General features: G+C 42.2%; 5 protein-coding genes across 10 annotated transcripts; 2 read left to right on the top strand and 3 right to left on the bottom strand.

The window, feature by feature from the left end:
• The first annotated feature begins 3871 nt into the window (after positions 1-3871).
• On the top strand, positions 3872-18077 carry COQ2 (coenzyme Q2, polyprenyltransferase). 2 transcript variants are annotated; one of them, XM_027652814.1, is made up of 8 exons: positions 3876-3970; positions 4062-4228; positions 7642-7763; positions 7994-8079; positions 8933-9066; positions 9517-9705; positions 12168-12362; positions 17872-17893. In XM_027652814.1, the coding sequence occupies exons 1-7, from the start codon at positions 3949-3951 to the stop codon at positions 12321-12323; spliced, it is 876 nt and encodes a 291-aa protein (XP_027508615.1). In that variant the 5' UTR covers positions 3876-3948; the 3' UTR covers positions 12324-12362; positions 17872-17893. The 2 variants fall into 2 exon arrangements, with proteins under 2 accessions (XP_027508616.1, XP_027508615.1); XM_027652815.1 differs by having other exon boundaries at positions 3872-3970; positions 12168-18077.
• Positions 18078-19527: 1450 nt separating this feature from the next.
• On the bottom strand, positions 19528-34329 carry HPSE (heparanase). Its single transcript, XM_027652952.1, has 12 exons — positions 34160-34329; positions 31968-32113; positions 30490-30615; positions 30041-30214; positions 29397-29568; positions 28752-28799; positions 26629-26722; positions 25179-25285; positions 24187-24301; positions 22384-22502; positions 22083-22229; positions 19528-21378 (listed from the first exon to the last, which is right to left on the bottom strand). The coding sequence occupies exons 1-12, from the start codon at positions 34327-34329 to the stop codon at positions 21219-21221; spliced, it is 1578 nt and encodes a 525-aa protein (XP_027508753.1). The 3' UTR covers positions 19528-21218.
• Positions 34330-41390: 7061 nt separating this feature from the next.
• On the bottom strand, positions 41391-57482 carry HELQ (helicase, POLQ like). 5 transcript variants are annotated; one of them, XM_027652869.1, is made up of 19 exons: positions 57312-57482; positions 56173-56911; positions 55652-55830; positions 54859-55059; positions 53810-53882; positions 53274-53371; positions 52602-52700; positions 51725-51870; positions 50591-50830; positions 49573-49714; positions 49204-49308; positions 48480-48699; positions 47525-47682; positions 46538-46636; positions 46043-46216; positions 45326-45439; positions 43129-43263; positions 42623-42662; positions 41510-41589 (listed from the first exon to the last, which is right to left on the bottom strand). In XM_027652869.1, exons 1-18 carry the CDS (start codon positions 57465-57467, stop codon positions 42624-42626), a joined length of 3117 nt encoding a protein of 1038 aa, XP_027508670.1. In that variant the 5' UTR covers positions 57468-57482; the 3' UTR covers positions 41510-41589; position 42623. The 5 variants fall into 5 exon arrangements, with proteins under 5 accessions (XP_027508669.1, XP_027508671.1, XP_027508672.1 ...); XM_027652868.1 differs by lacking the exon at positions 42623-42662 and having other exon boundaries at positions 41391-41589; XM_027652870.1 differs by lacking the exons at positions 42623-42662; positions 57312-57482 and adding an exon at positions 57116-57229 and having other exon boundaries at positions 41391-41589.
• Positions 57483-57723: 241 nt separating this feature from the next.
• Positions 57724-60360, top strand: MRPS18C (mitochondrial ribosomal protein S18C). The gene is made up of 6 exons (XM_027652888.1): positions 57724-57803; positions 57893-57966; positions 59173-59256; positions 59726-59783; positions 60101-60160; positions 60241-60360. Exons 1-6 carry the CDS (start codon positions 57752-57754, stop codon positions 60315-60317), a joined length of 405 nt encoding a protein of 134 aa, XP_027508689.1. The 5' UTR covers positions 57724-57751; the 3' UTR covers positions 60318-60360.
• An 8-nt stretch (positions 60361-60368) lies between these two features.
• ABRAXAS1 (abraxas 1, BRCA1 A complex subunit) lies at positions 60369-67853 on the bottom strand. The gene is made up of 9 exons (XM_027652887.1): positions 67734-67853; positions 66530-66620; positions 65164-65200; positions 64236-64302; positions 63369-63562; positions 62630-62749; positions 62227-62311; positions 61627-61735; positions 60369-61474 (listed from the first exon to the last, which is right to left on the bottom strand). Exons 1-9 carry the CDS (start codon positions 67818-67820, stop codon positions 61047-61049), a joined length of 1218 nt encoding a protein of 405 aa, XP_027508688.1. The 5' UTR covers positions 67821-67853; the 3' UTR covers positions 60369-61046.
• Between the last annotated feature and the right edge of the window lie 1133 nt (positions 67854-68986).

Raw genomic sequence — 68986 nt, 5'->3', positions numbered from 1 at the left:
GATCAGGCAGCAACCTATAGAAGCGATCAATATCCAACCTCGTGGCAGGACAGCCCGGTTTAAACAGAGAGTAAAGTACCAGTCAGATTCCTTTAACACAGTTATACAATTCTGTCAGCAGGAGAAAGCAGCAAAGAAAAGGAAACTGCTACAGAATTCAGCTTTCATGCATAGTTTTTAAAAGCCTCCCCCCTTCCCCAAGTAGAATTTGCAAGATTGTTTGATTTAAATTATGTGCTAAACAGGAAAAAAAAAAATCCTTACTTTACTTACTATTATCCCACTTTCCCAGGCTAACAAGTTATTAACATTTCCATGCTTTAAGAGAACCAACCTTCTGGTGAGCAGCCTCTGTCAGAGCACGCTTCTTTGCCAGCCGGGACCCTGCAGAAAGAGCTCTGGGGATGGTGAAACTAAACTTGCTCACACTTGGAGGTTTACTGGCAGTCAACAAACAAGTATAGTGGGTGGGAGGTAACTTGAAGGGGGTGGTGTGGACATGTGCCCTGTCGTTAGGATTACAGATTTAACAAGCCTGCAGAGCACAGGTTTCCTTTTCCCAGACTTAATTATTCATCTTAAAAAATAAAAAAGTTACATGTTTATTGTCTATTCTTTATTCCCTTAACTCTGCCTCCACTTTGTTGCTCTTCGGGGGAGAACAGCTCTGAATGATGTGCATTCATTGGGACAGACATTTATCCAACATTTTTCCACCCAGAAAAATTGTACTTCTCATATCCCAGACCAGAGTAAAGGCAGAGCACCTCCGAGTGCTTCACTCTGAGCTCTTCCCTTTTCTTATGGAAAAACCTTTGGACAAAGGGGTTAATGCAGACCTGTTTGCTTTAACAGCCAGGCTTGGCAATGGGGGGTGGGCAGAGTGGTGGTAAAAGGGGCGGTGTCAGGGGGTTCTGGGTGATCGAAACCTCTCTGTGGAGCTCAGAACAGCCCCTGCCCCAGCCTGCTGATGCAGGGGGCTAAACAGGGCACTCTCAGTCAAAGCCAGCAGCAGCTAAACCCACCTGCACCACGGGGCAGCTCCCCACAGGTCAGCACTCTGTGCCATGACCCTGACATGAGGGGAAGCCCCAGCCCCAGCCATCCTACTACACTTCCATTCAGACTCAGACAAGGAGGCAGCAGGGAGCGATGACACCTTCGATTTTAATCCTTTTCTCAATCTGCAGTGTTCTCCCTGGTCCTTCTCAGCAGATGCATTTGGGTTTCAATTTCTGACTTAGTAAATACACCCCACGTGGAGGCTTTCTAGAAAAATCAGGCTGATTCCCTAAGTGCTTGTCACAAGCCATGTAGCCCAGCCACTGTAAAATTAACTAAGTACTTACCATACACATATCAGTTTCCCTCTTTGAGACTCTAATATTTACTGTTTGTTCACTAACATGCCCCAAATATCTAACCACTCAAGCCCTGTGCAAGTCACTGACAGTTTTGGATACACTTCCACCTTTTATAGAGAATCTGTGGCACCAGGACAGCATTTTTTGTTTTCCTGCAGGATGCACAGAGTGTTCGGAGAGCCCAGAGAAGATCAAAGCAAGTGCTTGTTCAGGAGCAAGATAAGTTCAGTGCATCCCACAGGAAGTGTTGATGGTGTGTTCTCCTTCTCTCTCACCCTCAACAAGAACAGGGAAAGGGGAAATTCAATTAAACTGCAATTTAGGAGCTTTGTTAACAGGCTGGGATTTATGGTGCTTTAAAGGAAGCCTTTTAACAATAGTCCTGAGATAACAGTGAGCCGTGCCCTAGAATGCTTCCCTCAGCTTCCAACAGCTCCAAAGTTTAGCTGGGGCTCTCCCTGCTTTACGATGGGGCTGCCTGGCCACCCCCTGGCTGAATCATAAATGATTCATTTCTTTTTCCAAAAACATTGCAAGAGGCTGTGGGAAGTGGGGTTTGCAAAAAGTTGTAGTTCCTAGAAGAGGGGATACGTGACATCCCACTGGCTCAAGCAAATACCAGCTGGCCTAGGAGAGGAGGGAAGCTGAAATGCACAGCCAGTATGGGAGAGAACATATTTTAAAAAAGCACTCATCACCAACATTTTAAGGATTTTAATAGCTCATCCTCCATTCAGAACTGGGGTGACACTGACTGCCTGAGCAATCAAGCCCTGAAAATGCTTTTCTTCCACAGAAAGGCCACCCACTCCTATATGCAATCCTGGTTCATCAAGTACATCTGCTCTTTGTGACAATAAAAAGTCCATCATAAACACCTACCTCAGCTCGTTCCCTTCATCTGGCATTTAAGTCAGACAAAAACCCCAGCAAAAATGTCAGCAGTGAAATCAAAATGTGAACTCCTAAAACTCAGAGCAAGAGCACCACACTTGCCCGGCTGGGCAGGAGGACCCGTTGCCTCCTGTTGCAGCTGGTGTGGTTTCTGGCCAGAGATTACCACAGGGCCCGACCGGGGCTCTGGTGCTGGCTGGTGGCTCCAATCCCCTTCACATGTGGCTTCTCCAAGTCTGCAGAGTGGCTCTGCAAGGAGACAGATGGTCGGCTGCAAAGTGTGTATCTCTTAGCCACAGCAAGACAGCAAAAAGCAAAACATCTCAATAGCTAGTGAGAAAGGAAATGTGCCAACAAAACCAACCCTGTAAAGCCTTTTTCCAGGTGCTAAGAACAAAAGGCTTCAGAGAGACCTTATAGCATTGTCCAGTACCTAAAGGGGGCTACAAGAGAGATGGAAAGGGACTTTTTACAATGGCATGGAGTGATAGGACAAGGGGGAATGGCATTAAATGGGCAGAGGGTAAGTTTGGATTAGATGTTAGGAGGAAATTCTTTCCTGTCAGGGTGGTGAGGCACTGACACAGGATGCCCAGAGAAGTTGTGCATGCCCCACCCCTGGAAGTCTTCAAGGCCAGGTTGGATGGGGCTTTGAGCAATCTGGCCTAGTGGGAAGCATCCCTGCCCACAGCATAGGGTTTGGAACTAGATGATCTTTGAAGTCCCTTCCAACCCAAACCATTCTGTGATAATTTCCAAGCAGACAACGGAAAAATTCAGCTGAAATTAATATTCACCAGTTTACTAGAGTAAATGCAATATTGATTAAGATAAAGGAGCATAGATTAAGAAAAAAACATTTTTTTGAACACCTTTTTGCTTTCTCTGCAAAGAACAAAGTATGAATTATGCAGTCTACCATTGTATTTTACAGAGCAGTTGCAACCAGAAAATAGTTTATTCCATTTTAGGCCACTCACATAGAATCATAGAATCAACCAGGTTGGAAAGGACCTCTGAGATCATCAAGTCCAACATTTCCTTTTTTTTTTTTTTTTTTTTTGGGGGGGGGCAGTGGTGGGGGGGAATCCAGTCTCCAGAAAAATCTAGTCCGGGCTTTCCCCGTTCTGTACTCCAGAAAAATCCAGCGTTGGTTTTCCCCCATTCCGTACTCCGGCCTGAATCCAGTCCGGGGTTTGCCCCATTCCGTACTCCAGCTGAAATCCAGTCCGGGTTTTGCCCCATTTCCTACGGAAATCCATAAAATGGTTTGGATTAGAAGGGACCTTAAAGATCACCTGTTTCCTGCCATGGGCATGTTATTTGCTTTTTTTTCATTAACGATATAACGTGGAAAGGTTTGGGAGACCAATACGTTATGTCCCGCTGATGACAATGGAGCCCGGCCCGCCACAGCCCCGGCCGCGGGCGCTGCGCATGCGTGGGGCCCTCGTCACGGCGGCCCGCCGGGGCCAAGATGGCGGCAGCGCTGCTGTCCCGGCTGTGCCGGGGCCCCGCCGGGCTCCGGGTCCCCGGAAGGCTCTGCGCTGCCCGCCCGCCCCTCGCCGCAGTCCCGCCGCTGCTGTTGCTGTCTCGCCGCCGCCCCTGCGAGCACCCGCGGCCGCGCAGCTTCTCGGCGGCCGAGCTGGTGCGCGCCGCGCCGGGCCCGCTGCAGCCCTACCTGCGGCTCATGCGGCTGCACCAGCCCGCCGGTGAGCGCGGGGAGGGCCGGGGCCCCTGTGCCCGCGCTGGCCTCCCGTTCACCCCCCGCTCACGCCACCCGCGGGTTTTGTCTCCCCGCAGGGACGTGGCTGCTGTACCTGCCATGCACCTGGAGCATCGGGCTGGCGGCCGATCCCGGCTGCCTCCCGGACTGGCACATGCTGTCCCTGTTCGGCGTGGGGGCCGTGCTCATGCGGGGCGCCGGCTGCACCATCAATGACATGTGGGATCGCGACTTTGACAGAAAGGTAGAGGGGCCCCCGAGGGCTTGCAGAGACGTGGGCAATGCTGGTCGATGCTGCCTCCCAGTACCTGAAGGGAACTTACCGGAAAGATGGGGCAAGATTATTTACAAGAGTGTGTAGCACCAGGACAAGCGGAAATGGGTTCAGTAGATTTAGCTTAGATATAGGGAAGAAATTCTTTACTGTGAGGGTGATGAGGCACTGGAACAGGTTGCCCAGAGAAGTTGTGGACACCCCATCCTTGAAGGTGTTCAAGGCCAGGCTGGACGGGGCTTTGAGCCACCTGGCCTGGTGGAAGGTGTCCCTGCCCATGGTAGGGGGGTTGGAACTAGGTGATCCTTAAAGGTCTCCTTCCAACCCAAACCATTCTGTGATTCAGTGAACCGAGCACATGTCCACTCGTCTCCAGCATCACAGAATCACAGAACCATTAGGGTTGGAAGGGCCCTCAGAGATCATCAAGTCCAACACTCCTGCCAAGGCAGGGTCACATGGAGCAGATTACACAGGAACACATCCAAGTGGGTTTGGAATGTCTCCAGAGAGGAAGACTCCACTTGAACAGATGCTATTTTAGTAGATGGGGCTTTTTTAGCCAGGCACCAGGGATCTTGAAGGCACCGAAGTACGTGAACATCACCAGTGCTGCCTTGCTGAGTGAAATCATAGGGCTCCAGGTTCAGAATCTCCTCCATGTTTCTCTCTGAGATTCATGCAATTAATTTGTCTGCATTTCCTCCTAAAATAGTAGAAATTATTTTGTATAACATTTCTCTCTAGGACTGTAATAAGTAGTCTGGAGTACTTACCTCCATATAGGATAAAACACATGCAATTGTCAGCTGTAGGTAGTACTTAAGTTTGTTTCTCAACATTGTTTTGCATGACAGAACAAAACAAGTAACACCTTTTTGCTGCACTAAGAATCACTTTTTTTTCCACCTTAATTTCAGGAGCAGTGTTTCCTTGTATTGTTAATTTTTTCATGAGAATGACTATTTAGAGTATCATGCTCAACCCAGAGCTAATCCCCTTCTATTGTGTTGTATTTTTCTTTTATCATCTCCTTTTTATTCAGAAGAAGGAAATAAGCAAAAGGCAGTGCCCAGTGTCAGGTGTTGAAAAGTATCTTGGTGATGTGTCACTGTTTGCTGGTCCTATTTTCTGTTCCTATATTGTTTCTCTGGTTTTGGTGCTGGCAAGAGACAGAATAATGAGCCAATCCAGCATGTGGAGTTCTTACTACAGCACTGTTGTATTGTTGGGAAGGCAATGAGTCAGTACAGGCTTTGTGGCAGCTTTGGGTGGTTTAGGCCTTGGAAGATACTAACAACTGCATGTGCTAAACATATTTGATGGTGGGGATGTGATTAGTATGAGGGAATTTTCAGTATAGTGATTTAATTTCTCCATTATGTGGTGTGGTGAGATGTAAAGTTTTAAAAATTGCTTCCTTGGCTTTTTTTGATGTACCTTAAAAGGCTGCCTTCAACACAAGTGTGAGAAGCTGAGTCAACAGCAGGATGTTGGCTGGTGTTGGTGATAGTGGTTTGGGGGTTAGATTTTGTGTTATTTATTATTTGGTAAATGTTTTTTTTAAGTGAAATGTCCCATCTTTGGTTGCAATGTGCAGTGGAATTGGTCACAGATATGTTAAGTGAATGTTTAATCTGCAAAAGCATATGCAAGACACTTCATACATACATGATATTCTGTAACAAGTTGGCTTTTGAACCTCTTCAAACAGACATTTTACAGTATTTTCATCAATATGCACAATTTCACAGAATCACAGAACCGTTAGGGTTGGAAGGGACCTCTGGAGATCATTCAGTGCAACTCTCCTGCCAAGGCAGGCTCACCTGGAGCAGGTTACATAGGAACACATCCAGATGGGTTTGGAATGTCTCCAGAGAGGGAAACTCCACAGCCTCCCTGGGCAACCTGTTGCAGGGCTCTGCCACCCTCAGTGTAAAAAAGTTCTTCCTCATGTTGAGGTGAATTTCAGTCATTTGGGGTTTTTTTGGCATTGGTTGCCTTTGGCAACCATTCATATAATTTTAACTTTTTTCTGATATTTGTTTCTTTCTTCAGTTTGCCTTGTATGGTTTATTATTTATTTATTATTATTCCAGACAGAGTTTCGGAACTCCTTTGTATCCCAACTAGGATTAAATTATTTGTCTTTTCATTGTTATTAACCCTAGATCGATGGGACTGGATTCTGAAAATCCCATTAGAGAGAAACAAATGTAAAGAATAGAACTAGGGCCCTTTCATTTCTCCCCAGAAAATAGAAAACAAATGTTTTAAATTGCCCATCAGTTACTCATATGCAAATATTTGATGTTCTTTTCCCTGCTGCATTTATGGAATCCGTGCAATAAAAGATTATTAAGGCCATACTTAATGGCCTTATTCATAATTCCAAGCCAACTTAATTTAAAATTTAAACCTGCCAGGCTGTTTGGATGTAAATTGCAGTGCTTTAGAGTACAAAAAAAAAAAATAAATGTGATAACATCATCAATTTCCAGTACTTTCAGACGTGTCTTTTCCCATCATTTCTGTTGTATCAGCTTTACTGCTCACTCTTCCTCTCTCAACTAGACCATTCACCCTTCTTCTAGCAATGCTCTCAGTGTGTTTTTCCCATTCTTGGTTGAAAAACTCTCCAAATGCTACTGTGGTGGTAGGGAGGAGGAGTTACCTTCCTGGAATCTGCTTGCTTACCAGTATGACATCTCAATGGCCTCAGAGCAAAATCAACGCTGTCAGGCCATTACAAGACAGCCTTCTGAGATCATTAGGCAAAGCTTGACCTCAGTTCTGCCTGCACAGAAGTGCTTGGTGGTGCATAACCATTAGCAATGGCTGTGTGTGCTTCAGGAGCTCTGCATCTTCATGAGATTTTACATGGTAATCATATTAAAGCATTTAAGCACAGAAGTGCCGTTTGAAATCAGGATAGTTAGCTCACAACTTTTTAAGTCTGTTTTTTTTTTTTTCCCTAAGGTGATAAAATTCATATGCAAGATGTCTGCAGTGTTTCTAATCAGCCTCATTCCATACAAGTGGAACCTTAATTCTGCACTAGTTTTTAAAGCCTTCGTGCTTCAGTTATAGGCACTGCTGCTTAGAAATCCTTGATGTATTTCTGTGTTTAATCATTGAAGGAACCCCATCTCATGCATTCTGTGACGTGTTTTTGTTTATTTCCACACTTACGTGCCAGTAGTGTGACTTTTACTTACAAAAGATATTTTGGAATGTGTTATGTTGGATGGGGCTCTGAGCAACCCGGTCTAGTGGAAGGTTCTCTGCTTGGAACTAGATGATCTTTTAGGCCCCTTCCAATCCAAACCGTTCTGTGATTCTGTGTTGGATTTGGTGTTAACATAATTTCTGTTTTTCAGGTTGCAAGGACAGCAAGTAGACCCCTGGCAGCTGGAGATATCTCCACTTTTCAGTCCTTTGTTTTTCTTGGGGGACAGCTTAGCTTGGCACTCTGTGTGCTTCTGTGTCTGAATTACTACAGGTGACGTATGAGTGATCTTTTGGTTTTTAAAATTTGATTCTGGGTCCAGAGTTAAGCACAGACATTTTCAGCAGAAAAAGTGTTAGGGGCAGAGGGAGGGGGTTATCAGTAATGGATTGTATTTTAAAGTAAACTAATTAGTTCAGTACTGTGTACAGGTCCCATAATGCTGCACTACATCTAGTGATCTTCAGCCTGGCAAACAATAATCCTCTTGGTACTTTTTACAGTATTGTTCTGGGAGCAGCCTCTTTGTCTCTTGTGGTCACCTACCCTCTGATGAAGAGAATAACGTATTGGCCACAGCTGGTTTTGGGTGAGCTGGAAATATTTTTACTATTTTTTCTTCAGATGTAGTTTTTGGGGTGTTTTACAAATTAGTATTCATACTTTTGCAATCCGATTTTTTATAACTCTGTATCAAAATAGAAATACCTTATAGACAAAGCTCTGTTGTATGAGAAGCTTAATTTATAACATGCATGAGTTAATGTGTGGGTTTGGGGTTTTTTGGTTAGAAATCAATTCTTTGTTTTGATGGAGTGATAGGAGGAAGAAAGGGAGCGAGAAAATAAATATTTGTCATTTGAGAATGAGATTTAAATTTGGGATTATCTCAAAACTTTTCTTAAATAGACCTTTGTCCTGCATTTCAGTCTTCATCCTCTAAAATAACTCCAGTACAGATTCTGATGATGCTTGTATTTCAGGCTGAGCTACTGAAACATATCTATGTATACTGTCTTTCACATTCTAACTGTCTTCAGAGGGTGTCTTTACCAAAATTGTCATTTTTAGCCTTGAAGGACCACAGTTGGCTGCCATGTAGTGTTTTGCAGTCAGTTATGCTGATATCTTTTGTTATACTGACATTTAGGCATTTTAACTTTAGTCCTGTTGTTTGAGTATACTGGAATACTTCTGTGCAAATGTTTCCCTACACTAATGAAGTCAAATTTAAATTAGGGAAAAATGTGTGGCATGTGTATTTTTCCTTGTATGTCCAGAGTATTTAATGCCAAACTAATTATATTTATTACTTGCCTGAAAGTAAATGATAGAAAAATAGAGATCCTGGTATTGTACAAAAAGATGCATGAACAAATAATATTTAATTATGTGCATTCTTGTAACTTTTTTCTCTTTCTTTTAACTCTTTGTGTTTTTAGGACTTACATTTAATTGGGGAGCCCTTCTTGGCTGGTCTGCCATCAAAGGGTCGTGTGAGTGGTCTGTGTGCTTACCCTTGTACTTGTCTGGAGTCCTGTGGACCCTGGTGTACGATACCATTTATGCACATCAGGTAGAGTAACACTGAGAAATTTCACATCTCTCTGTTCAAATACACAAGTCTGTGTGTTTAATTACAACACTGTTGTCAAAGAGCAGAACTAACGTGTGGCAGTTCTTCAGCCTCAGCTGAGCTAAAGCAGCGCCAAAGAAGTCCCAGCTCTTTGGTGTTTCATTGTTGTTTGCAAATGTTTTATATATCAGATAGAAAGATGGAAGTAAAATGTCCTTTGCACTCTTATGCATTTGCAGTGTGTAAACAAATTTGACGTTGGTATTAGCTCTTGGCTGCTAAAGCAGCTCTGAGACCAGCCTTCTAATTTAAATTTTAATGTAGAGGCCTAGAAATGTACTTAAATTGGGTTCCTAGTAAGAAGCATTGGGAATTTAAGCAAAGCCTCCCTTTTTATGAAGTGACATTGAATTGTGGATTTTTTTTTGCTAAACTATCCTTTCGTTCTAGGATAAGAAGGATGACATCATGATCGGTGTGAAATCAACTGCATTACAGTTCAAGGAGGATACAAAACAGTGGCTCAGTGGCTTCAGCCTTGCCATGCTCCTGAGTTTGTGCGTGGCAGGGATGAACTGTAACCAGACATTCCCGTATTACTCAGCTGTGGCTGCTGTAGGGGCTCACCTAGCACACCAGGTTTGATGGATTTATTCATACTTTTTCCATGGGGAAGTTCTTAATAAGAAATCAGAGCACTTTTCAACCCACATCTGTTCACCACTTACTTGAAAAAAACCAGTTCCTATAAAGAGGACTGAAATCTTCTGACCATAAGCTTGCTTCTCTTAAGTACCTTTTGCAGGCCTTTTGTTTCAAGAGACCTTCAGTCCACAGATTGTGGAGCACTGTGTTTCAGTCTGTTCCTAACCAAAAGAAGTGCCTCACATTAAGTTGTGATCTCAAGGAGATGGTTTTTGTCTCGCTCCCAGTAGCAGCTGCTGCTAGAATCCACCTCAATATCCTGCAAGATAAAAAATTTTACTATTCTGATACAGCTGTTATGATAGCAGATGTTAGTATCATAATTTTATGGTAATTGACAGTTCTAATTCACAGTTCTTCTTCTAGCAGAGAACAATCTGGTTCAGTCTTGCAGTTGCATTAGTTCAGAAGTTTTAGTGAATAACAGAAAGAAAGAAATTGGCTTTGTCAGTAAAGGAAGCAGATAGGATCTTGCTACCATGTTCTTTCTGAATCCTAGCAACTGTGTTGCACAGTTTTATAGTGACAAATCAGCCTACGCAAAAATCAATTGTTGGTCTTGATGGCAGTGAGTGGTGGCAGAGGTTTGTGTGTTGCAACTATTGAAAGCATTGGCCGTTTGAGAAGTCTGTGGTTAATGTGGACTTTGTAAAGCACATTAGTCTTATGTTACATTTTTATGGGTGGAGCTCATGCAGGAAATGGATATTAAACGCACCTCTGAGTAAGAGAATTCCTGTGGTGATGTAGTCTGGCACTCAGCCACTGCTTTCACAGTGATTGTGCTTGGAAATCTGTGAGGGAAAGAATACTATGTCAGCTGCATGACCATTTACAGTTTGAATTGTCAGAGAGGCTTCACACTGTAGTTTTGGCTGAAATGAAAATCAGTTTGCTGCAGGGAGGATTTTTATAAGTGAGGGTGCAGAGCTATTGAGTGTAACTGATGGAGAATGCATGACTCTGTGGACTGCCAAAGTCACGAGAGCAGCACTGTTCTGTGTACCACAGAGTAGCTTCTTTTTGAGGGATTATTTTAATATTAATCCTGCTTAAACATTCTCATGCTTATCTTCTTGTTCAGGGCTTCTGATCGTGTGCTTAATGGAGTTTAGAAAGCTGAGTAAGCTGCTTGTGGGCTAGGTTTTCCTTAATTCACTGAATTTTTGCATAAGACAGAGGAATTTGGGTCATGATGATGACAAATTATATCCCTCTCAAGATGTTCCCTGATAGAAACATGACATCTTTTACTTTCTTTGTGTTTCTGAAAGTATTTCTCATGGCTTGGCTGCCGTTGAGTTTTATTTGTCACTTCAGTGTTTCAAGTTCACAGTGTTTGAGGGGCTAACAGGTTTTTAAGGGTGTGGATAACATGACTTTGAAGCTTGTGAACAATGCTTCTGTTTATTTGATCAGGACCCAGCCCTGTTTTCTCTGTATGCCCACAAATGGCAGAGAAACTCATTTCCTGGAGAAGGTTTCACTTCTTTTACTTGAATATGTTCTGGTTTAACTTTTTCAAAGGCTGAATTGCAAGGTGTGAGGTTTTAGGGGGTACTTTTCCATTAATCCTTTCACTTGTTTTGCTTAACATTTCCTCTTGTCATCATTCTCAAGACATTTGCACCAAATTTTGGTTTGGGGAATATTTTTCAGTAACTTTGCTCTTGCTACACCTTGTGGGTTTTTTTTACCTTTAGCTGTGACTCACAGCAAACAGCTGCTCTGTTGGGTAAGCCAAGCCTTGGTTCTAGCTGCTGTTTCAGGTGTCTTGGTTCTTGTTTGCAAAGGGACTGAATGGACATGACTAAGAGCAACTGGACTGAACCAGCTGTGTGTGACAAGGCAGGGCCTGGCACTTTCCTGTGCTTTCCATCTAGCCTGGTTAACTTCTGGCTCTCCAGTGCCTTGCCTCTACTGAAACGTGGGACAACACCTTGCAGCAGGGATTGAAAGATGTCGGCATGTTCTGGGGGGTTTGTCTTTAACTAAAGTTCCCACTGAAGGATTAGGTGGCTACCTACAAAGGCAGATCTCAAAAAGGCTTGTTGACATGCCCAGATATTTTCACACTTTTAAATATCAAACTGGACACACCAGTAAGCAGGCTGTTTATATGTTCTTTCATTGAGACAGTCTGGGAATCATGTTCATATGTGATCCTTGACTTTTTTGCTGTATGTTGAATAAATCTGTCAAACATAGACGCCAGTTATGCAAAAACTCTTTTTTAAGCACAGAGTATACCTGTTTCTTGTGGAGGTAAGGGTAAACTTTAGAATTTAAGAATAATTTTTTGAAGTTACATACCTTTTTGTGTCATTTTGTGATGTATCTAATATTTACGAGTCTGTAGAATAATAGTCCTGTAATGTTTTACTGTGCTTTTGCAGATTTACACTTTGGACATAGACAAGCCTGAAGACTGTTGGAAGAAATTTGCTTCAAATCGTACTGTAGGAATTCTGCTCTTTACAGGGATTGTGCTTGGAAATTTGTGGAAACAAAAGGACTTAAAAAATGTAAAAGAGACTTTAGAAAACAGATAGTTGAAGTTATTATAAATACTGATATTTTAGTCCTAAAATGTAAGTACTGTAAGAAGGAAAAAACTTTTAATATAAATATAGCTGCTTTATACTGTTTATTTATAAAAGCTGGTGAAAATATTCTTGTTTCTAAAATCATGCAGTTGAGATGATCCTACAATGCAAGTTTTAATTATTTGTAAATAACTTCAATGTCCATAGAAGCTTGAATAAGTGAAGCTGCTCTGCTGGTCCTGTGTAGTGTCAAGCTTGTGTCAAGCTCTGAAGACCGAATGCAAGATTTTATACAAAAGGTGTATCTCTTAGTGACGGCACATGCAAAAATGCAGAATTGTTTCAGGATGTAAATAAAATCTACCTGTACATGTTTGATGATCTGGTTTATTACAAGAATAATTCTCAGTTTGAGTTGGAGCTTGCTGCGTGAAAGAATTGCAATAACTGTTTTCATCCTGAGATGTCTAAAAGCAGTCAGGACTTTTGAGTGTGTGAGGTTCATAATAAGTCAATAGAGAAGTATTTAGGATTACCTTTTGCTCTTGCTGTGATTGCTGACAGCGGGTGCTTCTCACGTGAAAAGAACAGGTCTCTGTGAAGTTGCCTGCACAGAGTGGGCTGAGTTTGTTTGCCAGGAGTGACTTGAACACAGACTACTGACTTCAAACAAAAATGGAGTAGCCCAGAACTATTGCCAAGTGTCCATGACTGCTGGCTGACCCTGAGGTACAAATTTGTCATGCTACGTGTTGTCATACTTCTATTTTTTAATTCCGTTTGTTTTGACTTATTGCCTACTGGGTTTATTTGTAGTCTTACAGGAAGAACTTGTTTCTAGGAGGATGCCTAGAAGCAATAAAAATAGCAAGTGCAGGCTAACAGTTAAATTGCTTAAAACTGTTCACGTTTTCAATTGGCTTATGCTCTCCCAGTTCCACGATGTGCATGGTGTTTAGCCTTTTCTTTGACTCCTGGTGTTAAAGAGCTTGTATGGCATGTTGTGAAGTCGATTTCTGTGGAAGGAGGAGCAGGCACAGCTGTTCTGGGATAATGATGCAGTGGAGCTTACCTGAGTTTCCATACTGGTTGGCAAGGCAAGCACACTTTTCTCCATGGGTGACTGTGTATGCCTGCATGTGGGGCTGTGGTTTGGTGATACAGAATTTGGTTGCCAAGCTCATTATGGTATCCCAACCACCTTTTCTGATGTCTGCTCTCCTACTTGAGTGGTGGGACACAACTTGTGTGTGCAGTCACAGCAATAACAAGGCTCAGTACTGCTCTGGCTCCAAAGATGGGAATGATATTTTTAAGGTTATTTAAACCAGTATTTCTGAGAGACCTTGCAGTCCAGAGCCATGTGTCCAGGGTTTGCTAAGGGTAATTTTGCACTGCCAGTGATGGTGAACAGGCAAAGCAGTTCTTGGTGCAGGAAAAAGAAAGCATCTAACGAGTCAGTGGCTTTGGTCACAGAAGTTCCTTTTTGGGGCTGGAACTGCTGGTTCTGAACACTTCATTTTAATGTACATCCTGTCAAATTGCTTTTTCTTTTACTATTTGCATCAGTGATGTCAAATACATTTTAAGCAAATCAGAAATAGTAGATTTTTCAGCCTGACTGCATGTAAGATAGAAATACATGAAAATATTAGGAAGTGTGACTGCTTTTAAGTCATCCTCAATCCTTACACAGAAATTGTTCTTAAGTAAGTTTTATAAATTTGAGGTGGAGGAAGCATTAAGTTAAAAAAAAAAAGGCAGTTTAAAAATACTGTGTTTCTAAACAATTATGTGATGAAGTTGCATTTTGTAGAGGGAGAATTGGATGCATCCAACTCCATGTTGAACTTTCTTTATAAACCATTTACTAGTAATTAAGAAGTCTTGTGATGTAGTTAGGATGGATCAGTTTCTTAATACTACTTAGTATCATCTCAAAGAGGTGGCAAAAGTTATTCATCCATTTTTAATACATTGCAGTGTCTTTGAGAAGCTCAGATTTGGGAAGAGCTCCCATTTTGTAGTGCCTTTGAACTTACTGGTGTCCTTTGTCCAATGATGGCTTATCACAAGCATTTGTCTTGTAATGAGAGGAAGAAGAAGGTGTAGTTAAACAGAGTAAAAATTGAAGTTCCAAAACAGTCCTCATGTCCTAAACTTGAAAATCATTTCATGTTTTCTGTGGGAGTTTTCCAAGTTCATCTCAAAATGCATTTTACAAAGATAAACCATAGCTGTGTTTTAGGTTAATTGCCTGAAGAACTGAGGAAGGTTGAGGTTCTAGGCTGTTTAGTACTGAGGATGTTATTTGCGTGAGCATTTTATGATTAATACACGGAAATAAGAAGTAATTTTTCAAGTGCAAAACAAAAAAAGCTGAGCTACTTCCTGAGTAAAACCCTGTTTGGCAGGTGTGGGTGCATCTTCTCCTTTCATTCCCAAGCTATTCTAATTCTGATCTTTACAAGGACACTCTCTGCTGTATTTAGATACAGTCTACTAAAAGTTCTCAAATAGACCTGTCTCTAAGCATCAGCTTTATTATTAGGTAGTGTGCTTTTGCATAAATAAACAGTGTCCTCTGGAAGTTTCTCCTCCACTGTCAAACCTTGCCTTTCTTGTTATCTTCCTTTTCCAAACGTTCCTCCACAGGATATTGAGATGATAAATGCTTTTGCAGGCAGCAGGAAGGTCAGATGTGCCTGGCAAGGGCCTACTGAAACACTTCCAGTTCCTCTGTGGACCAGAAAACTGGGTAACCAACACCAACCCTTGCCTGCACGTGCTCCCATTGTACTTCGTATCAAAGCAAGAACAGCTCTTTGTCCAGGATTAGCCCTACAGAAGTAGGGTGCTAGTTCCTGCAGGGATGCAGGGAGAGGTTGCCAAGGCATCCCTTCATGGTGGGGCTGGATCTTTTCCTTAGGAGCCCACTTAACACAGTGGCACATGAGAGGCTTCACGCTCACCTTTGACAAGGGAGGGACTCTCCATAGGGTCAGCCAAGGCAAACTGTGCCTGGATTTTGCTATTTGTCTGTTTCTTGGTAAATATGGAGGTGGTAATGAAAGGGGGCCAGATTTTTTCCTCTGTTTGAAAGTATTTGCTGCAGGTACTTGGCTCTGGAGCTGCGGGGAGCAAACAGCTTCAGCCAAAGCACACAGGCCAGCTGGTCTGGCTGGCAGGAGCTCAGCCCCAGGGGCCACCAGGGCAGCAGGTCAGGCATGTTGCCAGCCACTGGTAACCTGGCTTGGCATTGAACAAAGGACAAGTTGGTTCAAAGGCACTACAAAATGTGAGCTCTTCCCAAATCTGAGCTACTTAAAGTCATATCACATAATTGTTCAGAAACTTACTACTTTTCATTTTTAATAAAAAGGGGGCTTGACTAGGTCAGAAAGGTGTGTCTGTGGAAAGATCAGAGCATCCTCGGGGTCACTGAAAAGCCAGCTGAAAATTAAGGTACCACATCACCCGCACCAGCACAGCGCTGTGATTAGCCATTATTCAAGGGAGACACTGAAAGCACAACTGTTGTGATGAGGGACTGGTGTAGTAAGCAAAATGTAGAGAATGTATTTTGTGGGCACTTTGTTATTTCCTTTTGGCAAAAGCTGGGAGAGGGCCATTAGTTTATTTTGAAACACTTCACAGTACAAATACCGTGAAGACAAGCTCTGTTTAAACTTCAAAACAAAGCAGACAAGAAAAAATGGGGATATTAATGGATAATGTGAAGTTTAGGTACTAGCTGAAGGCTCCTGGAGTACTGGAGAGGTGAGTTTCCTGCAGTGCCTCCCTGTAGTTTGTGGCAGAGGCAAAAGGCCAGAGCAAATTTTAACGGAGTGTGCTACATGCAGTACCAGAATTACAAAGAAAATCACATAAGAGACAATTTGTTTTACAGTACTTCTCTTTTCCTGCCACTTCCAGGCAGCTGTACATATGTGATTTTGTCTGAACAGAGCAGAAGGGTGTTGTACAATTAAACCAAAACGAAACCGACAACAAAAACAGTATTCAATGCCAAGTTCAAAACTTCTAAAAATACAGCTTTAATTTCTGGAAGAGGGAGTGTAAATCCACATCCTAATGAAAAACAAACGAAACCCAGTCCCGAATGCTTACATCAGCAGAACACAGTTCCTCTAAATTGCAGAGCTTGGCTATGGCAGGTAGAGTAATAAGGAAATACACCTAATATAAAGAAGTTGCTTCACCTGCATAAAGAACAGAACCAAGCCTGTAACAAGCTGTGAGGGTAGTGGGGAAAGCAATGCCCATTCTGCAGGATCTTGGGGTTTTTTCCTAGGCTGACATCAAAGCATTTGGAACGTTCAGCTCTGAATGAAAAGTATCTCACTCTCAGAAAGTCCCTGAAAGGAGGTTGTAGGCAGGTGGGAGTTGGTCTCGTCTCCCGGGTAACAAGTGACAGGAGAGAAAACGGTCTCAAGTTGTACCAGGTGAAGTTTAGATTTGATATTAGGAGAAACTCCTTCACTGAAATGGGGGTTAGGCATTGAAACGGGCTGTTGAATGAAGCAGTGGAATCACCACCCCTGGAAGTGTTCAGAAGGTGTGAGGATGTGGCACTTGAGGACGTGGTTTAGTGGTGAACATGGCCGTGCTGGGTTAGGGGCTGGATTCCGTAATCTTAGGGATCTTTTCCAACCTTAATGATTCTATGATCTCTATAGAAGGGAAATAATTTTACCTCCAGCTTAACTTTGCAAGCAGCAGCATCAGGGGAGTGTTTCGAGGAGAAGTTTCAACAGCGTTAGGTGGCTGCTTAATAGAAAAACCTGTGTGCGTTTTGTGTTGCCTCTCATGTGGCAGCATGGCCAAATATTTATCAGACAGATTTTCCAGCTTCATTAGAGCTTATTTTCTCCCCAAAACTGTCATGTTATTAACCACTTTTTCAGGGGATATATATAAATGGCAATAAAAGTACTTGAGAGAAAATAGAGGAAAGCACAGATTTTAAGTGCATTACAGTTGTGCTTTACTTAAGGGACCTTGAATTTATTTGCTTAGAGATGACAAGATCCTTTTTCCCCCCTACTTCCGCGTGCATGACACTGCACAGTGGGTGCAATAAGGCAGTAAATGATACTGCACAGTGGGTGCACTAATGCAATAAATGAAAGGTTTGGCAGTCCACTGGAAAGAATTGTGCTGACTGTATCTGTCAGGTGAGGGACTGAGGGTTCCCTGCCTCCTTCCTCCTTAGGAGGAAGACCCAGGGCAGAAAGCCGAGGCTGTGTAAGCACAGGTTGTCCATGGAGCTGAAGGGGCTGAGGTTGCTCTTGGCTTGGCAAAGGACAGGCTGAAGGTCTAGTGCTGCAGAACAAGGATGTATCACTCATAGTGGGCACAAAGAATGCAAATTTTGTAGACCACAGAGACACCTGGCAGAAATCCTAAGATGAGGAAGAAACTAACTGAGCCAACTCATTTCAACTGTGCTGAAACTGCTGCTGAAAGATTTCTTGGGGAGTTCAGTGTCCCTGTAGAGGATAACTTCTTTTTTATTCCACACTTCCTTCAGCTTGAAGGACTGACACACTGACAAAAAAACCAAGGGAAACCATTTTGAACTTCAATTTCCCAAGATGTTGACTGCCAGGAGGAAGTGAAAAACGGAAGCAATGGAGAAGAGACTTCCATGTTTTGCCATTTACTGTTTTAGCGAGCAGTACTTTACAGTAAAATGACTTGCACAAGACAATAAAAGAAATAGTTGCTCAACTGTGATGATGTGTAATTAATACTATCTTTGTGACCTTGGCTCCATTTCACATTGACAAGGCCAATTACAGGCTTTATTCAGGTACAGACAAGTGCCTGAGGTGTGTTTGAATACTGAGTCCTGGCAACAGATGTCCACAGTCTCTCTGCCTGTTGTGTCCACAGGAACACCAATACTCTGATTGTCACCATGTGGGTGCTCCTCCGCAGACACTGTTTTCTTGGTGTGTGTGATGTGGCAAGTAAACCCTGGACTGTCTACAGAAAACTTTTAAGGAGCTCATGAAAATTAAGCAAAAGTTAACTTACTGCCACTAGATTTATATTCATAATAAAGTAGCCTGGCCCTTCACTGAAAAATATTCTAGGGAACAGCTCATTTCAGACTTCAGAAAATCACCAAAAGCTATTAAGACTTCACTGTCTTGTTTGGCTCAAATCTGAGTTGATGGTCAAATTGCTCCTGACTCTAAGGAGATTATCAGTTTCCTTATTTTCACGTACAACAAATGTACAAAAGTACAAATGTACAAAAGTACAAATGTACAAAATGTACAAAAGTCTTATGGTGCAACTTACTTCAGCTTCCAGGAAGTAAAACCTACAGTAAATCCAAGGCGAGTAATCCGACCTCCAGAGTCAAAAATGCAAAAGTAAATTGGAATGTGTGTGAGATATAATAATTGTCCATGTTCTCAGATAAGTATACACACACACACACACATATTCAAGGTTTGCAACATTCACAGAGGAAAAAAGCCCCAGAGATAAGGTGCCTGTGGGGCAGGCATTGCTGCTGCAGATGGGCCCTGTGAGGGTGATGTTTGCTTCTTTTTCAGACCATACCTGTCTTGGTGTGCTGGGATCCAGCATCTTTCCAGTCTCCTTCGCTTACCTCCCTCCTGCTTTGTTTGTGTAGAGCTAAGGGCTGCTATCAGCTAAATATACAACACTTCATAAAGAGAAGTCACCTGGGTGTGTGTAAGAGAACTTTTTAAGTTGAAGGAGTTTATGTGAACTGTAAACCCCATCCTGTGAAGAACCATGCCCTGTGCTCAGAGGAGGAGACATGGTAGGGAGCAGCTGTCATTTGCATGCCCGGACATCCCTGTGCCCCTCCTAGTAGTTCCTGTGTGCCAATCACCAACACATGTTTTGAGTCCAAGTCAGACCCTGGGGTAGAGGACTTGTGAACTGGTGGTCAACTACAGTTGAAACACTCCAAACTGGGTATGATTTCTTTCATTTTCATGTGCTTGGGTACTCTTGTTGGTAACCAAAGTACAGGTGATGTATGACCAGAAGAAAAGTAGGGAGTGTTGTGGTATCAGTATGTCAAAAAGAAGTTCTAAAAAAACCCCAAAGGTTGCCAAAAGCTGGTATAAATCACTTTAATTAAAATCTTCAAATATAAAAGCCAAAAGCATTGGAATAAACAAATTGGAATAAAATGTTTTAGTTGTAAATTACATAATAATAATAACAATAATAATAAATTATTAACTTTATGTTGACTTTATGTAAGACTTTTCACTCCATCTTACACTCTCTTCACGTCTTTTATGGAAACTGGACAGTGTAAACAAACAGCCTTTCTCATTCTGATCTGTTTTATCCCCTGATACATAACCCTTCACAGAATGAATCTGCTCTATGGATGCAAACAAACACTCCTTTGACACGTAACCCTTTTATTGTGCAGGTTTTCATCACAGCTACAAAAGTACATCTGTTTTTAAAGTCCTCTCATTAAAAAAGGTTCCCTGCCCTGAGTTGAAACCCCATGTGGCTGGCAGCATCTTTTTAAAGCTTAAAAAGGGAAGTACAGTGGTGTGGTGTTGTTTTTCCCTGCTGTGCTCACAATATCATAAGGCATTGACAGTGGTAGGGGTTACATATCTTCAAGGAAAGCAGATGCAAATAAATGTGTGTGGGAGGCCACAGGTATTGTCTGAGACCTTTTGTTACCCTGCGGCCCAGTGGCTGGTGGCACATGGAACTGCAACAGGGTGGGCATGGGGAAGGCACAACTGGGGAGAAAAGCCACCACCAACACAGATTTCTGGGCAAAATGGTATTTTCAAAGTGGGAAGGATGTCAGCCTGGCTGGGAGTTTTGTCCTCAGGATCTCTAAGGCCACTGACATCCCTCTGATGGTTGAGGGGTGAGTGGTTTGCTCAGTCTCTTTACTATTCCATTTCCTCGAAGAGACCTTAGTGAATTAGGGAGTGTAAAGCAGAGAGATCTTCACCTGCAAATAGGTTCAGGGAAGTCCTTTCCAGCTGAACTGCCTGCAGGGTGGTGAAGGTTGAGGAGTTCTGAACTCTCACCATGCAGCCCACTGACCACAGAGGGATGCTGGTGGGCTCCTCTCCTTTCCTCACGGGGACGAAGCGCGTTACAGCAGAGTTAGACCACCCCACAGGAACAGCCTGCATTTCGTGTGTCAAAAACTTGCCTTTGGAAGGAACCTGGCCACAGCTCCATCTTGTGACTGAACTCAACGAGCTTGGGAAAAATGTGTGTTACTGCCCCAAACCTGATAGAGGACCTGGTTTCTCTGCAAGGTCTTTCGCCCTGCAGGCACCCTGACCTTGGATTGCTTTCTGTGTCCACACTTCCCACCTCAAGATGCCCTCAGCAACTACAACCCCTTCTCGGGCTTCCCCACATGGTACGGGCAGAGTCACAGCTGTACAGCTAAAATAAAAACCCTGCTCATCCTTTCTGAAGGCAAGGTTTTGAAGAAACTGCTTTTAGAGCTGTGCTTGCAGAAACAAGAGGGAGAGGGAAGATTGCAGTTCCCAGGCTGGCAGAGCCCCAAGCACAGTGTGAGAAGCTGATGTGGCTCCGTGCGTGGCCTGGAGAAAGGCCCCCTGCTCAAGTGCAGCGACACAGGTTGGTCACCAAGCCCCTGCCTGGTCTTGTTCTACCTGGATAATTCTCCTTGGAGCTGAATAAGCATCTTTCACGTACAAATTACCCAGTGGGCCCTCATGTCTTGCCCAGCCCACAGGTCGTACCAGTGCTGCCACATTTGCATCCCTTACCAGAATTAAGTCCCATGGTAGAAACGTGAATTTCTAGGATTAAAATCCCCTACTAGCCAAGTGCTTTACATTTATCCTGCATGTGGGTATTACTCATTTAAATGCAAGCAACAGCTTTGGCGTTTTTGATAACATAAAAGCCGTAAGAGAAGGCTGGGAGGCCGAGTACACTGCCGGGACCAAGGGGCTTTTCGATAAGCTCTGGCAGTGTTTTGTCATCCACCATCCGTAGCACATGGCCATTCAGCTCAATAGACCTGGAGAGGGACAGAGAGGTTGTTTGGGCAGCTGTGCTCTGTTTGCCATCAAGCACAAATAGCTCTGGACCTGAGTGTAAACATTAACTCAGCCCAAAGCCAAACTAAACTTCCCTCAAGGGAAGAGCATCTGCAGCACTCCCTCTGCGAGGAGTCCCTTAGAGTGTAGCACAAGCACAATGAAAACTACATGTTTCTTAGTCTTCCAATGAAGTAAGAGCAAAGCAGGCTTTGAAAAATACAGATTTTAACTGCCTTTTCTCGTGAAATTATTAAGGTATCTTCTATGCCATGGAGAAGATCCTTCCCATGCAGAAGCCTTAGCGATAACAAAAAAAACCAAAAAATCCCCAACATACAAAGCCTGAACATGTTGCTGTAAATCAGGAACCAGCATTTGGGAAATATTCCTGTGCTTGTGCAAAAGATAAAGGACTTTAGCAGCTGGTCCAGAGCCCTGAAGCCTGCTAGATAAAAACTTCCCAATTAACGTCAAGTAAGTGTCCCTGTACCTTAGCAAGCTTTCAGCAGACTGAGTTTAAGAGACCTGATTAAACAGAAGTCAGATTTTACTGAAAAAAACCCCAGATGACTGAATGGTAACCTCTTCCTCCCCCTTGCAAACTGAAAAAGGGCAGGTTTTAAAGACCACCTACCTCTACTCACAGCCTTTTCCACAGGGACACATGGAATTGCACACTTACCTGGAAAGTATGTTCTCTTTGCCATGAGGCAGTAAGAGGTACTGATCCACGTGCTTGCTGGATAGGTAATCCGGTAGCTGCAAATGCTGGGTGATGTTGTAGAGGTTTAGGACAAACAGTGTCACATCCCCTTCTCTATACTTTGGGCTGCAAGGCAGGAGAAGATGATGGTGGGGATCAGGAGAGAAAGAGGTTTCACATAAATGATGTGCGACCTTGCACCGTCCCAAATCACGTTTGTTGGACTGGGGGTGGCCATGGGCTCAGTTTTGGGGGTATTTGGCCCTCTCTAGAGGCTTACTTGAGGGTGTTTGTGCAGTGGAGGTAGACACGGAGCTTCTTCTCATTGGCTCCTGCCAGGCCGACCTGCAGCACCTTGGTACCCACCAACCTCTTGTAGAGCAGTGAGAGCCAGTAGTCCTGGGAGGCACAAAAACACATGTAAGCCCTTGTGTACATGCCAGGTACTCCACATGGTGCCTGACAACATTCATTTTGTTCTAATTTCAGGGGCGTTTCCCCCATAGCTTTTTGCTTTACCAAGTTTTTCATTGTATCTATTTAAATTCTCACAAACAGCATAACTAAAGAGGAAACCTGCCTCCAACCTGCAGAATAGTTGTGTTTGCAAGGTACCTCAAAGTCATTTTCTCCTTCATATGCAACTATCAGAGCTCTTCCTACCAGGGAGAGACTGTTTATATTTGGGAAACACCCTTCTGCAGGCCTCTGTAGCACCTCAGGGCTGAACACAGGGAATAAGCTGACCTTCCTGCAGGAAAGATTGTGCCTAAAGCACAGGCACGATGCTAGGAAGAAGCCCCCAACAACTTTAACCCCTTTCACTAGCGATGTGCTTTTGAATGGGTCTCAGAATTGATTTCTGAACCTCAGTGATGTGTGCATCCTCTGACAACCCAGAACAATGCCTCAGGGCAGGGTGATGCCCAGTGCAGACTCCTTTTTTCCAGATCTTTCCAGGCTTTCAGAGAGCTTCTCCCAGCAAATCTGTCTGTCTTTGAGGCTTTTCTAGAAGGAAAACTGTCGTGTTTCTCTCCTGACTCACCATGAACCTGGGAAATTACTTTTCCTATCAGCCTTCATGCTCAGCCCCTCTGCAAGGAGGTGCAGCCTTCAGAGTGCTTCCTTATTTCTGTGCTAACTACAACTGATGGACCTGGGTCCAGATTTCCCTGCCTCAGAGGCATAATTAGGTTGATTAGCATCTGTACTGCCTGTAGGTGAGGAACAAGGCACATAGTTCCGGTCCAAATTAAATCTATTTTAAATGAAGAAATAAAAAGCCCAAAGCAACAAGCCTGACAGTGCAGCCTCTAGCATAAGGACAAGCTGAACAAATAGGATGGAAAATCCCCACATGGCGGGTTTCCTTTCAGGTGGTCTCCATGGCCATCTGTGAAAATCACAATTTGGAAGCAGAAAAATGAGAGGAAAGCTAAAAAGAAAGATGCTACTCTCTCACCCCAAGCTAAGTGCTAGTAGTGCAAAGAAACATGCTGTACATGCAAGAACAATGTATAGTTCAAATAATGAAGTTTCATCACAACAGAATGTTATTTCCTAATGAATCAAACTATACTAAATGTATATTTCAATTTAATTATCCTTCAGCCACTACTGAAGGCTGAATATGCTCATGAGCTACAAAATGCTTGAGTCTTGACTTCATGCTGGCCTGGTTTTCACCTGGGATATAATTTATTTTAAAAATTGTATCACTTCTGTTTAAAAATTACTCATCACTCAGCTGAGGAGTACTCGAACAAAAACAGTCCATCTAGAAAAGCCTTGTGAGCTCCAGAAGTATCTGCATACAAACGTGAGCATGATGTCCCACAAATCAGTCTGCTGTGCTGAAGAGTGGCTGCATTCCTGCAATTGCAGTAAATATCTTGTATATATAATATTTATGTAATATGTTAACCCATAATGAAACGAGATAACTTTAGGTACAAGGATAACTGCAGCTGTTCAACAAAAAAAGGTGTTGTTAAAATAGCTTGACTTGTGCCTCGCCAGCCAATGCTGCCTGTGCAGAAGTACCTGCTGCATTCAGCTGATGTTAGGGGGGTTCCTTACGTACCGGCAAAGGCTCAAAGTTGGCATCCACCAGGTGGTAGGTCCCTGCCCCGAAGAAAACCTGTCTCATCACCACATCAATCCCCTTCCTGGCTGAAAGCCCAAGTTTGTCCAACCACCTGCCAAAAAATGAGGCAAATATATTGTGCAGATGAAATTGCTGACCTCAGTTGCACTCTATTGCCCCTCTCCGACCAGCTTGGGAAGCAGAAAAGCAAGAATTAGCACATGATGCTGACTTCCTTAAAATCACACAAGTAATTTCAATTCAAATCTTCCATGATTACATCAAAAAATAATTTCAGACCACCTCTGGAAGTCTGAGCTGGTGGGAACAGTTGCTCCGCTCCCTTGTCTGTAGACAGTGGAAAATAGGAGCGGCAGTGGATGCTCTTGAACTGGCCAAAGGTCTGAAGGCTGAGGGAAATCATCACACCAATGACAAGGTTGCCTGTTGTTAACAAGCTTTCACTTTGTGACCTACCAGACCCTGATGAAAAGGTCATCACATTCCAATGCAATTTTATCTCCCTGAATGTGCAAACTGATCAAAGTGCTAATAAAAGCATGAATTCTTTAATTTCAACCAAATGCTATAGTTGGTGTCCTTGGAGAAAATTGTTTTTATGTCTAAATTGGCTTTTGATTGGTTATTTCATGGTGGTCAAAGGATGGCATAAGAAAAGGACACCTGTGTGTCTTTCTTTCCTCACAAAAGGACAGAGTTGGCGTTGCAGATTTGAGAGCAGAAATACAGCCTTCTCATGCTTCTCATCCCCCATTTCCTGTGGGAATCTGCTATTGCCTGGGCGTACATTGAACCTCAGGCACAGGGGAAGCACAGAGGGAGAGATGGGAGGGTTACAATCCTCAACCCATCCATTGCCTGCACTCCCCAGGAAGCCTGAGGAAGCCACGTTCCTTCGTGGTGCAGGTACACAGGCCCTTCAGCAGGTAAAATGTGTAATTCCCCCATATCTGGAACATGGCACTCACATAAAGCCAGCAATATAAGTGTTGGACAGTCTAGGAGCTCCCCCTCCATAGGCAGAGCTCGTCTCTCCCAGCCAGACCTTCTTGTTGGGCACGGTCCCATCGACAATCTGGCCAGTGTAGCATTAGGGAAGAAGAGAAAGAGACAACAGTTAAGTTTTTGGGCTACTGAAATAAGTGACATTTTGTGCTTTAGCCAAAAGCCCTTGTACGGTGTTTGCATTTAAGGGATATCACCAGATGAGATGGGATATCACAGAAATTATTATCAAAAAGACTAGAAGTAGATTTACATCCCACCACCTCCAAAACCCATGTAAAAAAAGGCAAACATTGCTAAAATCCAGGTCCTGTAAATTTTCTTGTGCAGCGTAGTGCTGTATTCTAAGTTATAATGTTCTCAGGATCAAAAAATACAAAAAAAATGGGGTGGGGGGATGGAACAACCAAAACTTATATCCCTGAGTAACAACTACCTCAATAAATGGAAATGTAGTAGGTGTGTGATGCATCTGGCACCATACTTGCTGCCTGGCAAACTGTTGGAGCTCATTCGTTATTAGTATAATTAATTTTAAATTTTTTATTTTTTTTTTTAAGTTTACAATGTCAGCAGCAACCAAGCTTTTAGGACCCCCATTCATTGCTAGGAAGAAATTGTGCTTTATTCTGGAAAGTTTGCTGACCCCCAGGAAGAATGGGCACAGTGTGGCTGGAGAGCAGCCAGGCAGAAAGGGACCTGGGAGTTTGGATTGACAGGAAGCTGAACATGAGCCAGCAGTGTGCCCAGGTGGCCAAGAAGGCCAATGGCATCCTGGCCTGGATCAGGAACAGTGTGGCCAGCAGGAGCAGGGAAGTGATTCTTCCCCTGTACTCAGCACTGGTGAGGCCACACCTGGAGTACTGTGTCCAGTTCTGGGCCCCTCAGTTCAGGAAGGATATTGAGGTGCTGGAGCAGGTCCAGAGAAGAGCAACAAGGCTGGGGAAGGGACTGAAGCACAAGTCCTATGAGGAGAGGCTGAAGGACCTGAGGCTGTTTAACCTGGAGAAGAGGAGGCTCAGGGGAGACCTCATCACTCTCTACAACTCCCTGACAGGAGGTTGTAGCCAGGTGGGGGTTGGTCTCTTCTCCCAGGTAGCTCTCAGTAAGACAAGAGGGCATGGTCTTAAGCTCTGCCAGGAGAGGTTTGGGTTAGATATTAGGAAGAAATTCTTTACAGAGAGGGTAATCAGGCATTGGAATGGGCTGCCCAGGGAAGTGGTGGATTCTCCATCCCTGGAGGTTTTTAGGATGAGACTGGATGTGGCACTTGGTGCCATGGTCTGGTAACCACGATGGTAGTGGATCAAGGGTTGGACTTGATGATCTCAGAGGTCCCTTCCAACCCGGCTGATTCTATGATTCTATGATTCTATGAATCTAACATGGGAATGATTGAACAGGACAAGGTACCTCCAGGACTTCATGTATGGCTGTGGCAAAGGTATCCAGCACTTCAGGGCTCAAGAAATCCCTCCTTGTTGCACTCCGTCCGTTCACATAGTAACTGAAAATAGGAAAAAAAAACATAGCCAAAATTAAGGAAAAATATCACCAGTGGTACAAAATACCACCAAAAGTATTCAGCTGCTTGATACATTTATCCACAGCACTACTTTTTTGTCCAGGTCTTTTTATTCTTTTGCTTTCCAAATGTGTAGATATTTCATTTGTGTTTAAGGGACTGTCAGGTATAACTACCTCGATGGAAGCAGGATATCACAGAAATCTCCAACAGCAAAAGTAGTAGGTTTGTTTGCCTCTACTCATTTAGAATTAGGAAAATATCACTGAGTAAAAGCCAGCTTCTGCAAATCTTCTCTTGTTGAGGAGTCTGACACTCCTATGTGATTACTTGCATTACTGTATCAAGTTATATATTAAAAATATCAGATCCCAGCTTGGTCCCTCTGTTGGAATATTTTGGCCATTTGGAGGGGAACAGGTTGTAGGCATCGCTATGGAATGAAGGTTGGCCTCCACTAGGAGCAGTAGAGCTTTTAAGTCTGGTTTGTCCAAATAAAGAACGGGAAATTGGGATCCTTGTGGTTTTTGCATTTTGTTGTGCTGTCACTCAGTTCTACCAGAAGTAGCTGAAGTCTTCTAGCCACAAGGGGAAGCTAAAACCTGATAATCCTAAACTACTAAAGAAAATAACACATGTCCATTTAAAGCAAAGGCAGCCACAGGCAGGGCAAGAACAGCCCAGGAAGGGGAGAGGACAAGTTTCATGCCTTTCTAGCAGTTCAAAATGCATAGACAAGTCATATAAATATACACATATGTATGTAATAGAAGTATGTGCATCTGTTCCCATTCTCACCTGACTGCTGCATGTCACTGTGCTGCATTTGACTCTGGGAAAAAAAACTGCCTTTTCACTGGAAATGTTTTTCAAGCATGATGGCTTCATGGCAGGTGCCCTGGGGCCAACTTGCCACCTGAGCCTTTTAAACCTGCATTTCTAAGCCAGGCATAAGAGCGAAGGGCTGGAACTGTGCTGGTGCTGCTTGCACTGCAGGTGGGATCTGAGGGCCAGTTACCCACACAGAGCCCGGACTCACTTGGAGAGCAAACCTAAGGGAACAGGAGAAGCTACTATCCCTTCTCCATGGCTAGGAGTCAGCCAGACCTGCAGGGCTTTTCATTTATATCAAGTAGACATAAATAGAGAGAAAAAGGCAGCACAACACGTCAGCTTATGAGGCTTCTGTTGCACTTTTTAGAAGGAGTTGGGTGCATTTGTCAACAGGATCATCAGTGACTCCCTGAATTTGCTTTCAGCAAGTGAAACTTTCACTAAAGCAGGTTCAGCCTTTCTAAAGCCAAGAAAAGAATCAATGTCAGGGGTACTGACTCTGTTAAAGTCCAGCCACCCTTAGTTGTTTAAAACTTTACATTAAAACCCTTCTACTCTCACAGAGGTTCAGCAGAGTAAGCTTGAGCCATCTTATTTTCCTTTTGTACAACACTCCCTTCTTCCCGTGGGAAAGCGCATTTTATTTGCAAGGGGCGGCAGCTTGGAGCTTTGAAACAACCAGGACTGCAGCTCAGATCTCACTAGCTTTTGGTACGTGTTGAAATGCATATGCAAAAAGGCTCAACTGCTGCAGAAACTCTCCTCGTGCAGGAGAGAGTCATGACTGACGTAACCCCTCACGCTTCTGTGAGAAGAAAAGCTGCTATGTCATCTTTTTTCCCACATCCCACTTCTGTTTTTCTCCATGCACATATTTAGCAAGCAAAATGACTGTCTTGCACACATTGCATTCCCTGCAGCTGTGCCTATGTTACAACCCCCCACCACTGCTTTTGGGTCTCTGCACCAAGTAGCCTCTTTGGAGGTTTCTGCACTTCTCTAATATGCTCCCTCAGTTCCTCTCTTATTCTGAACAGAGAAGTTTGTGGAGAGGCCCCCGAGGAACTGCTGAAAAGGGTATTTCACCCCCCTCCTTCCTGCTGAGATGTTCAAACTGACGTTTTGCAAAGAAAACAGGCAATAATCAGAGTGACAATGGTATTCAAGTGGTACTTACTGGTGCCACGTGACAGAGTCGATCACCTTCCCTCCCGATTTCAGGAAGCTGCAACCAGAGGGAATGTGGTGGAGAGCAGGGGGTTAGGAGGTACTGGTGATGGGTCATGGCTCCCCCACAAGAGAGCCACCATGCACAGCCCTCCCCTCTGCCCCCGACTGGCAGCAGTGATCGTGAATGCTTTGGGACCAATGCTTTGGGCAGCCTGGCTGCCTCAGCAGGTTGCTGGGTGGATGAATTAATGTTTAACACACAGGGGTTTCTAGGGCAAAAAGCCCTTGTTAGCACAGCAGTACAGCCAGTGCTCAGTTGAAAAGCATGCAGACCACTGACATATTGCCAGCAGCTGAGTTTCAACTGACTGAATGTTTAAGCCTTGAGCTCATGCATGCAGGTAAGGCTTTAGTCGTCCTCAGTCAAGGGGAAAAAAATCCATGTTTCTAATTTAAGGAAATATGCAATGAAATTGTTCTCAAATAGACCAGGTGTGTCCATTTGTACATCCGTACTATTGATTTGGAACAGAAAATCCTTAAAACCCTGCTCAGATGCATCCTCATGCCCCCAGCATCTGGATGCAGATAAAGTACCACTATCCACACCTGCTCCATCCTGGAGGGTGCTGCTGGTGCCCCACAGCCCTACCTTCTCAGCAGTCTCTGTGTGTGCTTCCGGGGCTGCCCAACATCGGGACCGTAGAGCTTTGCATGCTGGTAGAGGGTGTAGTTATTCAGAAGTTGGCGTAAGTGAATAAAATCTTGCCCCAGCTGGAAGCCGTCGATGTGGATGCCAGATTTCTTCCTGAAGCTGTTGGGCTCTGGGAAAGACACGTGCACATCAACATCCCCCTCTAGTTCTGGGACACAAAATAGGGCAGCTTGTTCCACATGGGGAGCACCAGTCCCCTAAGGCTTCACCTGATCTGGCAGGGTACGAGTGAGATATTTGAAGGTAGTAAGCATGAAATCAAAAGCCTGGGGGATGCAGCGTGCTGCTCTCCAGCACTCTATCCTAGCCAGTCTCGATAGGTGACATCCTGCACCTTGAGGAATATCGTTCACCTGATCTAAAAGCCTTGGTAGGAGAAGCAAAATCACCTCAATTTGCTCATTCATATTGGATCTTCTCATGAAATCCCTCCTTGCAAATTAAGACCTTAATGTTTCTTAATAAAACATCACCTTGCCTTTATGTGCCATCATCCAAACAATTCAAAACTACCAGCCCATACCCTGTGGTACTTTCCCGGGTGACAGCTGGCCTGGCCAACAAGCAGGCTTTGCACTTACCATTCCCAAGCTCCCAGGAGATGTTGTAGCTCTGTGAGGCACAGTAGTCCAGCAGCACCTGGGCGTTCGAGCTGTCCCACTGCAAACCACCTTTCCGCAGCAAGGCATTGAGTCCAAAGATCAGGTGAAACCCCGAGCAGTTTGCAAAGCTGTAGAGAATATCCAGGGTATTTTCTGCACAAAGGAGAAAGGGAGTATGCTTATCCCAAGGTTACACTGTGCTAATTGAGCTCCAGCCAAGCAACAATTGTACTGCCCATATTTATTTAGTCTGATGCTGCAGATGTGCAAACAGTAGAAAAAGAGTTCTTTGAATATTTTGCTAAGGAGGTAAAATGTTTATTTTTTAGTGGTTTCACCTCCTGACAGCCCACAACCCTTTTACTGTGGGGCAGAGATTTGCACCTCCTTGTTTATAAAACCTACAGAGAAATCCATCAAAGTCTTACTTGTAATGGTGGTGTTTTTGTGCTTTTTCCTGTTCTGCTCAGCAAGAATCAGCTTCTCCTGGCTGGGCCACTGGACCAGCAGCAGCTTCTCAACAGCAGAGAACACAGGTGTTGAGCCACAAGCCTCTGTAGGGTAGAAGGTTGATAGGAATTAAGTCCTCACCTTCACAGCCAGGGTCCAACGCATGAAGGGCTGCATCCCTCAGGAGGAAGCACAGTTCCTTGGTTCCAGCCTGAGAGCTGGTCATGCACTTCTGCGAAATGCATTGGTACTTCCATAGCACTAATAACATAGGAAAAGAGGGCTGGCTTGATGCATAAATATGTAAAAAATGAATATTTTTCAGTTTGAGGTGATGGAGATAGTGGGGTGAGCTGTGCTTCCGTAAGCTGGTATTGTGGCAGTCAACCCCCAATAAACTGGTTTTTTGGAGCACCATCCGGAAACCCTCGTTCCAGTGACCTGACAAAGCATAGGCTGCCATGCCCAAGGAGCAGATAAGCTGTCCTGGCATGCAGTGGTGTGGCAGGGATCATACCCCACCTTGCTGTGGGCACAAATGGGGCAATGCTTCCTGCAATGCTTCCTGCACTGCCCGTCCCATGCAGAGGAGAGCCCTGAATCCCCCGCATGGCTCCAGCAGCAACGCTGGCAGGAGTCATGAGACACTTGTTCTTCAGAGCTCATGTTTTTTCTTGGCACACAAACCAGGAACAAGCCACAACCTGGAGAGGTTCCTCTTCCTAAAGAGAGGAAGGCACGAGCCAGGGTCACAGGAGGCAGCTACTCAGTGAAGTGATACGAGGGGAAAAGTACCACTCAACCTCAAAACCAAGCATCTCTGGTTGTACAGTAAGGTATGATTGCACTGTTGTGCTATGTACTACAGGAACAGATGGGAAATTTTTCATTGGAAACACCTCTAGAAGGATTTACGTGTTTTTGCTAAGTTTAAAGAGGAAATACCAAGCTCAAGCAGTTGGCAGTGGTCCAGTGGACCCGTGCTTGCCCTGTCAGACACAAGAGGGCAATGCTGCACTCCCAGCCTAGCTCTCTGGCTTTGGCCAGCACAAAGAAATCACACACTGTGTTCTCCTCAGATTATTTCTTCCATCTCTTACTTGATTTTCATAATGAAGCCACAGCTTTTGAACTGACCTTGAACACCTCCCAGGCAGTGTGGGAGGACCCAAGACTGCTGCAAGGAGCACAGGGCAGCAAAGGGAGAGTCTCAGCAGAGATGCCATGGCAGATAGGAGTCCCCCGCATTTTTTCTCACTTTCCAATGTCTGGCACAGCTCTTCCCACAAACTGTGCTGAAGGTCCACGGATCTCCTCTCCATGGAGGAGAGGAACGGTGACCCTGTGGAGGATACCCAGCACTGCTGCCGTGCCCTTGCAGCATCCTCGGCCTGCATCAAAGTCCTCTCCTAAACCCAGGATGGTTTCGAGTCTAACACATTGATGCTCATTTTACCTTGCTGTGCCTGAAGTTCCCAGAGGATTTTTTCTTCTGAAGTTGAGTCTTTGTTGGGATCAAAGATAAGAAAATCTGTTTCAGTGCCGCCGAACCTCAGGAAGCCTGGGGACAGGGCTGTTGCCAGTGCACGCAGTTTGGGATTGCTGAGGAAGGAACATTGAGAAACAGAAAACCACTGTAGCTTTGATGTAGAGGCTAATATGGGAAGTACTTGGAGGAATATGCTGCAGTGACTTGGGGCTATCCAGTTCACTCAGGGCACTCCTGACACCTGCCTGGATCTGTGTCCCAACCCTCTGCACTGTACAACAGGGACACCACTGGCCAGGTGAGCCAGGAGAGCATTGATGAGGCAACAAAGTGAAGACATGCCTGAGGGAACGTGGGCACAGGCAGGGAGCCAAATCCTTGGAGAAAAGTAAGGCAATATTTCAAAACAGGTATTTTTTTTATCCTAAACATCCCTCTCACCTAGACCTTTTGGATTTGTTTGTGCAACACTAACATAGCAGTCCCATGAGAAGGTGGGCATAAAACTGACTTTACATCATCAGTCCCCCTTTCAATCAAAACCAGCCAAAACAATCTTTTCTGTACCTAAGAGAGATTAAGAGTCCATGCTGGGGCAGGTGTTAGCTTTAGCAAAGCAGGTGCATAAAAGAACACAACTCCGCCTCTGTTACTTGCATACACCCCACGCAGGATGTGCAGCACTGACACCCAGCCCTCACTGGGGGATGAAGGACACCAGGAACATCAGCCTTATCTGCCCAATGGTGACAAACAGCAGATTAGAGGCCACTGAGTACTTCTCACTCCTCTTGGTGGCAGGGCTGGCCCCAGAGTGAACCCCAAGGTGTGCGGTTGGGGCTGGAGGTTGGGGACCTGAGCCCTCTCCAGTAAAGCTGGTGACACCTCTCTCCCCACCTTGGTGAGGAGAAAAAGATGAAAGTGGTGAGAGGAGGGAAATTAGGACTGGAGAAATACAGTGGTGTTGAAAAATGGGATCAGAGAGATGAAAAGGGAAGAATTAGGACAGCTTCCAAAAAAAAACAAAAAAAGAGAGAATAAAAAAGGAAAAAAAAAAGATAAGAAAATAGAGCAAAAGCAGGGAAGAAAAGGCAGAAGAGAGGTCAGAGGCAAAAGAACAGACAGGGAACACCATCACCCAGCAGTCCAGAGTTGTTTAGTGTTACCCAGGGAGAAAAAAAGACTTCATGTGTTGGATCTCTCAGTTCAGCTTTGGTGGTGACAGACCCTCCTCAGCATTTATTTGACTTCATGTTGACATAAGTCTGCCAAGCTACCTGAGGGCTCAGATGATTTTTATCCTGCGGAACAGCAGGAATAGCAGCCCCCAGCCCCTCCACACATAACGCCTTTGTTCTGTATAATCACAGAATCGTTAAGCTTGGAAAAGAACTCTAAGATCATAAACTCCAAACATTAACCCAGCACTGCCATGTTCAGCACTAAACCACATAAACTGTGTCCCAAAGTGCCACATCCATAGGTTTTTTGAACACTTTCAAGAATGGTGATCCTACCACTTCCCTGTTCCGATGCCTATTTTACTTAATATCCAATCTAAATCTCCCCTGGTACAACTTGATGTCGTTTCCTCTTCACCAGTCACTTGTTACCTGGGACAAGAGACCGAACCGCACCTCGTCACAGCCTCCTTTCCGGTAGTTGTAAAAGAGCGATAAGGTCTCGCCTGAGCCTCCGTTTGCCAAACAACCCCAGTTCCCTCAGTTTCCTTCTCCTTTTTTTCTACTCGCAAAGGAGCTCCTCTCCCAGGTTTATCCCCGAGCTGCCCCTTCCCTGCCTCCACCCAGCCCAGCTACTCATTCCCCGAGCACAATCGAGCCGGCGCGGCTCGCACCCGCGGAAGGTACCGCCTTGCTGCCCTGGGAGAATGGAATTGGTGAATCCAGAGGCGGAGGTGATCCAGCAGCCTGCCCCGACCCCAGCTCCAGGGATGGGGGGTTCCCCGTTCCCCCCATCTCGCTCCGCAGCGCATTTTCCTGTTCTCCGTCGGGATGACCGAGCTCCCCCCACATCTCCATGGCTGCAGACCTCTCTGCCTGCCGAGGACCTCTCCCCCTGCCCAGGGGGACCCCTCTGCCGTGCCCTTCCTCTCCCCAGGACCTTTTTTCCTTTGCCCAAAGATGCGAGACGTGGCTCACCTGAGCAAGGCGACAAAGCGCGGATCCCGGGCCAGGCTGGCATCCAGAGTAAGGGAGAGGAAATCCGGGCTCACCTCGCCGCGGGGGCTGCCCCGGAGCCCCAGTCGCAGCACCACCGCCCCCTGCCCCCCCGCCAGCTCCAGCAGCAGCAGAAGCAGCAGCGGCAGCATCCTCCGCTCCCGGCCCGCCGCCGCCGGCACCACCCCCGCGGAGGGCGGGCCAGGGGGTGCAGCTCTGCGCTCCCCGCCGGGAAGGACGGGGCCGGCGTGAGCAGGACCCTCCTCACCCTCTGGAAGCGGCTTAGGGCTGCAATTGCATCTCTGGAACGCAGCCCTGCTCTTCGAGCCTCAAATCAGGTCCAGAACACCTGAAGCTGCCTCAACCTTCCCAGCTGCCTCAACCATTGCAAAATGAACCTGTGTTTCAAGCTGGTTCCTTGCCTGCTCACGCCTTTGCAACCTTGCAGCCGATCGGCCGCTCCTTACGGCATCGCACCATGCCCGAGCGGCCCTAGGCGGCTGCCTGCACAAACAGCGGGCTGGAAAATCGCTGCAGGATGAACGCTGCTGCTCGAGGGCTAAAATGTCGGGCTGGCAGCCCAGCCACGGGCCTCCACTGCGGGAAACAGAGTCACAGCCAGGTCAGATTGAAACCCACCTCCCCGTGCTACAACACTGTTGGAACAGGGATGTTTCTTAATTATAGAAACATGAAACTTGGAATTACTGTTACAATAAAGATTCAAGCGTGCTCTGGGTCTGGCCCCAAGATGTTCCTTGCAAAATTCCTTCTTCAGCAACAGTTGGCCTTGCAGGGACTCGTGTCGGGAAACAGCTAGGTGCAGCCCTGGAGCAGGTATTGCTTAGTATCAGGGAATTATTTGGGTTGGAAGGGACCTTAAGGATTATATAGTTCCAATGCTCCTGCCATGGTCAGGGACACCTCTCACTAGGCCAGGTTGCTCAAATGCCCATCCAACCTGGCCTTGAACACTAGCAGGGATGGGGCATCCACAACTTCTCTGGGCAACCTGTTCCAGTGTCTCACCACCCTCATAGTAAAGAATTTCTTCCTAACATCTAATCTAAACATACCCTTCTTCAATTTAAGGCCATTCTGCTCTCGTCCTATCACACCATGTCCTCGTAAAAAGTCCCTCTCCAGCTCTCTTAGGTCTCAGTACCCCATTAGGTACTGAAAAGTGCTGTAAGGTCTCTCTGGAGCCTTCTCTTCTCCAGACTGAACAACCCCAACTCTCTTATCCTGTCTTCATAGGAGAGGTGCTCCAGCCCTCTGATCATCGCCATGGCCTCCTTTGGACTTATTCCAACAGGTCTCCGACCTTCTTATTTTGGGGATCCCAGAGCTGGATGCAGTACTCCAGGTGGAGTCTGGAGTAGAGGGAGACAATCACCTCCCTGAACCTGCAGGTCCTGCTTCCTTTGAAACAGCCCAGAATATAATTGGCTTTCTGGACTGTAAGACTGATCTCTGTTTCTGAGTTTCTATGCACGCTACTGAAACATTTGCAGTTGTTAAACAAGTATGCTTTACATCTCCATTACATTTCTCACTTGTGTCAGTTCATCCTGAAGCATCCATTTTTCTTGCTGAGTTTGTTTTCAATCAGTTTTCTACTGGAACAGGCTGCAAATCTGTTACTTTATTTGGGTGCAGTGCTTCCCACACGCACCGAAGTCGGAGCATTAATCAGCATGGCTCAAGTGCTCGCCTGCCTGGCCCTTCCTGTTCCTGCTTGCTCTACATTTTTGTACTATTAAGTAACTATCCACCGGAACTAGAAGAACTGGACCAAATTAACTCAGTTTTTGATAAACACATCCATGGCTCTGCCAAAAAGGAAACATCAGTGACACTCCTGACTGTCTCGATATCTTAGTCAGGGTAACACTTCCCATCTTGGGGGTGCAGCACCAATTATATGCCTACGCCCCAGGAAGGGCTGGGGTGACTGTCTGCCAGAGGAATAATTCATCTATCAGCAGGTGACTGGAGCACGACACGAACTACCCAGCCCCATGAGTAAACCAAGGGTATAAGAATGTAGCTCAAGTGTGTGACAAATCATTGCTGCAAACCTAATTAAGGTTGCTACTACAGGTAGCTAGTTAAGGTTGCTACTACAGAAAAGGTTAACAGATGTCAGGGGAGATGAAGCCTGCACACAATTTTTTTCTGTTGGAATTCACTACTTCTGCCTTCATTTCCTCAATTTGCTTCTTCGAGGAGAGATGCCTTAAATCACTTGCCACTGTGCTGTATTTCTAACAGCAGAGGCACAAAGTGTGTGTTTCAAATGGCCAAGGCTATGTTTTGTATTCAATCGCTGTGAACGGATGTGTGTACATAAGGTCTAGCAGGTGTTATGTTTTTAGCAGCCTGCAAACACTTGTAGCTGGAAAATAATGCCTTCCAGCATTTGCATAAGAGCTAGAGGTACTAAAGAAGAATTTGCAGCTTTTGCCTGGGCATTTTTCACATTAGTACTAATTTTTAAATATTGCAAAGTAGGGGAGATAGTACAGAGGTATTTGGACTCCCATGGAAATTTGGGCAGAATTTGAGTGGTGCTGTGTGAACTACAAGGGGAATGCTTAAGAACCGGGACTAGGCTTAAGCTCACTTGAGTGTTATTTGAAGCCAGCTCTGAACGAGTGCCCTATCCCACTTCCTCACTCCACAGAAAGCCTAGTCCCTGCCTTGTGACATTCAAATGCTTTGGTTATGCAGCTCCTAAAGCAGTTCTGCTTCTCCCATGCCAGTGATGCCATTAGGCACATTGTGCTGACTAGGTTTTTATAACTAGAGAGAATTAAAAATAAAATTTCCAGGAATTTCAACTGTCTAACAGCAGCAGCACCATGCTATTGCTAGCAGGGACCCCACTGCTCTTCCTGGGCAAGCACCAAGAGCTGACATATTTTCATATGTATCAGTTTTATATTTTTATATATATGTATATATATATAAAATCAGTGTTTTACCTTCTGCATATTAAGGGAATTTTGAAGGGAAGAGTTATACAAAAGGCAAACAATTCTCGTGACATAGCAGTGTTTGGGCAGATGAACAGAGCAGACCCGTGCCAGAGTAGCACTCTGTTTCTGTATAAGAAGCATCAGGAAGATGAAACTAAGTTGATGCCAAGAAAGCATGGAAACTGTAAAACCAGAGATGCCTATCAAAGTGGTTTTGTAAGCTATCCTTACTCCCTGCCCTCAGACCCCCGGCCAGACCTTGTCCTGACAGAGCACACAGCTCTCAGCACTCTCAGCTGCTTTTATTTCTGAACTCAGCTGGTTAGAGGAGGCTGAGACAGCACACGCTCTGTTTATCCAGAGCTAGAATTAACACCATGGATCTAGCTTTCTGCAGTTCTCTTGAAGTGCACACAGCTTTATAGATAGTTCTAAAAGACTGTTTCCACTGAGTCTGCAACTGACAGATTCAGGTGTGGTGGGAGCTGTGGTACACACCAAAATCACTCAGCCTCCCACAAACCGGAACAAAGCTTTTAAGTGAGAGTATTTGCCTCTCATTACAACTGATGCGCAGAGCTGGACCACTGTGCTGAAAGAGATAAAATGAAGCTTTAAAAGGACGGACAAAGTGAGAGCTGCCTAGGCAGGACTAACTCACGTGGAAATGGCTTTCTAGAACAGAGGAACACAATAGGTCTTGTTCACACAATGAAAATTAACAGCTAAACGTTAACCTTACCAGTCCTCGCAGAGAGACATTTTAAATAAGTTACATACAGGGATTCTTAAAAGCACAGAATTATGACTCAGGGGAAGGAAGGGAATCACACATACACAAAAAATTGGTCTCTGTGGATAAGTTGGAAAGTGAATAGGCACAAAGACTATACGCTCTGGGGTTTTAGGTCAGAACACTTATTCTGCACCTGAAGAGACTTGCACACACCATAGCTCTGATTTGATTTACTGTGGGTTATGAAGGCATTGGCTGGAACATCCTACAGCACATATTTTTATGACCTACCTTAGCTTTGAAGCACCTGATGTTGTTTCATATAGAAGTAAGATAAATTCATCAATGTTGCTTCTTTCCCTTTAACACAGGCTTTAGAATAGAAATATCCCATTGAAGCAAGTGAGAAATCTTTGCCTTCCAAAACATCCTGAACCCATCCTTACTACAAGCTTTCCCATAGCACATCCACCAAACAAAACCATACCCATTCCAACACCTGCATGTTACACACATATATATATATATATATATATATATATGAGCCCAGTACTGTACTTGACATTGAAGCACTTCAGCATCATCTGGCAGCACAAAAATATCACGACCAGTGTCTGTTGTATACTTTTTTTCCCCTCTCCCATCTCCACCCAGGGGAAAAGCCCAGGTAAGAAAGCTTTATATGAAAGGCATTTGATCATACACTAATACATATTGTAGAAAGAGTAAGCAGTATGAAGTGCACATACTGCCTTGCTTGACAAGCTTGATTTCAGAAAAATAAGACAAGCTACATATATCAGAGTTTCAGTGCAAATTAGAGCAGCTTCATTCATTTCACTTCTGATGTTCTCAAAGGTCACAGACAAAGCCTTGGGGGAGTTGCACTCATCCATCTGGCAGAGCACAGGCTGTGTAAACAGAACAGCAGAGACAACAAATGTCAGCCTCTTTTTATTTCCAGACCAGCTTCCTGCAGATCTGAAACCACTCGCTTATTTCAAACTAGCTTTTCCTGCCATTTTCAAAGGAGACTCGACATTTCTAGGGAATACTTGACTTCCTTTCCAAGCATCCATCAGGTCAAAATCTGAACTCGCAACAGTGCTGGTTGTTAGTGATGTACAGTGTGAGGTTACAGTTAGCAACTAGCAGGAAGAATTTTTTTTCCTGCTGTTCCCCTCCGCTGTATAAAAATAAAAATGTACACTCTGATAAGCATGCAAGTACAAATATAATTGTGACAGAGGTTACTGCCTCATTAACTACTTGTGGTTAAGGCAGCAATTAATGGATTATTTCCACAACATCAGTTATTACAATAAATCACTACTCAGAGTGAATAATTTTACAGTAACTTGCTCCTTGTTTTGTTTTTGTGGTTTTTTTCTCCCCAAAATCCATGCAAGAGTGTACCAAACTCTGGAGAAACCACCAATAAAACTTTAGAGCAACTGGTTAGACCTTAAGAGCATCACTAAAATTTTCTTATATGTGTACTACATCAACTACTTAGGTACATACAGTTATGCTGGAGTGAGCATCATCTGTCTTTTGAATGTAACACAAATTTAAAACTATCTATCATTAGGTGAAAAATATATCTCAATTAGAAGGGCAAGGCATTAAGAGACAGACTTACACAGCCTCAAGTCATGGCAAATACTGTTTCTGCCCTTGAGGGCCAATTATTGTTAGAGTCAACATTTTCTGTTTCCAAAGCCATTTATGCCTCAGCTTTCAGGATTTGTAACAGGACTCCTCTAGAGGCAATCAACCAGTGGAAATGAATCGTGCTGCCTCTAAAAAGTGCTGGTTTTAAACTCTTGACCTGGTTTAATACTGAATGCACTCAAATATTGCACTTATGCAAACTTCATAAGCCACTATGAATTATCATAAGTAGAGGTATGTTTTTGCTAAATAAAGAATTTATTCAATTGCTACCTATGAGCAGTACAATACTAGCATTTTCATCAGTTTTTCACCATAACTCCTTTCAATCAAGCATTCAACATTTAATGGCCCCACTGGATTTAAAACCATTCTGGTTTATTTCCGGAATGGCAACATAATTAACCAAAGTTGAGTAACAAACACACAGTTTAAATAAGGTTTATCTTAGTTTTGCTTTACTGAGAAGAGACACCTGATTTTGCAGAGAAATGCCATGCTTAGGTGTGCCTCTATACTGGCTACCATAATTCAAAACTACTTTCATGTCCTTGTGAGACCCTACCTGGAATACTACATCCAGGTCTGGGGTCCTCAGCACAAGAAAGACATGGACCTGTTGGAGCAGGTTTGGAGGAGGTCACGAAGATGATCAGAGGGCTGCAGCCCCTCTCCTATGAAAACAGGGTGAGAGAGCTGGGGTTGTTCAGCCTGCAGAAGGCTCCAGGACTTACAAAAAAAGAGGAAGAGAGACTTTTTACACAGGCAGATAGTGATAGGACAAGAGGGAATGGAGGTATTTAGATTGGATGTTAGGAATACATTTTTTTCTATGAGGGTGGTGAGGCACTGGCACAGGTTTCCCAGAGAAGTTGAGGATGCCCCATCCCTGAAAGTGTTCAAGGACAGGTTGGATGGGGCTCTGAGCAACCTTGTCTATTGAAAAGTGTCCCTGACTAAAACAGAGATGAAACTAGATGATCTTTAAGATCCCTTCCAACCCAAACCATTCTATGATTCCATGACTTAACCCACCCGTCTATCCCAGCTTTCAAATTTGTCTTAATGGGCAGTGCTCTACCATTGTCCAGTACTAGACACCAGCTTTGCAAAGTTTACTTTATCACAACTGAGGAAGTTTCAAGCATCCTCAAAACTACTTCCACGAGCCCTAACTTTTTGCTGGAACAAATCTGGTTCAGATATCTTTAGAAATCCTAACACATGCCCATGGAGTCTCAGAACTTGATACGGCTTCTCAAAAGTCAGTTCTTCAAAACTTTGTCTTTACATTTAGGTAAGTAATTAAAAAACCATTAAAAAAAAAAGTAAATTTTTTGCTTGGAAGACAGCTACAGGTACATCCTGAAAAAATTATTTCAGGGAATGGCCAAAGGCTGAATATGAATTTGATATTTGCATCTTTTAAGAAGGCTTAAACTAGGCATCATTTACAATTTCTTGCACAACTCTGGGACAGCTTCTTTATTAAGAATTGCAGCTCTATTTGTCTCCTTCTATTAGCTATACCTAGAGAACAAAGAATCCTGCAAGTAGGAATTTTGGAGTAGCTCACTCAAGCCCATGTGCCCTAAAGGGAATATCCAAAATAAAGATATTATTTAAGTCAACTATGAACCTAAGCTCCCAGCAAAAGTACACACCAGGCAGTTAGTCCAATCCCCAAAGCACTCCTAGGGCTATGTTTGAAACCAGAATTAAGATCACATCTTCTGACTCTAGCCTACTACTCATAATCCAATCATTCTAATGAAGTCAACTTTCCAAGAAACATTCTGAACTCAGAACTCACACAGAATTGTGGTGTACAAAAGACATTAAATATTTATTACATGGCAGCAGCTTTACACAGGAAAGTTAAAAAAATTTAAAATATCCAAATTTTGGACATGATTTTTCTCCATGACAGTTGGTCAGTGGGTCCCTGGGATATCTGTAGGCACCTTTAGGAGTTCTTCAACTTCTTCTTGTAAAGCCTCAGCTTTTTCACTCAGCAGCATCTACAGCGACAAAAACAAACAAAAAAAATTAGAAAACAAATACAAGCATTAGATGTAATTGTTAGGTTAAAACACCAATATTTCCTTCCAAAATTGCACCTGGTCTGTGAAAGACTTCTGCTGCTGCTCACAGGACCACAGTGATCACAGGATCTTTGCCTCAAAGGACTAACTTGTGCACAAGTACTACTACCAACATGTCTTACTGATCAGTGTACACCCATATAAAAAGCAGTCACATAAAAATTCATACAGTACACAGCTGTTTTTCTCAATTCTGCCACAGTACATAAAATTTACAGAACTAAACAGTTTTGTCTGTAACTATTAAGGATCCTTTTTAACCTTAAACATTTATGTTCCACATTGGAATAAACACTTTTAAGTTGTACCTGACAAGTTGCCAATTTCTTGCTTTATACGAAATTTCTTACTACAGCATTTTACACCAGATATAGAGGACTCCCAGTATCAGCAACTGAGCTGTTTGTTGCTGGCAGCTGGGGAAGAAGAGGCCTCCATGCAAGCACTCTTCTAACTTCCCAGTTAGAGAAAACTTTAACTTAATATCTGAGCATGAGAGTAAGCTAGATTGTTGGATTTGACATTAATGTGGATGAGGAATCTGCATATATCCCTCTCTTCTGGCTCACAAAGCAGCATAAGAAAAAAAAAAAAGCAGCAAGAAGCCTACAACAACATTAAACAAACGTGACCTTTTAAGTGCATAAACCTCAAAGTTAGTATGTTTACTCCATGAGAATATACAAAGAAAGACTTTGTTATTGACCGTCTCAATTTTACACCAACCCCCCATCCATTCATTCTAGACATTCCCTTACTTCACCAAAATCCTGTTCTTTCAGCAGAATCCAACATGAAGCCAATACCATTGTAGCAGCAGATGATTAATGGAGATAGAGGAGAGAAAATAAAGTACTTCCCGTATTTTTTGTTTAGACAATTTTTTGTTCTGTTTGTAACAGAACCTTTCTCTTTGTTTATTTATGTGTGCCAAAGGCAATAAGGGTACCTTAGAGGCAGATATTAAGTGAAGGCCCTTCTTGTGATGCCTATTCAAAATGGAAAAGGAAGGAAAGAATAACAGGGCATGACAAAAGCAAGTACATAGGTGAGGTTAACCCCATGCCTTGTTGGTTTACATTTCTAGAATCCTGAAAATACTGTTCTGTTGCCACAACTACCACTAGAATTTCTGTAAGGTAAGTCCTGAGATACTGGCAGAATCAAGCATTTCCACTTAAAACAACTCAGCAGGGAGACCAATGTAGTCATTTAGTTCCTGTATTTCATCAAACAAGCCGTCAAACATTTTTTCCTTTTGCTTCCCCTCTGAAAAGGAGCACAACTTGGCACTATCCTGTATGTAACAGGTTGTTCTTATTACAGATCAGTATTTGGATCTCAAATATCCACTAATTAGTAAACTGAATCCTTCACTTTTAATGTCATTCAAACATCCACTTTTGACATGCTGGTGTTCTGAAGCAGGTTTTTATAACTTTGTTTCTAACTTACCTTTGCAGATGAAACAATTTGTTTGGCTTGACGTCGTGACAAGTGCTCAATCATCTTTATCAGAGTTTCTGGATTTGCATTAGCCAAGTGTGCTAAAGTTTTGTACCCTGCATTATAAAGCTGTTTTGCTCTTGCCTGAAAGTACAGAATTGTGTTAGATTACTAGAACAGGCAGTAAGAATTACTGTTAAGTGCCAATCTCTGCACCAACCTCAAATATTTCATTCTGCGTATCAACCCAATTCTCTGTTCCCTAATATGAATACTCACCGAGAATTTACTCCTCAAAAGCACAGCTTTTTACCACTAAAATTTACCTCCCCCAACAATTTCACCCAGCTCTTAGGAACCCCTTATTTTCTGAGCCTAGATGATACTGACTCTGCCATCTTCTCTTGTTATCAGGGTTTCTGCATTCACTGTCACTGGCACCAACAACTGTCTCACATTCTTTGGAGGTGTCTAAGCGAAAGGAGGGCTGATTACAGAGAGAGCTTTCACAAAATTTCAGAAGAAGCTAAGCTTTCTGTTTCAAGCTTATAAATAATTTTTCCTTTAGCATCAGAGTATCTTTTTTATTTCTCCAATTTTGTTCGAAGTCATGGCTGTGAATCCACATATACAGGAGAGATGCACATCACAGGAGTAATTCTCTGGAATTTGATTACCAACAGTGTAAGAAGGTGGGCATTATCTGCTTCTTTTGACTCTGATCCTGTTGCCTATGTAAAGCAGCCAAGAAGTATTTGCTTAACAGAGGGTCTCTGGGCAAACAAATTTCTTTTGCAAAACAAATAATGCTAGAACTTTACAAAGTTAAAATTAAATTGAATTTCTACAATAGTAGCGGAGTAATGTATCACACCCAAGGCTGAGTTATGAAATAAATGCCCACTTGATGAACAAACATTTGGTTAATTACCTTTTGGGTTTTTTTCCCCCTCACCTCTTTTAAAGACAACAAGGAATAGAAAGACTTATTTGGGGTCTTTTAGCATCCAACAGGCAATAGTTTACAACATATAATCTTCCTCCATGCATGTTCATTGATGTGAAATAGATGTCATTAATTTCACCAGAAGTAGCCACTAACTGCCAAAAAGTATTTCCTGTGCTCTATTTGGCTGTTATATGCACAGCATGACAAATAACACAGAATCTTGCCTCACTAATTACTTAAATCTCATGAAAAGGGTTTAGATTGCTCTTTGAAAACTGCCCAAGTAAATATGTAAATAATTCTCTTTCATGACAATACTCTCTCATTCAATCATCTCCTCCACAGAAATCTAAGCAAGTTACATCTGTTCAGGAGGACAGTTTACCTGCTACAAATATCAGCTGTTGGTATAATTTTAACTCCAGGGCAGAAGTACCTTGGTTATAGTAAGAATTTTTTTGAAGGGTCTCCTTCAACTTTATCACAACTTTATCAGAATCATGCTGTCCAGGCAGTTTTTGGCCTTACACAGAAATGGTCTCATGGAGCAAGTCATGAAAAAATTACTACTTACCTTTTTCAAATAATTTGATATATATAAAAAAACCCAACAGCTGATTAGATTTCAAGTCTTCATTGTTTAGCTTTTGAGAATAAAACCTTATTGCCACTAAATTCAATGGTTTCCTGACAAACTGATTCTATAACAGGCTGGACAGGCAAGTTAAATCATTTTGCAGAGAGTATAACCTTGGACTGAAGCCCTAAGAGATTTTATACGTTAATAGGAATCTTTGATTCAGAAACTGGTTAAATTTCTTATTTAAAGTACATGTAGTGCTGCAAGTGATTTGCAAAAGCCTACGTTCCCAATAGGACTTCACATATTTCTGTGAGGATCTTCTAATTTAAATATGTAAATTCTCATTCCTCTTTACTCTTATGAACTGAAGAATTCTTACCACAAAAGAAACCTGGACTCTCTTTTCCAACTAAGTATACAGCTAAATTATTGTCCAAATAGAGCAGTTTCACTGTTGCCGTGGCAGCAGCCAGAAGAAAAACATTATTGGCTCCAGCTCACATTTCCTCAACAGACCACTTTTCCCCCAACCTCCAGACTGTTGTGGAATATCTGCATTTTGCTGAATTCTCCATAACAAACTAGCCTGATCTTCCAGATATACTTGAAAGGCACAGTAACATTTCGCATACAAGTCCCACACTGAAAAATTTCATAAAGCCACGTTTACTAACCTCTAGAACCCCTGCTACCTCCATCAGAGGGATGAGTTCTGTCTTAACACAGTATGTCAGCTGCTTGGTAAGTTCTGTCAGCAAGGCTTTATAAACCCAGAATTCTTCCAATTCCTGCAGAGACAGAGATCACTAAAAATCAGATCTTAAATTCTGTATTTGGGGGACACTACTGATACAAGCTCTGCTACGTCAACAAGCGTATATTTGATTTTTGGACAGGGGAAGTACTGTTATTTCTAATTATCCTTTCAGCCAGTTGCAGAGTTGTATTCAGCACTCCAGCTGAACATCCCAAGGTTGGGGCAGTTCTGAAGGACAAGCAATGCATTATTTCAATAGAGGAAAGAAACCCAAGAGAACAAGACAACTCTTTTCCTGAGCTGACATTCCACAACCACATGGCCTTATTTCCAAGAGAAAGGTAAAACTGCCAAATATTTCACCAACAACACTGACACTGATCACTGCCCCATACAGTTTGTGTATTTTCACATTCTCAGTGCATAAAGCTCACTTTTAGTATCAGAAATATGACTGTACAAGGCTGCTTTTCTCAACAGGAAAAATAATTTTGAACAGGAAAGGTGAAAAGACAGTTTTGCACGAGAAAGGTGAAATACAACACTCGTGTTCGGTTCTAAAGTAAGAGAACAAAACTCCAGATTTTGCAAAACCAACCACAAAGGATTTATTTCCATTCATTTAACACACTACCTCACAGAAGTGTAGAAGACAGGAGGCGAACGAGGCAGCAGAATTAAGGAGATTTTGCACATATCCTCGGGACATATTAAATTTCTCTGAAACGTTCCATATATTGGTCTCTTTCACCAGGGTATAAAGGACAAACGTCAGGTAGAGCCTGTTTACCACAGCACTGTCCACATTCTAGGAATAAAACAAGCTAAAATTCAGAGCTCATATCAAACTGCAGATTTTCTGTTAGTACTGTAAGGAAATTCTTTTCATCTCTCTACTTCTTCACAGCCCTAAAACATTTCTATATTATACCCAAAGACATTAAACATTAAGAAAACCATGCAATGAGGTTAAAAGAACTTTAATAATTAGAACAGTAATAGGGAACACTAGCAGAAAAATAATCTAGAATTTGTAAACAATCTAGAATTTGTAAATAATCAAGAATTTGTAAATAATCAAATAAAATTACTAAACAGTCATCTTAGGTATGAGAAATCTCCAGCCTACCTTTCTGATGGCTTGACCAGAAGCCTTTTTTGTAATAAAGCTTTCAGGCACTCCCACAATATCTGCTACTTTTTGCTCTGCTGCACTTAGCTGGTTGAACTAAAATAAGATTTCACAAAGAATTTTCAGATGTTTAGTTCTCTTAATGTTATAGAAAAAAAGTGTATTATTTACAGTGAAAGAATGTTTTTCAGTGTCTCTACAGAGTACTTTGTCACTGGACTAGTGTCACTAGACAGTCAGATCTGCAGTCTCTTTTCCCACTTATCTGAATTATCTGTAAATGCCCATCTCTGAATGCCTCATTAAAAAATAAATAAATAAATTTTAGCGCTCCCCCAGTACACAACACTTTACAGAAAGTGGAATAGTTGAATTATGGGTGGATCTTACAAAGCATGCAAGACTAGAATGAGGGCAGTGCTGCTAAGGCTAATACAAGCATAATCTGTAGGAAAAGTATTGGCCACAGTGTAATAGCTACAGTCATGGCTGGAGTTTAGTATTAGACTCATCATTAGACATATCAAAAAATGGTTAAATCTCTAGTGGATTTTGCTCCTTAAATTACACATACAAATGAATGCTCATCAGAAGGTAAACATGGCTCTTGATTAATTTAACAGTGGTTTTCTTGCAGCACAACAATGATGTCGCTACATATAACTAGTTTATAGGAAAGTCTTGTTTAAGATAAACCAGACTTTGGTGATGGCAAGGCAAGCACCAAGGTTAGAGGTAAGATTTAGATATGTTTCATGCCACTGTTTTCCCCAAACAGGGTCAAATATTATAAGTACAAAAGAGAACTTAGATTTTTATGCAGCACAGGAAAGCAGTTTTGCCCTGCCTCTGAAAATAAAACAGCACATCTTGTCATTACATTACTACCCTGCTAGCTACATTTCCTATGCATATAAACTCATGGCAAATTTAATTAGCAGGATTGTTCTACATCCCAATGCATGTTTGCTAGCAAATTCTCACCTGTCTCAAGTATATCATCCAATCTGGGCTACAGCTAGAAGTCACTTCATAAGGAGTTGCCAGATATAGGAGATGAAGATTGCTCTCAAGAATTAGCCCCTCCAAACCTTTCTTCAAGTCCCTGTACAGAAGATTGCAGTATGCCAAGTCTATAGATCCTAGAATAAGTACACAGTGTATTGCAATTATAAACAGGCACGCAGTCAAGTGCAATACATTTTAACATAGTCAATATTATCTTTATCTTCCACAAAACCTTGTTATGCCATCTGAATTGAGGAGAAATAACCTGTAACCTGAATAATTGTTCTAACCTAACATGAGCAGTGAAACAAAACTGAGGAAAGGTAGTCACCTATTTCCATGTCTGTCTGTTCTGTTTGGTTTTGGAGTGTTTGTGAAATGCCTTGGCTTTAAAGAAATCCTGCAATAATGTGGTAGATTGAAGGAATCTTTCAGATTAACCTTGCTTCAGTTGTGTTCCATACCCCAAAATCTTAATGCTATGCCAGGAAAACAGAACTTCCTGATATATTCTCTTCAATATTACAATTGGTTTACATGTCATATGCTCCTTTTCCATCTTAAGCTTCCCTCTAGTCAAGAAATCCCTTTGTTCACAATGACTGTTCATAACAATGAATTATAAAACAAGGTCCTGAGCACTTTGATCATAACCACTAAATCAAATCTTTAAGTAATTTTTTTTAGGGATACAATTCTGGTTTTGCTCCCACTGGGATCAATATTATTACACTTCATTCCCATCCCATTCAGTCATGTGCTACTTGTTCATTCCCATTTTCAGTTCAGCACATCATTCAGTAAAACTTTCTACAACTTATTTTTCGTTGCAGTTTCAGACTGAAGATGGGAAAAAGGATCAAACTGAGATAAGGATGAAATGAAGGGTTTGTTGGAATACATATTATAATAAGAATAAAAAAAGCCTCACCTTTATACGTAGCTTTTCCCAACGGTGTGATTGTTAGTGTACATTTGGAATTGTGGTCCTTCTCAGATATTCTTCCTTTTAGGAGTCCTTTTTCTATTAGATTTTCTAGTCCATCTTTAATTACCTCTGAGAGGCTCTTCTCTTTAGACAGCAGCTGCTGCTGAACACCCAGCAATGTACCACACATAAAACTGTTGACCTCCTCACAGGTAACTGCTATCTGCAACAGTATTGGAAGTGATTAGCATATTGGAAGTTATAATTTCATAAGATATAGGAAAAAATTTACCAAACAGAGAAGAAGTTTGATATCCTGTTGATGTGTTTCCATAGAAACACACGACAACAAATAGCATGATAGGCAGCCTATGGCAGATCTGATGGGACTGCTCTCCACCTGGTCTATTATTCGAGCTACTACATCATGTTAATTTGTTTCCATTGTTTCTATTTGAATCAAGTATCAGAAATAGAAATATCAATACTGTATTGTACAATAAGGTAGATACCATTTTTGCTTTTACACATAAGGAAACTGTCATATTACATGATTTTATTTAACTTAGTTATTAAGTAAAAACTAGTCAAAGCTTTGCCCTTCTTATCTGATTGGAAGCTCTTTTGAAGTTTAAGAAGTCTGCTTTTTTTCTACAGAATCAACAGGTAACATTTTCTTCCCATTTCCAAGCACTTAAGCTACTCACAGAGAAGAGTTAACTGATACCTTCAGTCCAACCAAAGACAACAACAGGCTCTGCATTCCCTTGGTCAACTCCAGCAGAAGATTGCTGTAACAATTCTCCAAAGGACTAATAACTAAATCCCGAGCCTAAAAAGAGCAAGAAATGTACAGGGGAAATATTTATGCATTAATTTTATACTTTTAAAAACACTGATATGCACGATTCAGCTCATAAACAATATAAGTGTAAACATCTAAATTTTACAGTTCAGATCTGAAAACAAATCACACAAAGGTGGTTTAAAGGTATTATTATATAAGCTAAATATTTGCTAGGCAGCCCAGCTCCTCCTGTTTATTCCACCAACTTAACACAGCAATTTAAATTACCAACAGTTCTGTAAAAATTACCAAGTGTTTGTCTTTTTCTTGCACTATGAGAATACTTTCTCCAGCATCATCAATACCAGCTCGACCAGCTCTGCCAATCATTTGTTTATACTGGTTCTTCTTCAGGAAGTCGTTAGCAACATAAGGAGCTCTGAGAATAACCCTGTAAAGAAGCCTTTAATAAGTTATACTTTATACTCAAATTACTCAAGCAGCAATAAAATGGTACAAATTCATTCTTTATATATGCTCCTTACCTAGTAACCAATAAAAATCAAATGCACCTCTTTGAATAGATATGTAAATGAGATGCAAAGCATTTAACAACTTAAGGTTTACTAAATGGTAAGCCATGTTTATTATGTTTTGCAGAACCCTGGAAACTAGTTTTTACATGTACTTAGGCCTGAGTTCAAGATGAAAATCAATGACATATAAAATAAACCCTACAGAAAAAACATGCTGAACATTGACCATACATCAGTTATGCTAAAAAGACAACACTTGTCCATATGAATTTTGTTTCTCCCCTCAGAATTCCAATACACAGAAGTGGACTCTTAGCAAATAGTCTTTAGTCACACAGAGTACAGCAATCATACCATCAACACTTGTACATGAGAAGATAACACATTTTTGTGTTGAAACTAACTTTTTGTGTTCAAACTAACTCCTTAGAAAATATTTATTTTCCAATTTAAACACTGTTCTTAGGTCAAATTCTAAAGAAACCACTATACTCCTGAATAACATTAGTAAAATACTGCCATTTTTCTTCAATTAATTAACATTTCCTTATTCCATTTAGGCAAGTGCTCTTCAGCTATGCATTCTGAGGGACTTGCTACTGACTCACATTTCCTACATAAAAACTTTGCAGCCTTGTGTCCCAAGTTGAGCACAAAATCCCTTATACTTCCAAATTGCCAGTAAAAGTAGAAACACACTGTAAATAGCACTGATATTTTCAACTTATTAAAGCATTTTTTTTACAAAGTAAAAATCTATTAAAAAAATGAAATATGTTTTGGTTATTAACCTTCTAGCTGGCAAGTTGACTCCAGCAGCCAGAGTAGCTGTGCAAGCAAGTAGACACAGGACACCTGAAGAATATGCTTCCTCTATGCTTTTTCTTTCATCATTTGTAAGGCCACTATGGTGATAGGCAATACCAAAAGGGATTGTTTGCTTCAGAACAGGACAGACACTTCCATTTCCAATATTCTTTAGGTTCTCGACGAGATCTTGTTTCTCTTTCTCCCTGTGAGCTCTAAATTCTCTTGGAGGAGGAAAAGTATTTCTTTAGACTTTGACCAACCATTAACTAAAAAAAAAAATAAATTAAGAAACATGCTTACTGTCTATTTCTCTTCATTATCCATTCCTCTAACATCTAGGTTGGAGAAATAGCTATTTTCAGTAATTTTAAAACAGCAATACACAGGACTGATTTAGTTGCAATAGAACTCTCTTCTTGTTTATAAGCACAGGCACAAAAGGGATCAAACATTTATTGATTGTGTGTGGGTATTAAACACACCAAAGAAAGGAAACAGGGCCAGTAGTGAAGATTATAGGTACATTTAAAAATTGTTTCAATTTTGATAGCAAGGGAGCGGGCTTATTTATTTTAATATAATTTCTTTCTGCATAAAATTTACCTTTGCTAGACCATTATGAGTTGATCAAATCACATTTAAACGAAACTAAATCTAAGACTTACTTTCTTTTCTTTATTAATGAAGTCTGGTTTACGTTTTACAACTTAGATTCACCAAGTGGGTGTGGAACAGAGATACTGAAATGACTAATAACATACATGACCAAATACAGGGCTATAGAGAAAAATGTTTGTTTTCTAAGCTTGCAGAAACCAGTGCCAAAGGGACACAAAGTTAAATTAATTTAGTATGCTTTTCCTTTTTTCTTTAGCATTTGTCCTCTGATAACCATTTTCCAACTAATTTGGTTTAAAAGCAAGAATTTTTAAAAAAACTTTTTTTTAATAAGCCTTTCACAGTTTGCTGTCACTTTATGCAGTTAGCAACTTCACATGATTCCATGGTCAGAGTATTTACTTCTAATCACCAGTCACTTGGAAAGTCACTTGGAAACTAGTGACAATAAATCCTTTATTCAATATACATAATTAAAAAAAAACCCCATGACTTACTTCTTGAGGTACTTGCACACCATTGAAGCCACATTTTCACAATTCTTTTTGGTGGGACAAAAGATTAGGCAGGAATAATTAGGAATAACTTCAGTAACCAGTGCAATGATGTGGTCAGGATCCACTTTCTCCAGATAACTAGAATACTATAATAAAGACAGAATTTCTAAGTTTAAATATTTGTCAATAAGTCATAACCTAAGTATGCAATACTAAGTAATACTTGCTCTCAACCTTTGCTAGAATACACCCATTTAATTTAATGTGGCATAACTGCAAGAAGTTGAACGATAAGTTCTTCTCCCAATTCTTACTTGAAAGAGTTTATTAACATATCTAGCTTGGACTCAGGGATACAAGGATGGACAAATCAAATTCTTTGCTTTTTCCTCTTAATGCTTCCTTTTCTTTTAGCAACACCATAGAAATACTGTGACACTGGAAGTCTACCATAAGACACATTTTTCTTTGTAAAGGTTGAAACAAATCCCTACAAGACAGTAATAAGCTGGAACCCCCTCCCAAAAGTATCTTCTTTCAGTACTGTCTTAAGTGATGAACCATTGAGAAAATCTACCCCAAAACATAAAGCATTGGGTATGTGGAATACTCAAGCCCATTCCTCTTCACAGGTCAAAATACTGAAGAATATTCTACCTCAAAGAGTGAAAAAGAAGTGAAAATCAAGTTAAGTGTTCAGTATTTTAAGGCCTTTTTCTTTCCCAAAGCTCACCATTTTCTTTCTCACAGGTACTACAAATGAACTATAATGTTTAAGCAATTTCTCTAGTAAAAAGTCTATTAAAAAATAACCAATGTATAATAATACATTTCATAAAAACAGTTCAAAGAAACTATAAGCACTTTGGTTTTTTACCTTGAAATTAAGGAGACGTGAAAACGTAAAGCCATTTTCTGTTTTGCTGTCAACTGCATAAATGGTGTCTCGTATCTTCACATATTCCTTTAATTCTACCTAGCAAGATAGAAGCCATGAACAGAAACTTTAATTAAATTACTAAGTTTTCTCTCAAGCTATTGCTTATGTACAGCTAAAGCTTTTTTCTAAGCATCACATGACATATACATACTTACACACAAGCACACACTTTACCCCATCAAGAATATTTTAGATAATTGTTTTAATTATCTGCCTTGATAAGGCACTGAATCATGATGAAGAATGATAAATACAGTATCCCATGAACTATTAATAAACCACTGTCCTGACAGCATACAAGCACCAGTAATAGAGATTCTACTTATATCAAAAGAACTGATTTATCACAGTAGTTGTAATTTAGGAATTGGTTTAGTTAAAATGACACAAATGTCTTAACAGGACAATATTAAGGTTACTACATTTGTGCATTTAAAAATGCCTAGTGAAATTTATTGTATTGGTAACAACTGCAAGCAATAGAACAGATTATATTACACTATGCAGTGAAATTAAGGAAAAAAAGCTGTGATACAATCCTAAACAGATTTACTGTAACTTTAAAGCCAAATATCTTCTTTATTAGTCTATGGTATCTTGTGTACAGACCGGTCTAAAATTATTGGTGTAGTATTCCGCTCGCAGGAACTTCTGCAGGTCTCCAACATTATTTAACGTTGCACTCATTCCAATGATTTGTGTGTTTTCTGTAGAACAGAAGTTGAGATGGATTTATTGTCACATGACCAATTTTTAACACTTTTGCTCAGTAATTAATTCATAGGCCTGCTTCTTCATCATTAGTCTTTCGTAAATGCCGAAGTAGATGGATTAAAGGGGGATCTAGGCTAAGAAATACTACTTGAGATGTAAAAAAAGAGCATTTAATTGGAATGGTTAGGGGTCCTACAAAGAAATGGAAGACAATTGACAATACTCAGGATTTTGCAGAGAAGTATCAAAAAAGTTTCAAGAACACCCAGCCCATCGTTAGAGGGTCAATGAACATCATTACCGCATGAAGTCATGGCATGTTTTTCAAAAGCAGCCAGAACACCACAAATCCAGAAAGCAAAAGTATGACTCCTCTCTAGAGATGCCATCACTACAATATGTTCATAACATTAACTGCAGCCATGACTTACTACTGGTGTAAAGGATTTTCGCAAGAGTAATTTCCAGTATTGCTCCACGACTTCCCTCACCAAGCATATGCAGCTGTGCACAGGAGAGAAAAAGAAAATGCAAGAATGTTACTAAGAGTATTTCTAAAAAAAAACAAACCAAAACAAAACCAAAAAACCAACCTAAAACACCCCCAACAAATTATGTGGACCTAAACAAATACTACAGGATTCTTTGTTGGACTTCTGCTTGTAAATTTTGACTGCTAATTTCCTTCCAGAAGTACAATCTCAATGAAACAACATTTAAGAATCAAGACCAAACGTAGACAAGATCTACCTTCCAATTAACTAGACCATACTTGACCCAAACAGTTAACTGCTGACAGTAAAAAGTCAGTGCGGAGATTTTTGTATTCACCGGTCAAAAGCAATTTTCAACAAAATGCATTTTAAACAACACTTAGAGTAGAAAAATTTCCAGTAGGCAGCTCCCAGAAAGAGTAGAATTAAATGCTACATCTGCCTTCTGTTTAGAAGCTCCTGTGCTAAAGTAAGGTCAGTCAGTCTGAGGCATTCCAAGAATTAAACAGCCTCCCTACACATGTTATTTAACCCCACAATCAACCCTTAGTAGCACAACTCAGCCACACCACTAAAAAGCAGAATAAGGGACAATTCTCACAGCCAAATGTTACTTGATGATTTTCTTTTTTTTCTTTTAATGTTCCATTCAGTTGTTGCTAATACCAGACACAAAGTCACATGGTTTCATACTTAGGAGCTAAGACACAGATGTCTAATTGACAAGTAGTTATTAAACAATTCACCACCAATCATTAACACTGTAGATCTCTCGATATAAAATCATCCTGATACAGCAACAACTGCTTCAGTTAAAGAAAAATAACTTTCAATATTACAGAATTATCTGCCAATGCAGAAAAAATTTAGTTAAGTAGTAGTAATTTCATGATGAACACTCAAAGCAAAACCAAGCAATCAAAGAACTACTGTTTGCTAATTATATTAGAAAAATATGATCAAACTGAGTAAATCTTGTGTCATACCTCATCTACGACAACCAGACCGAGGTCACTGATCCTGTCTGTTTCGATTAAGGAATTCACCAGAGCATGTCCTTTCTCTATGGTAGCAATATAAAGAGATTTTTTTACTCTCCTTTTGATTGGTGGAAATCTTCCTTTGCTTCCTGCGTATTCTTCAACCAGGAAACCCAGTTCTATCCCAAAACTCGATAAACCCCTAATCTGTAAAGAAAAAAAATCAGAGAACAAACACATGCTCATTTTGGATTTCAGAGCTGACTCAAGAACTCAACATACAAATAATCAACCCACACCACAATCAACGGCTTGAATTAGTGAAAATATATCAGCTATGACTACCTATGCCAGCTGCAAAACTGAAGTGTCTGCACATATTATCAGGTTGTGTTTCATCTGTTCTCTAAAACTAACTTTCCCTTTACACCAAAAAATGATAGCTTTTATTCCAAGACCATTTCTTTAGCAAGTTGGACAGCTCAGCTCTTGGGCAGCAGAACTATACAAAACATCAAAAAAGCACCATTATTTCAAAATTCACTTTATATATAAATATATGTATATAAAATTTTCTTTACAAGTCAGAATCCTCACCTCATGATTTATGACTGTTCCATTACAAAATTACTGACCCTCAGAACAGTATCTAGGAGGGGTCACTCACTTCACTCACTTCCCACCACATATTCATAAAAATCATGGAGCTTCCTGAAAACCAGCCAAGCAACAAGGTAACGAAGCATATCAGAAAATACACGTATCAAACAAAGCAGTATCAGAAACACTGTATCCAGACCTTTTCTTGGACAATGGCAACATATGGCAGGATCATCAGAACATCCTTCTGCCTGCAGAGTAGTTCTTGGAGAATCATTATTTCAGCTACCAGTGTTTTTCCACCACTGGTTGGCAATGAGTATATTAAGTTCTTTCTTTGCTGTAGAGATTCTAACATTAAGCAATCATGCTGCCACTCTGAAAAATCAAAAAGGAACTATTAGCAATCCCAGGGGTATGTTAGCCAATAGCAAAATGACTGCATTTCCCATGGAATACTTTAAGCCCAGTGTTTGAGGATTTTTCCTCAATAAACCTCTAGAAGTCTTCAGTGGTGAAGCCTTCCACAGTATATTCTATAAGTCATATAAACCTTTTTCACCCACCTAAAACACCAAGAAAGCCATTTACAAAACCAAAACAACTATTTTCCAACATGGTTTACATCAAAAATTACCTTAAATATTTTTATAGGGTAATGGGTGAAAGAGACAACCACTCTATTAGCAATTTTTTCCAACAAACCATTAGTTACACTACCATAAAGTGTTTCAATCCCTCGAAGTTGTCTGAATAAATCTTTAACTTTGCTAGGTAATCCATAAAAAGGGCCTATATCAACAGAAGAAGATTCAATAGCTTTCCTAGCAACAAAAATCTCTTCAGATAAAACAGCTTCTTTAAGCTGCTTGGTCTTAGAGACCTGCAGAGTCTGGGCTTTGGCATTTCCAGTCATAGCACTTTTTAGGTGATCTTTAAGACTCTCAGTTTTCAATAAAACACACTTGGAGCCTGAGGAAAAGTCCATAGGTCTGTTCCTGTGTTCAGCATCAGCACAACAAGACAACGGGCTCCTGATTTTGTCTGAGGAAGAATTCACACATTCACTCCTCTCTTTTGAGTCTGGCGATGTCCTAAAAGCAGAAGAAAGTTCATCCATTTTCTCAAAATACAAAAGTTGTGATGATGGCAAGTCGTCTAAAAGAGATTCAGCTGGTCCTCTACTGCCATCCACCCGATCTCTGTCACGCACTTGGCAAGCACCCTCTTTGTCAGCTTTAAGGACAGATGCCTTTTCTGAAGCAGAGAAGTTGTCTTGTTTTTTCTGATGAATTCCTGACTGAAGATTCCCAACTGTGATTTCTCTAGCTGCTTTCACATCCATGTTTTTATCCTGTAGGTACTTGTGTTCGATGTCATCCACTTGAGCTAGCAAAGAATCATTTCCACAGAAGCTGTCATAGTCACCAAACATGTCTTCCTCACTGTCATTACAGCACTGTAAAACCAGAACAGCGAGCATCAATAAGCTGAAGCAACGCCACAGGAGGCAGCATAACTTGTGCAGCACGCACATCAGATGCAAATAATCTAGGTCTTCCCCAGCTTAAAAGAAAATTGTCTTTTCTGATATTGTCTGTGGGGGAAACCCAGGTCGAGTTCTAAAGGAACACACACCTTGACTCAGTGAAACCAAACCTACAAGCAGGATGGATGCCTGCACAGAGAGTTGATGGAGATGAGTTCGTTTAAAGGTAAAGCCAAACGGGATCATCTCCTCTCGTACAAAGCATTGCCCTTCCCGACACACGCCACGCAGGCTTGGTCTGGGACATTCCACGCTCCCAGATGGAGCTCCCCCGCCCCGATACCAGCCCTAGGACCCCGCCATCCCCTACCGGGGGCTCCGCCGGCGGTGGCCCCTCGCCACCAGAGCTCGGTCTCTTGGGAGCCACCGGTGAGCTGGCGGCGCTGGGCTGCACCGGGGCGCGGCTCCTCTTGCGCTCCGAGCTGGGGCGGCTCTTCCTCCGCACCGCGAGGCCGGGCTCGGCCATGCCCCGGTCCCGGTCCCAGCTCCAGCCGCCGCCCTGCGGCCGGGGCTGCGCGGGGCCGTCACGGCCGCGGCGGGACAGGACGAGGGGACACCCAGTCGCGCGGGCGAGGTGCGGCCACCATGAAGCGGGAGCGGGAACGGGAACGGGAACTTCCGGCAACAACCCGCCGCGACAGCACGTGACCACGCGACGGCCAATCGCCTGCCCCGAGCGGGGCAGGCCGCTCCGCCATTGGCCGGCGGGCGGCAGTGACGCGGGAGCGGAAGCGGCCGTGCGCGAGTATCATGGCGGCGCGGGCCGTGTCGGCTCGGGGTTATTGGCGGCGGCTGGTTCCCGGTGTGTCCCTTTCGCTCCCTCCTCCCCCTGTCCCTCGCTCCCCCCGTCCCACCGCGCCGCCGCTAACCCTGTCACTCTCTCCCTTGCAGCGACGCTGTGGGCGCGCCCGCGCCGCCTGCAGCACGAGGGGCAGCCCCAGGCGCAACCCGAGCACCCCGACCAGGTGAGGCTCCCCCGAACCCCCCGTCCCGCCACCCACCCTGCGCAGGAGGGGCTTCGGCCGGGCTGAAAAAGCCCGATTCTCCATTTTCAGCCGTGTCTGAAAAGGCTTTACCCTGGTGGCTACGGATCCGTTTGTGTTACAGAGCAGGAGGTCACCGGCTGCTGAGAGTTACGGCACCATTGATCTGTATTTCAGTATTCTAACTATAGTCCTTAAACCTGCTGCCTCAGTAACCCGAATGTGGAGCAAAAGCTTTGGTAGCACCAGCTGTTTTCCTCTATATGGCTGAGAAAAAGACTTAAGAGACTGCACTAGGTTTACATTAAAAAAATATGTGGGTTTTGTCACCAGCAAAAACTTAAAATATTCCTTCTCTGCCCAAATTCTACTTGTACCTGCAAAGTGCATATAAATACCTCAAAGGCAGATGCCCAGAGGATGGTGCCAGACGTTTTTTGGTTGTGTCCAGTGACAGGACAAGGAGCAGTGGCCATAAACTGAAACACAAGAAGTTCCACCTCAGTATGAGGAGGAACTTCTGTACACTGAGGGTGGCAGAGCGCTCGAACAGGCTGCCACAACGGGGTGGTTGTGGAGTCTCCCTTTCTGGAGACATTCCAAACCCTCCTGGAGGGCATTCCTGTGCAATAGGATGACCCTACATTGGCAGGGGTTTTGGACTGGATGATCTCCAAAGGTCCCTTCCAACCCTGACAATTCTGTGATTTCTTGTGAGGATTTGGTGTTGGGTGTATTCTGAAGCTTGAGGAGCTTTTCAGTCCTTGGAAATCTCTCTTTAAAGTGTGTGAGCAGACAGGAGCTCCCTCAGGCCACTTGCTTTGAAATACTTTTCAAAAAAATATTCTTGTGACTTATCAGACAGAGCTACCTCACTACCAGCTTCTGCAGATATTGACTTCCTAGTAACAGGTGTAAGCACCATCTCACTGAATGCTTTAATAGACTTGTTACAGTATCATTATTACTAAAATATAAAAGGTTGTTTACCTGTGAGAAGTCTTTTAGATGGCTCTGTACCAATCAGTGTGTTAGGGAAACAGAGTTAGGGAAGTTATTTAAAAACTTCAGTGGTGCCCTAAATATCTCTTTTGGTTTCAAGGTATATCTTGCCTGAAGGATTCAAAGTAACAAATGTTCTTTATTTTATGGTGAAGCTTGAAGATGTTAAAAATTCTCTAATTTCAGCCTATACGAATGGAGAACCCTTACAAGGAGCCTCCAAAAAGATGTATCTTATGTGAAATAAATGTCGACTACAAGAATGTGCAGGTGAGTGAAAACTCATGTCCTCGGATGAAGGTAAGTGGTTTATGATTTTTAAATGTGTGTGTCAGAAGTCCACAAGAACTGAAAAACAAACAAACAAACAATCAAAAAAAACCCCAAACATAAAAATCCATTCATATGTGTAGGAGTTTAAAACTTGAAAACGTGTGCAGATTAAGGGCCAAATAATGTAGTTATAAGCTGATCAAGCTACTAGTTCTGTGTGTTAGTGTGACAGTTTTGTCATTTACCAAATAAGAGTCCTGGGTTACAATCCATCTGTCATACAGCTTAAATATTACGCCATAGAAAATACTGTTTAGTTCCAAGCCCTACTTTTTCTTTAGGTAGAACTGTGTTTTATAAAAACAGATGGAAAAAAAAAAAAGAAAAATAGAGGGCAAGTAGTAGTATAAAGTAAATATTTTAAAAAAGTTCTTGAACTGACTTTGGTTTTCTTATTTTTAAGTAGCTTCTTTCCCAGTTTGTTTCTCCTTATACTGGCTGCATTTATGGCAGACATATAACAGGTATGTGAAGTATTAAATTAAAAATTTACTGGTTAATATTCTTGTTCTTCTGAGTCTAAGTAACTGTGCCTCAGCAATCTTTCCAAAAGTAACTGCTACCAATTCTATACATTTTGTAAGAGTATTCCTCTGGCTTAGTAGCATGCATCAAGGAATAAAAATATCCCTTAATTGTATGCATTTTGTATGTAACAGTAAAAGCACATGTGCATTTTTCTAGGAAGACTTAGACAAAGATAGAGGGAATTATCAGTAATATCCCTTTCACCTTTTAGACTAATGGCTTGTTTAGTGTTGAAAATAATTCATCTCTTTAGGCTTGTGCCACAAGAAGCAGAGGGAAGTTACAAAAGCCATTAGAAGAGCTCAAGTACTTGGTAAGTATGATTATGCTTCTGAGTTTTCTAAGGCAAGCTTACTTTTCTATTAAGAATACCTCCATCTTATCTTTTTACAGGATTTATGCCAGTTGTGCTTAAGAACCCACAATTTCTCACAGACCCCAAGATATGTAATATCAAGTATCCAGAGTAAAATGCTGTAAAGAAATAAACAATAAAACTGTGTTTCATGTTCATATTCTTGCTTACTGGAAATGTGGTTTTCTAGCATAGTGTGTGGTTGACTGAGGGGTGGATGTCAGTTGGATTTTTATTAATTTTATGAAGTCTCTAAAATGTATTGTCTGAAGGAAGTATGAAATATTAAGGCAGTAAGAGAAACTGGCAGCTTTCCAGACCCCTTTCTGAGCTCACAGGTCTTGTTAAACTTTAGGTGGCTGTTTTTTATCCTGTCTGGATTGTAAGATGGGGGGAAATGAACAAGTACTGGTTTCCTAAGGATAAATTAAAACTATTCAAATTGTGGCAGTTGAAGTAGACTGCTAATTCTAAGTTATCTGTTTTCATTTGGTGCTGCCTGCATCAGATTCTGCTGAGGAAAGGATAGTACTGCTTCTTCAACAGCAGCTTGAAGTTGTATTAGTTTGAGGCAGTATGTGCTTATTTGACTGCTGGCATAGTCTTTAAACCCTGAGAGAGAGACTACAGATGGAACTCTGGAAGGCAAAATGAGGGAATGTCATCTGGACATTGTTATGCTGAACAGGATTCATGCACTGGACAGAAACCCCAAACAAACCCTGTACATTTTGCAAAAATGGATTAAGTTATATACATCCCTGCAGTGCTGTAAATTGACACATCACTTGAATATGGTGGCAGTAGCTTTTGGTGTGAAGTCATCTGACAAATCATTAACAGATCAGAAAGTAGGAGAGTGTGGGTATTCATTTGTGTCTCTATTTTTTTCCAACACATCCTCGTCCGATTCAGTGCTGCTCAGTGCAAGCTTCCTGTCCTGGTCACTGTCCTCTGGGTCTGCAAGTGATTCTCGGTGAAGCTGCAATGATCTGGATTTCTTGAATGACTTTGATACTGTTGTGGTCCCTCTGACTTTACGCTTGGTTAGATGTCTTGTTTCAGCTTCAGTGAAGTCTCTTTCCTCTACCATGAGAGTCAGTTTGTCCATGACATTAATATTATGGTTAATGTTACAGCAGTTCTTCAGTATCTGTTGGCCTTTGAAGGAAACAATACATGTCTGAAGTCCAGAATTGGGGAAAAATGTTTGCAGTGCCTGACAAAGGAGAACATTCTCCTTTGGCTCTCCTGTGTAGTTTCTGCCTTCTCCTGGGGAAAAAAAAAAAAGTTACAGTTGCAAAACCTCTTGCACACTCCTACCCCTGCTGTTTTGGCTGCCTCAAGTTCAGAAGTGTTTTCTGCTTCTGCCAATTGAACAAACTTTGGAAGTCTAAAGCTGCCATTACATTTGGTTAACTTACCTGAACAACCTTGTTGCTTTTTCCTCTTTATTTCTTCTTTTAATTGCCTCACCTCTGCTAAGAGTTTCTCTACGGATCGTTCACTGACTTCTACTGTAAAGCATATTTTCTGCAAGAAAAAGAGCATTTGATCAGAGTAATAGTATTCACAGAAGCTGACTTTAACCTTGTTGCAAAATCCTTAAAGGTACTCACGATTAAGTTGGACACAAAGTAGTAAAAAGCTTAAGTAATGAGGTTGGGGTGGATTTTAGAGATCACTTAAACCTTGTGTAGAATGAGGTGCAGGATGTTTTATTTGTTCCTATCTAAGCAAAGAAGATCTAACAAACTACAGATAGTACTCCTTCAAAATAATCCTCTTGTGAGAATTTATTAGTGAACTTGAAGATTTATCAGTGTACTTCTATCAAATGGAACCTTAAGTCTTCAACTTTGAGAACATAATGTACAGCTGCTGATAGTGAATGGAACTCCCTGATCTTTCGGATCCCCTTCCAAGGCACAGGTTTGTTTCTCATGTAGTGCAAGATGTTGTACCCTCTGCTTGACTTCAGTTTTGTAGTACTACCAAAGGTGAGGCAGGTATGCCTGGCTTACCTTGAGTTCCTCCTGCAAAGTGGCATACATCTCATTTATCTTATGAACCTCTTGCAAGGATCCATCCTCGTGAAAGAACTCTGACCTGTGGGCCAAGAATGTAACTGTATAATTGCAAGTTAGTTATCCCAGTGCTTACTTAGTAGGAGCTTTAAAGAATAAATAAGCATTTTGAGCTTCAGTAGCAGGTGCCTATGTTGAGACAGACAGCTGCTCTCCTGGCAGAGTATGGGACTGAACTAATTTCCAAGTGTGGTGGAATGCTAAATAATTGCAGATAAAGGACAAAAAGTGAGCAGGATATAGCTGTAGCATTTGCAAAAACACTTAAATGCTTTTATAGAAAGGTAAGTATAGTTATGTTAACAGGAAGCAACAGCTGTCAGTCGATATGTCATTGTACCTGTGTTGTCTTACTGCTCTCACAAAGCCAGAAGATACGCAGGAGCCAGACACTGTTCTGTAGCCTTGCTGTTCTGCCATACCCAGATTGGTAACCACCAAAGGGACTTTCTGGAAAAGACTTAAAAAGCAGAAGTATCAAAACATGATCTATTAACATCCAGAGGCCTCTTTTTGATAGTTAACAGTTCTTGACTGTTAAGCAACCCAGATGGGGGTTTACAGTATAGTTAGTCCTTGCTAAATGTATTACATGACACGCAGATGAGGCTAAAGGCAAACTCCAGGAACAACCAGATACTGAGCCTGTATTATTTCCCCTGTTTCTGAGTACGATACACAATAATGAAATACTTGCTTGTTAAGCCCAGCCTGTGGGCAGCATGTCTCTGAAAATAGTTAGCACCAATTTAGATATCTTAATATGTCAAGATAAACACCATGGATGGTTGAAGTCCTATACAGAAAACCAACTTGATCAAGAACAGCTTATGTACATAAATATGCTGACAGTGTCTGCCTGGTGATGCTGACACTACAGATATAAAGGGACAGCCCAGAATAGAGTCCCAGGGTAAGCTTTGAACTGTGCTCTAGCAATATAAGGAGGGATCTTACCTAATGTATAGGTTTCAAGGGTAAAATAAACAGTGTTAATAATTCATTTGCAACAAAGAAAAAAAAAACAAACAACTGTTTCAAGTTAGAGCACACACTGTAGAAAACAAACCAATTATTACCCTTCCTGTGGCCGATGTAAGGCATGTTCCAGTCTGTAAGTAGAACAACTTTCTGTCATCACACTAGAGGTTAATAGAAGGAATACAAGACCCTGATTTGATAGGTGTGACTGCAGGTTCTTATGGAGAAGTCTCTCCCGGAATGTCATGGTCTGGTCTGTGTTGCGTCTGAATTTGTACCATCCTATTACACTCTGTAGGCAGAAGAAAAATCATTGTTAGTGTTGAATTGTGCTGTCCCTGTGTGTCACAGTGAAGCAAGGTTGATACAGTACAAAGTCACAAGTCCGAATTGTTTGGTGATATGTACATAGTCAAGCAGTTAACTTGAAACCCTTAAAACATCTAATTCCAGTATGGCAGCTTCTTTCCTTCAAAACCATGTGTTGAACCGGCCTGTTTCTGAGCTTGTGCTCAAGCTGAAACTCTGCAAACTTTGTTCTGCTATTTTGTGGTTTGTTTCTTTTCAGCTTATACCTTCCCCCTGTAAAAATTTCTTCTGTGGAGAAGACTAATTTTTTTTGGTCAAATGGTGCTTAACCATTTGAGCGAGCTGACCTTAATTCATCTTAAGCTAGAAATTGATAGAATTCCTTTGGGATACTTGAAGTGTTCACTTGGGAAATTAATAAGGACAAATAAAGTTGTGACATATATGTAGCAAACCCTACATATATATAAGAAAGATAACCTAATCTGGTTTTTTAGAGGGAAGAGATGATGCATCTGCCTTGACCAGCAGCATATGGGACTAGTTAAAAGATTTAAAATGAGGAGAGAAAAAAAGCTTGATCCAAAAGGTATCCAGAACAGCCTCCAAAATTTCAGTAAGCTCCTCAGTATGGTTTAGATTTGAAAATAAAATACCTTCTTACAGCCTGATAGTATTTTCTTCAGGGCAAGTTCATTCAGTTCTCCTACAGAATTATAAAAGCTAGAAGAAAAGAAAATTAGGACAGTTAGAGGGGAAAAAATGCTTATTCGCTAACATTCTGGTAATCATCTCTAATAGTCTTTTCCCCCTCCTATTAAGCATAACAATATGCTGCCACAGCTTCTCTGCTGGGACAGAGCAGGTGATTTCATTATTCAAATAGCTCTGTAGGAGGTCTTGTACAGCCCAGATGCTCTTCTGGCATCCGTGCTTCTGGGATATAAGTTAAAAGTAGCACCTGTGTTCTCTGAACTACAAACAAATAAGATGCCTTCAAATTGATATAAAATGCATTTCTAATAAGAGCTGGGTTTATTAATTTTCAGAAAGGTTTGAGAAGGAAACTGTGATTCTCCCCTTACAGGGGTGTAAACCTGTACGGCTGTGGTCCCATCTATGATGGAACTCTGAATACTAGCTTTTGAAACTACTCCTGCTATGGGGCTAACAAGTGTTTCTTTTATTGACCCACTTAGAAGCCTCTGGCTGTACCTTTTTATTTATTTTTAAAATTTTTATTATTATTATTTTTGAGGGTGAGTGGTGAGAATGTATGCTTTTAGTAAAACAATGCTTTTTTCAGTATGTTGATATTATTCTTTAGTTTATATGGTATCATAGCTCACCAGAAGGTGCACTGTGTCATATCTCTATTTCCATATACATAGGCAAACACCACCAAAAAAAAAGACATAATGAACAAAAATAGGAATAACATAAGGCATTTTGCATCTGTTATTCCAAAAGGTTGATATGGCTACTATAGTTGCATTGGGTGATTTTCTCAAGTAATGTAATATAAGTTTAAATCCTGAAGAGTTCAAGTTAGGCATTTTGCATCTGTTTACTTAAGACTCTTACCTGAACAGCTGGTAGCAGGGAATATGCTTCTGTATATCTGGAAAGTGAAAGTAATATTACACCAGGCTCATCAGTTCATGATGTATATTCTTCTGTATGTTATGATCAGTATTAAACTCATAGCAGAACCAAGAAATAATTCTATATAATTTATTAAAATCAAATGCATTAATAAGGTGAAGAAAGGAAATATTTAAAAAATATATTCCAATTAATTTGTTCAAATGTAAAGGGAACCACTTCTGCAAACTGTATTTTTTTGTGTATTTTGTCAAATGAAAAATCAAGTTGGGCATTTTATTTCTCTCTACCTTCTGTCAAAGTACAGGAGTAGTATGTAATATGAAAGATTTCCCTTGAGTTACTCTGCAACAAGGCATAGATGCGTTAGTAAGATGAGGCTGAAGAACAGAAACCCACAGGGTAGATAAATGGAAGGCTGACAACCAGAAAAAAAATGGCAGGTGATCTAATGGCATTCTAAATCCTTTTTTTTAACCTAAATTCTCCACTGTTTTCATTTTCACAAAATAACTTAAAAACACCTCCAAACTTTAAAGCAACTAAGTCTGCCTGTGAGAATGTAATGATAAGACTCTGGGTAACCTGATCAATGCCACTGCAAAAAATTCCCCACATTTTTGGTTCAGCTGTGAGACTGTGAAGGAAAGTGTTACACCTTAATTGTATCCTAGAGTAAAACTAGAAAATGGGTTGTAATTTCTCCCTACCATATTTTCAGGAAGATTGGCAAGAAGGCACATGCTGTATTACCTTGTTCTGTTTCTTTTTGTATAACTGCATTTGAAAGGAATGGAGTTAACTGTGTGTGCATGTATGTATACAAATGTAAGGGCCAGTATAAAATGCACATCCACTCCAATCCCGTGAAGACTATAAAAAAAAATACATCTGACATCTGCTTAATGAAATCAATAACAGCTTGCAGCCTTCAGACACAGTATTTTATAAGCTCCCAATGAGGTAATAAATGCTAATGCATTACAGGTCACATCACTGAAATAGACCAAGTTTTTCAGGGCAACTGTAGTTCAGGAGACTTTGTGTTGTGGCCAGGACAAGGTAGGAGTCTAAACCCTAAATTACCTTTAATCTGATGAGATACTTGGTATCTATTCAAAGAACTAAGAACTAGTATTTATTTAAAGTTACTCTGTTTTCTGCAGTATATTGTAACTTTTGTAGCAATTAAAATGTTGCAAAATAATGTTTTTTACACCAACATATAGTCCTGGGTCTCACAGCTTTGATATTGCTGTAAGTTTTTGACTGCCCTCCTTCAAAACTAAAGCATTCATATATTGCCTGAAACCAAGCAGGGTATTAAAAATATGGACAGACTAACCTATTGTATAAACAACTTCAACATCATCCATTTGTGAGTCAGTAATGCTGTTCTTGGCTTCACCTTTCACATCTCCAAGGAGAAAACCTTCCTGTAGAGGGGAAGAGGAAAAAAGTGTTCATGTTAACTGTAGCATTGAACAGACACTCCTGCTGTACTCGGTGCTGGTGGGGCCTTACCTCTAATCCTGTGTGCAATTTTGGGTGCCACAATATAAGAAAAATACAAAGCTATTAGAGAATGTCCAAAGAAGGGCCATGAAGATGGTGAAGGGCCTTGAGGGGAAGCTGTATGAGGAGCAGCTGAGGTCACTTGGTCTGTTCAGCTTGGAGGAGACTGGGGGGAGACCTCATCGCAGTCTACAACTTCCTCCGAGGAGCAGAGGAGGGGCAGGCACTGATCTCTTCACTGTTGTGACTTGTGACAGGACTCGAGGAAACAGCATGAAGCTGAGTCGGGGGAGGTTTAGGCTGGATAAAGGAAAAGGTTTTTCACCCAGAGGGTGGTTGGGCACTGGAGCAGGCTCCCCAGGGAAGTGGTCACAGCATCAAGCCTGACAGAGTTCAAGAAGTGTTTGGACAATGCTCTCAGGGACGTGGTGTGACTCTTAGGGCTGTCCTTCTATGCAGGGCCAGGAGCTGGACTTTGATTATCGCTCAGGATATTCTAAGAGGATTTTCCCTCTCATATTAAGTCCAAATGCTGTCTTCAGAAAAGGAAAAAAGGTGTCAAAATGAACTTTTTTTTTTTTTTTTTTTTTTTAACAGACTAGGTTTTCACTAATTTTTCAATACTGGACCGTAGTTCCGAGGGGAAAAAAACCAACAAGTAGTGACGCGTCCTCCTCGGGTGTCTCCCGTCCCTCCCGTTGTCGTTCAGCAGCGAGCACCCCACGGCTGTGGGGATGCTGCCCGCCGCCCAGGCTCGGGCTGGGCAGCCATACCAGCCCTTCGCTCGCTCCTGGGCAGACACGGCGCTGCAGCCGCCGCAGCCTCCCGGTTTACCGGGAGGACCCCGCGTTTCCCCGCCGCTCGCACACAAAGCGACTCCCGTGCGCGGCGAGGCGGCAGAGACCTGCGCGGAGCCCCGGAGCCGCGCCGGGAGCCCGGGCAGGGGGAGGCCCGGCGGCGGCGCGGCCACGGCGGGGGCGGCCCCTCCCTCACTCCCTCCGCTTTCCCGGCCCTCCCCCCCCCGCGGCACCCACCGTGTCCGAGTCGGTGCTGAGGTGCTGGAAGGCGAGCGCGCCGAAGACGAAGCCCGAGAGCAGGGCCGAGGTGCTCTCGCCCTCCATGCCCCGGCAATGGCGGGACGGGCCGCGCCGCACGGCGGGAGCCCCCAGCGGCCGCCGGCGGCAGCGCCGGGCCCGGGCGGGCACAGCCCGGCCCCGCAGGGACGCGGGCTCCCCTCAGCCGCCCGCGCCGGGGCGGAATGCGGAACATGTAAACGTTTTCTTCAGAAAGGGTATCCTCCGATGTTTGGTCTTTGTGTGCTTTCAAAGCTAATCAACAAAAAAAGGCGATTTAATCGGTGAAAACGGATCACAGAATCGCGGAATCAATTAGGTTGGAAAAGACCTCTGAGATCATCGAGTCCAACCTGTGACCCAACACCACGGTGTCAACTAGACCATGGCACTAAGTGCCACATCCAGTCTCGTTAAACACCTCCAAAGATAGTGCCTTCACCATCTCCCTGGGCAGTCCATTTCAATTCCCAAGCACTCTTCCTGTGAAGAAATACAACCAAATGTTCAACCTAAATCTCCCCTGGCTCAGCTTAAAACTATAAGATAACAGCTAACAAGCAATCTCTAAGTGGTGTCCAGGTGTCAGAAAGACAAATTACTTGTTGGTAAAATCGCCTTGTTAAGGTTTAGGGCTGGACATGCTTCAACGATCTCAGCCCATGGGGAGGTTAGCTAAGCTTGGAAAGAAGGATGTATCACTCATAGTGGACGTAAAGAATGCAATATTTATGGGCCACAAAGACATCTGCCAGAATTCCCAAGATAAGGAAGAAACTAATGAAGACAACTCAGCAACTGTGCTGAATCAGCTTCAACTGTGTGAAAGGTAATTCTGTCAGTGGGAGATGGTAACCACTGACTTACGGCCACCAACTCAAGAAACCCACTGGCCCAAAAGAAGAGAAAGACTGAGCCTGTGGACTAATTAGCATAAGAAGCAAAAGAATCATTAAACAATAGAAGATACAATACTAATTAAAAGGAGAACTCTGTAACTTGTAACCAATGAACATTAATACCTTTGTTTGCTAAAATGTATAAATAGTGAAAAATTTTGATAGTTGGTGTGCTTGATTTGTGAAATACCACCGAGGACTCATGATTGTGCAACTCTGAAACAGATAATCAATATCTCTCTCAAGTGTGTAGTGTAATTATTGGCTTATTACACACTGTGCAATGAATCAGATTTTGTGAACAACAGCACCAGA

The sequence above is a fragment of the Corapipo altera genome, unplaced genomic scaffold, assembly GCF_003945725.1.
Source record: "Corapipo altera isolate COAL_440 unplaced genomic scaffold, ASM394572v1 69, whole genome shotgun sequence".
Classification (NCBI taxonomy): Eukaryota; Metazoa; Chordata; class Aves; order Passeriformes; family Pipridae; genus Corapipo; species Corapipo altera.
This window is presented reverse-complemented; position numbering and strand designations above follow the sequence as displayed.

Bases quoted from the DNA above. Each gene is read 5' to 3' on its own strand.
- COQ2 (XM_027652815.1), top strand. From the start codon at position 3,949: ATGCGGCTGCACCAGCCCGCCG. The intron at 3,971-4,061 runs GTGAGCGCGGGG...GTCTCCCCGCAG, and splicing joins GCGGCTGCACCAGCCCGCCG to GGACGTGGCTGCTGTACCTG. The intron at 9,706-12,167 runs GTTTGATGGATT...GTGCTTTTGCAG, and splicing joins GGGCTCACCTAGCACACCAG to ATTTACACTTTGGACATAGA.
- HPSE (XM_027652952.1), bottom strand. From the start codon at position 34,329: ATGCTGCCGCTGCTGCTTCTGCTGCTGCTGGAGCTGGCGGGGGGGCAG. The intron at 24,302-25,178 runs GTGAGTGCCATG...ATTTTTTGGCAG, and splicing joins ACTTATATTGCTGGCTTTAT to GTGGTTGGACAAACTTGGGC. The intron at 22,503-24,186 runs GTACGTAAGGAA...TGTGCCTCCCAG, and splicing joins CCAACTTTGAGCCTTTGCCG to GACTACTGGCTCTCACTGCT.
- HELQ (XM_027652868.1), bottom strand. From the start codon at position 57,467: ATGGCCGAGCCCGGCCTCGCGGTGCGGAGGAAGAGCCGCCCCAGCTCG. The intron at 55,060-55,651 runs GTCTGGATACAG...TTTTCTTTACAG, and splicing joins TTGCCATTGTCCAAGAAAAG to ATTAGGGGTTTATCGAGTTT. The intron at 52,701-53,273 runs GTCTGTACACAA...CTATCTTGCTAG, and splicing joins ACACCAATAATTTTAGACCG to GTAGAATTAAAGGAATATGT.
- MRPS18C (XM_027652888.1), top strand. From the start codon at position 57,752: ATGGCGGCGCGGGCCGTGTCGGCTCGGGGTTATTGGCGGCGGCTGGTT. The intron at 57,804-57,892 runs GTGTGTCCCTTT...TCTCCCTTGCAG, and splicing joins TTGGCGGCGGCTGGTTCCCG to CGACGCTGTGGGCGCGCCCG. The intron at 59,257-59,725 runs GTGAGTGAAAAC...ATTTTTAAGTAG, and splicing joins TCGACTACAAGAATGTGCAG to CTTCTTTCCCAGTTTGTTTC.
- ABRAXAS1 (XM_027652887.1), bottom strand. From the start codon at position 67,820: ATGGAGGGCGAGAGCACCTCGGCCCTGCTCTCGGGCTTCGTCTTCGGC. The intron at 66,621-67,733 runs GTGGGTGCCGCG...TCCCCTCTACAG, and splicing joins TCAGCACCGACTCGGACACG to GAAGGTTTTCTCCTTGGAGA. The intron at 62,312-62,629 runs GTACAATGACAT...CTTGGCCCACAG, and splicing joins AGAGCAGTAAGACAACACAG to GTCAGAGTTCTTTCACGAGG.